The sequence below is a fragment of the Gorilla gorilla genome, chromosome 4 (genome assembly GCF_029281585.2).
Source record: "Gorilla gorilla gorilla isolate KB3781 chromosome 4, NHGRI_mGorGor1-v2.1_pri, whole genome shotgun sequence".
Lineage (NCBI taxonomy): Eukaryota > Metazoa > Chordata > Mammalia > Primates > Hominidae > Gorilla > Gorilla gorilla.
The window spans coordinates 182,727,890-182,798,795 of record NC_073228.2 but is presented as its reverse complement, the minus strand read 5'-3'; the positions used below and the strand labels follow the sequence as shown (position 1 = coordinate 182,798,795).

General features: G+C 43.5%; 3 protein-coding genes, 1 long non-coding RNA gene and 1 pseudogene across 4 annotated transcripts in view; 2 read left to right on the top strand and 3 right to left on the bottom strand.

Moving 5' to 3' along the window:
• LOC129533424 (uncharacterized) overlaps nt 1-6,858 on the bottom strand; it is a 7,381-nt gene extending 523 nt beyond the window's left edge. The window contains exon 1 of the long non-coding RNA XR_008679650.2: nt 5,918-6,858. This is a non-coding gene — a long non-coding RNA (uncharacterized lncRNA). The remainder of the gene's footprint in view (nt 1-5,917) is intronic.
• A 3,171-nt stretch (nt 6,859-10,029) lies between these two features.
• Nucleotides 10,030-19,403, top strand: LOC101131460 (THO complex subunit 3). Its single transcript, XM_004043110.5, has 6 exons — nt 10,030-10,915; nt 11,618-11,774; nt 13,784-13,988; nt 17,504-17,665; nt 17,787-17,887; nt 18,802-19,403. The coding sequence occupies exons 1-6, from the start codon at nt 10,649-10,651 to the stop codon at nt 18,963-18,965; spliced, it is 1,056 nt and encodes a 351-aa protein (XP_004043158.2). The 5' UTR covers nt 10,030-10,648; the 3' UTR covers nt 18,966-19,403.
• A 22,881-nt stretch (nt 19,404-42,284) lies between these two features.
• Nucleotides 42,285-44,240, top strand: LOC134758479 (protein capicua homolog; annotated as a pseudogene).
• A 1,905-nt stretch (nt 44,241-46,145) lies between these two features.
• On the bottom strand, nt 46,146-47,316 carry LOC115934622 (putative uncharacterized protein FLJ44672). Its single transcript, XM_063707072.1, has one exon. It carries the CDS (start codon nt 47,001-47,003, stop codon nt 46,500-46,502), a length of 504 nt encoding a protein of 167 aa, XP_063563142.1. The 5' UTR covers nt 47,004-47,316; the 3' UTR covers nt 46,146-46,499.
• Nucleotides 47,317-50,378: 3,062 nt separating this feature from the next.
• Nucleotides 50,379-67,236, bottom strand: LOC101136188 (putative uncharacterized protein FLJ44672). Its single transcript, XM_063707067.1, has 15 exons — nt 67,019-67,236; nt 64,898-64,955; nt 64,572-64,804; nt 63,607-63,797; nt 61,484-61,541; nt 61,158-61,390; nt 60,193-60,383; nt 58,070-58,127; nt 57,744-57,976; nt 56,779-56,969; nt 54,656-54,713; nt 54,330-54,562; nt 53,365-53,555; nt 51,242-51,299; nt 50,379-51,148 (listed from the first exon to the last, which is right to left on the bottom strand). Exon 15 carries the CDS (start codon nt 51,070-51,072, stop codon nt 50,386-50,388), a length of 687 nt encoding a protein of 228 aa, XP_063563137.1. The 5' UTR covers nt 51,073-51,148; nt 51,242-51,299; nt 53,365-53,555; nt 54,330-54,562; nt 54,656-54,713; nt 56,779-56,969; nt 57,744-57,976; nt 58,070-58,127; nt 60,193-60,383; nt 61,158-61,390; nt 61,484-61,541; nt 63,607-63,797; nt 64,572-64,804; nt 64,898-64,955; nt 67,019-67,236; the 3' UTR covers nt 50,379-50,385.
• Between the last annotated feature and the right edge of the window lie 3,670 nt (nt 67,237-70,906).

Here is a 70,906-nt window from a genome sequence, read left to right as displayed (position 1 = left end):
ACATTGGTTCAGTCTGGAAAGGCCAGACAACTTGAAGAGGGGGCGCTTCCAGGTTATAGGTAGATTAAAAAAAATTCTATTTGGCAATTGGTTGAAAGAGTTATGTTATTATCTAAAGACCTGGAATCAGTAGAAAGGAATGTCTGGGTTGTGATGATTAGGAGTTGTGGAGACCAAAGTTTTATCATGCAGATGAAGCTTCCAGGTACCAGGCTTCAGAGAGAACAGATTGTAAACGTTTTTCATCAGACTTCAAGAGTCTGTTCTATTCAGTAATTTTGAAAGGGAAGAGGGCATAATGAGACATGTCTGCTCCCTGCCCCCCATTATGGTCAGAAGCAGTCCCCCCGGTTAGCCTTGGAATGCTCTTGCCAAGAGAAGTCCGTTCAGATGGTGGGGCAGGAGGTGGTTAGAATTTTATTTTTGGTTTACAAAGTACATTCACATTGTTCTGCAACCATCACCACCATCTGTCTCCAGAACACTGTTTATCTTGCTGAACTCAAACTCAATACCCATTAAACAGTAACTCCCTGGAATTCTCCCCTTCCCTCAGCCTCTGGCAACCACTATTCTACTTTCTGTTTCTATGAATTAGACTATTCTAGAAATCTCATATAAGTGGAATTATACAGCATTTCTGTTTTTGTAACTGGCTTATTTCACTTTGCAAAATGTGTTCAAAGTTCAAACTCATGTTGTAGCATGTGTCAGAATTTCTTTTTAAAGCTGAATAATATTCTATTATATGTATTTATCACATGTTGTTTACCCATTCGTCTGTCACTGAACACTTGGATTTCTTCCATCTTTTCCCTATTGTGAATAATGCTGCTGTGAACATGGGTAGATGGCGATCTCCTTGAGACCCTGCTTTTCAATTCTTTTTGGGTCTATACCCCAAAACAGAATTGCTTTATCATATGGTAATTCTATTTTTAACTTTTTGGGAAACTGTCATACTGTTTTCCAATGTGACTTCACCATTTTCCATTCCCACCAATAGTGCACAATGGTTTCAATTTCTACACACCCTTGCCAACACTTTTTATTTTCTGCTTATTTTTTAAATAGTAGCCATCATAATGGGTATGAAGTAGCATCTCATTATCATTTCAATTTTAATTTTTGCTTTTTTTTTTTTTTTGAGACAGGGTCTCTCTCTCATTGCCCAGGCTGGAGTGCAGTGGCACAATCATAGCTCACCGCAGCCTTGACTTCCCAGGCTCAGGTGCTTTTCCTACCTCAGCCTCCTGAGTAGCTGGACTTCAGGCATGCACCACCCCACCCAGCTAATTTTTGTATTTTTGGTAGAGACCGGGTTTTACCCTGTTGCCCAGGCTGGTCTTGAACTCCTGGGCTCAAGCCATCCTCTCACCTCGGCCTCCCAAAGTACTGAGATTGTAGGTATGAGCCACCATGCCTGGCCTGATTTGCATTTTCCTAATGATTAGTGATTGTTCTAACAGTTTTTGTTTGTTTGTTTGTTTGTTTTTTAGTGGACTCTTCAGGGTTTCCTACATTAAATGTGTAATCTGAGAAGAGAGATAATTTTATGTTTTTTTTTTCCAATTTAGATGCTTTTTATTTCTTTTTCTTACCTGCTTGCTCCAGTTAGGACTTCCAGTACTATGTTGAATAGAAGTGGCAAAAGCAGGCATCTTTATTCTTGTTTGTGATCCTAGAGCTTTTGGTCTTTAACCATTTAACATGTTAGCTGTAGGCTTTACATATATGGCCTTTATTATGTTGAGGTAGTTCTCTTATATTTCTAGTTTGCTGGGTACTTTTTATCATGAAAATATGTTGAATTTTGTCAAACGTTCTTTCTGAATCAATTGAGATGATCATGTGGTTTTGTGTTTAATTCTATTTATGTGGAGAAATGCTTTTTTTTTTTTTCAAGATGGGAGTCTCACTCTGTGACTCAGGCTGGAGTGCACTGGCGCGATCTCAGTTCACTGCAACCTCCATCTCCTGGATTCAGATTCTCCTGCCTCAGCCTCTCGAGTAGCTGGGATTACAGGTGCCCGCCATCACTCCCGGCTAATTTTTGTGTTTTTAGTAGAGACAGGGTTTCACCATGTTGGCCAGGCTGGTCTCAAACTCCTGACCTCAGGTGATCCGCCCACCTTGGCCTCCCAAAGCGTTGGGATTACAGGCATGAGCCACTGCACCTGGCCGCATTCATTGTTTTTTGTATGTTAAATCATCCTTGCATTCCAGAAATAAATCCCACTTGGTCGTGGTATGTAGTAATTTTAAAGCATTGTTGAATTCTGTTGGCTAGTATTTTGTTAAGGATTTTCACTTCAGTGTTTACCAGGGATACTGGTCTGTGTGGTTTTCTTTTCTTGTAGTGTATTTGTTTGGCTTTTATATTAGGGTAATGCTGGCCTTATAGAATAAGTGGGGGGTGTCCTCTCTTCAGTCTTTTTAACAGTTTAGGAGGATTGCTGTTAATTTTTCTATAAATGTTTGGTAGAATTTACTAGTGAAACCATCTTGTTCTAGGGTTTTTTTTTTTTTTTTTGGTTGTTGTTGAAAGGTTTTTGGCTATAGATTCAATCTCCTTATTAATTGTAGTCTATTCCAGTTTTCTGTTTCTCCAGATTCACTCTTGGTAGATTGTGTATTTCTAGGATTTTATTCATTTCATCTAGTTATCTAATTTTTCATCATATAGGTATTCACATTACTAGCTTATGATCCTTTTTATTTCTGTAAAAGCAGCAGCAATGTCTCCTTTCATTTCTGATTTTAGTTATTTGAGACTTCTCTCTTATTTTCTTAGTCAGTTGGCAGTTTTGCTGATCTTATGGAAGAACCAACTCTTGTTTTTTAATTTTAAAAGTTGTTTTCTATTCTCTATTTTGTTGATCTCTGCTCAAATCTTCATTATTTCTTTTCCTCTGCGAGGTTTCAGTTTCATTTGTTATTTTTCTAGTTCCTTAAGGTGTAAAGTTACATTGTTGATTTGGGTTCTTATTTGGTATGCAAGCAATTACAGCTGTAAATTTCCTTTTTAGTACTATGTTTGCTGCATCCCACACATTTTGGTACATTTGTTTTTATTTTCATTTGTCTGAAGATATTTTCTAATTTCCCTTGTGATTTTTTTCTTTTGACCCATTGTTATTGTGAGTGTATTGTTTTGTTCTCTCTTTTGTTTTCTTTAGAGATGAGCTCTTGCTCCATCATCCAAGTTGGAGTGCAGTGGCATGATCAAAGCTCACTGCAGCCTCAAATGCCTGGGCTCAAGTGATCCTTCCACTTCAGCCTCCTGAGTATCTGGGATTAAGGAATGTGTTGTTTAATTTTTATGTATTTGTGGATTTTTCAGCACAACTGTTGCTATTGGTTTCTTTCCATTGTGATTGGAAACAATATTTTGTATGATTTTAATCTTTTAAAATTCATTAAGACTTGTTTTGTGGCCTAACACATCCTCTATCCTGGAGAATGTTTCATATGCACTTTAAAAAAAGTATATTCTATTGTTAGGTGGATTGTGTTGTTTATGTCTGTTAGGGCCATTTCGTCTATAGTGTTGTTCAAGTTCTTATATTTCCTTATGGATCTTCTGTCTAGTTGTTCTATCCGTTATTGAAAGGGTAGTACTGAAGTCTCCTACTATTTTTTCAAGTTGTCTATTTCTGTCTTCAATTCTGTCAGTTTGCTATGTATATTTAGGCTCTAATATTTATTGCATAAATGTTTTTAATTGTTATATCTTCTTGGTGAATTGACCCTTTCACCATTATATAATATTCTCCTGTTTCTTGTAACAGTTTTATTTTTACTTAGTGTCTATTTTTAGGCTGGGAGTGGTGGCTCACGCCTGTAATCCCACACTTTGGGAGGCCAAGGCAGGTGGATCACCTGAGGTCAAGAGTTCGAGACCAACCTGGCCAACATGGCAAAACCCCTTCTCTACTAAAAAATACAAAAAAACACTTAGCTGGGTGTGGTGGCACGCACCCATAGTCCCAGCTGCTTGGGAGGCTGAGACACGAGAATTGCTTGAACCTGGGAGGTGGAAGTTGCAGTGAGCTGAGATCACGCCACTGCACTCCAGTCTGGATGACAGAGTGAGACTCCATCTTAATTTAAAAAAGAAAAAAAAGCCTATTTTTTTCCCTCTGTGTTTCTCTCTGTCTCTCTTCTTTCTGGAATTCCAATAGCTTATAATTTGGTCCACTTGATGTTGTTCCATATGCTCCCTAGGCTCTGTTCACTTTTCTTCATTTTTTTTTCTTTTTGCTTCTCAGACTTGATAATTTCAAATGATGTTTCTTCAAGTTCACTGATTCTTCTGCCCATTCAATTCTGATTTTGAACCCCTCTAGTTAATTTTCCAATTCAGTTAGCTTATTTTTCAACTCTAGGATGTCTGTATGGTTCTTTTTAAAAATAATTTGTCTCTTTGCTGATATCCTATTTTGTTCATGTATTGTTTTCCTGCTTCCTTTAATTCAGTGTCTCATTGGGTATATTTAATAAAGACCATTGTTTTAAAGTCTTTGTTTAGTAAGCCTGAAACCTGTGTTTCTTTAGAGTTGGTTTTTGGAGATTTATTTTGTTGACTTTGATCAGGCCATATTTTCCTGTTTCTTTGTGTGCCTTGTGATTTTAAGAAGGCGTTTGAAAAAACAGCCACCTGTCCTAAGGGACCTAAAATCTCCCCTTTCTACCTATGCAGTGCTCCACTCTGCTAGTTTGTGCTGCTCTGTCTTGGTATTCCCCCAAATATTTTAAATTATTTTTTTCATTTTCATGTAATTTTTTATTTTTTGAAATGGAGTCTCACTCTGTCACCCAGGCTGGAGTGCAGTGGCACAATCTTGGCTTACTGCAACCTCCGCCTTTCGGGTTCAAGCAATTCTCCTGCCTCAGCCTCCTAGTAGCTGGAACTATATGCATGTACCACCACGCCTGGCTAATTTTGTACTTTTAGTAGAGATGGGGTTTCACTATGTTGGCCAGGGTGGTCTTGAACTCCTGATCTCAGGTGATCTGCCTGCCTCAGCCTCCCAAAATGCTGGGATTACAGGCATGAGCCACCATGCCTGGCCTATTCTTTTCATTTTCATACAGAGCAACTCAACTCTCCCATGACCATACCCAATCTAAACACTTAAACCCATCTTTATATGGAGAATCGGTGAGGCCTCTGTTTTGCATATCCAAACACTTAAGGAAGCAGTAGGAATTCTGTAGAGCAATATTTTTTGTTTGTTTTGAATTACATCTATGGATATATCCTCTATAAATGGTTTCCTAATTTTTCCCTTTTTAGTTTTTTCACCAAAACTCCTATTGGCCTCTCAATAATTCTTATTGTTGTTGTTGTCAAGACAGAGTCTTGTTCTGTCCTCCAACCTGGAGTGCAGTGGCATGATCTCGACTCACTGCAACCTCCATCTCCTGGATTCATTCGATTCTCTTGCCTCAGCCTCCTGAGTAGCTGGGACTACAGTTGCGCACCACCACGCCCAGCTAATTTTTGTATTTTTAGTAGAGACAGGGTTTCACCATGTTGGCCAGGCTGGTCTCGAACTCCTTACATCAGGTGGTCTACCCGCCTCAGCCTCCAAGGTGCTGGGATTACAGGTGTGAGCCACCACACCAGCTTAAATAATTCTTAAAATTAGTAATTTTTGGTAAAATTTATTTATATATTTTGTATAAGTTTATATCTAGGTATTTTATCATATAAACATTTAAATATATGAATATATATTTATATTTCAAAATCACATATATATGACTAAAGCAGAACATATATATATCTGCTTTAGTTCTGAATATTAGTCTGGTATATAATTAAGTTGTAACATTATCAGCTTTGTGATATAAAATTTTAAGCTGCTGAAATGAAACTCTATCCTTTCTTTAGTTTGATTTCTTCACTTACCTGATAATTCTAATTATCTTCCAGTTTTTCTGCTTCTCTGGCTGAACCCTGACGGATACATACCCATATGTTGAGGCTTTGCCAGAGGTGACAAGTCTGTTTTCTTTTACAACATCAGCTTCTCTAAAGTCCTCTGACCCCCAAAGGACTTATACTTCAAGACTCCCCTACTCTTCTTTCACTGTAAGATTTTTCCCCTGTCCCTCTACACATCCTGTCATCTCTGGCATTACTATTTATGGCCTGATTCTGCCTTGAATGACCCTGAAGTCCCCAAGACTCACATGTGTAAAAAAATTCTTAGTTTGAGTTTGATCAGCTCCTAAGAGAGAATTTCTAGGTGAGAGAAGGAACTGTAAAAACGGTCCATCAACTGCATTCTTCAAAAATGTTGATGTCATAATAGGCACAGAAATGCTGGGGAACTTTTATAGATTCAAGGAGACTAAGGACATATAATAACTAAATATAGTATGAGGTTCTAGACTGGAACATGTACTGAAAGAAAAGAATGCTATAAAGAACATTTCTGGCTAAATTGACACAAATAAAATACAGACAGTAGATTAAATAAAATTCCATGTTTCTGTTCAATTTACCAACATCGATAACTATACTGGGGGTAGGAAACAGAACATCCTATTTCTTAGGAAATACTGAAATATTTAGGGGTAAAGGGTAAGATGTATGCAACTTACAATGTGATGTGTCTTGGATTTGTCTCCCTGAGAAAATTTCCAATTGTAAACCCCAGTGTTGGAGGAGGGGCCTGGTGAGAGGTGACTGAATCACCGGAGCGAATTTCCCCCTTGCTGTTCTCGTTACAGTGACTGAGTTCTTATGACATCTGGCTGTTTAAAAGTATGTGGCACCTCCCTGTCTCTCTGTTTCCTGAGACCTGCCCAGCCATGCTTCCTGTACAGCCTATGGAACCACGAGCCAATTAAACCTCTTTTTTTTTAATTTTTATTTTTTGAGACAGCTTCTTGCTCTGTAGCCCAGGCTGGAGTGCAGTGGTGCGATCTAGGCTCACTGCAAGCTCCGCCTCCCGGGTTCACGCCATTCTCCTGCCTCAGCCTTCCCAGTAGCTGGGACTACAGGCACCCGCCACCACGCCCGGCTAATTTTATTATATTTTAAGTAGAGACGAGGTTTCACCATCTTGGCCAGGCTGGTCTTGAACTCCTGACCTCGTGATCCACCCGCCTTGACCTCCCAAAGTGCTGGAATTACAGGTGTGAGCCACCGCGCCTGGCCCAATTAAACCTTTTCTTTATAAATTACCCAGTCTCAGGTAGTTCCCTATAGCAATGTGAGAACAGACTAATGCACAATTGCCAAATGTTTAGACAAAAGAGTAGTAACGTAGATATATGTAGAGAAAGCAAATGGAGGCTGGGCGCAGTGACTCAGGCCTGTAATCTCAGCACTTTGGGAGGCCAAGGCGGGTGAGGCCAGGAGTTTGAGACCAGCCTGGCCAACATGGAGAAACTCCATCTCTATAAAACATACAAAAAATTAGCGGGTGTGGGGGTGCACTCCTGTAATCCCAGCTACTCAGGTGGCTGAGACATGAGAATCGCTTGAACCTGGGAAGCGGAGGTTGCAGTGAGCCAAGATCGTGCCACTGCACTCCAGCCTGGGTGACAGAGTAAGACTGTGTCTCAAAAAAATAAATAAATAAAAATAAAACTAAAAAAAGAAAACAAGTGGAACAAAATGCTACAACTCGGTGAATCTGTGTCACAGGAATAGCAGTGCTTTTTAGTATTCTTGCAACTTTTCTGTAAATTTGAATTTTTCCAAATAAAAAGTTTTAAAAAATGGCCCATGACTCTGTTCCCCTCAATTTTATCTCCCCTTTGAGAGACTCTGACGTCAGTCTCAACATTGATCCCAGATGTGTGCTAGTCCAACTTGAAATGTTATACCAGTTTCTGTCTCAGGCAAGAGCAGTCGGATATACTTATCACAACTGAGTTTCTAACATCCACGTGTACAGAATATAGAAAAGGAACACAAGGGGAAATTAAGTAAAAAACATACATTACAGGCCGGGCGCGGTGGCTCATGCCCGTAATCCCAGCACTTTGGGAGGCTGAGACGGGTGGATCACCTGACATCAGGAGTTCGAGACCAGCCTGGCCAGCATAGCGAAACCCCATCTCAACCAAAAATACAAAAAATTAGCCAGGCATGGTGGCGGTGCCTGTAATCCCAGCTACTCGGGAGACTGAGGCAGAAGACTTGCTTGAACCTGGGAGGCGGAAGTTGCAGTGAGCCAAGATCGCACTGCACTCCAGCCTGGGCAATAGAAGCAAAACTTCATCTCAAAAAAAAAATAAAAAAATAAAAAATATACATTACATACAAAAATACAAAATGAATGCAGAAATACAAAGAATCACATTTACATGATTTCAGATACTGAGAATCAGAGTGTAGATTTTAGAGTCAGTAACATCTGAGTTCTAACCTTTGCTGTGTCACGTGATAGTCATGTGACCTGGACCAGGACATTTTACCTCTTTCTACTTCAGTTTTTGTATCTTGGACAGGGACTTGTAAATCCTCAGTGTATATGCAGCAAAAAAAAAAAAAAAAAAAAAAAAAAAATACAGGGAAAATGTAGGAAAAATATCTAAAAATATATATATATGAAGAAGATTCCTGAAAAAGAGGGGTTAGGAAGAAAACTAGACACCAAATAGTTTCCTACTCCAAGATTTTAGAGACTTCACTGGTATTCTTGGAATCTGAAAAGCTTTGTAGTTTCCAAGAATTTCTGGTTGCAGTGGGGTAGGGAAAAGATTGGGGAAAGATAGGGACTTATTTCCTATGGTCCTTCTGAGAGCCATATGCTTTATATGTGTACTCATTTAGTACCTAGGACCTTCTGACACTTTCTTATGTTGCTGGTGGAAGTATAAATTATTAAACCTCTTCATAGGTGTTTTGGCAATATATATCCAAATAAAAAAGTGCAGATGTGCACAATGAAGGTTGTATAGGGATATTCACTGCAATATTGTTCTAAAAGCAAATTGATGAAGGGATCAGTTGAATAAACTATTATATATTCATATAAAGACTGCCACCATTGAGAAGAATGAGACGTCTGCATTTTCTGACAAGAAATGACTTCCTATACATATTTACCATAGAAAGCAAGTTGTGTAAGGAATGCTACCTTTTTGGCAGTGGGTTGGGGGAGGTTATGCACACACCTATCTACCTTGCCCAGGTGCTTGCTTACACTGTCTCTGGAAGGCCACACAAGAAATTTAACTTTTTCAGAAGAGAAGTTTGGGGACACAGGATGGAGGGAAACTTTTCAATCTATTCCCTTTTATACTTTTTACATTTGTTACCAAGTGCACGTGTTGCCTTTTAAAAACTGGGTTTTTAAACACATTTACCACTACTACTCACCACCAAAACCTTCCCCCCTCAGCTCTTCTCCAGGGCCTTGACTGGCGCTGGCAGCTCACCACCCCTTTTTTCTCCAGCAAGAAGCCACTGGTTTAAGGGAGATATGAGAGGTGGGGTGGATACGCAGGTGGACACTTACTTTTCACTCTATATCTTTTATTTTTATACTTACAATCATGTGCATGTAATACTGTTACACGAAAAGGGTCCCAATCCAGACCCCAGGAGTGGGTTCTTGGATCTCACTCAGGAAAGAATTCAGGGCAAGTCCGCAGTGCAAAGTGAAAGCAAGTTTATTAAGAAAGTAAAGGGAATAAAAGAATGGCCACTCCATAGACAGAGCAGCCCCGAGGGCCGCTGGTTGCGCATTTTTATGGTTTTTCCTGATGATATGCTAAACAAGTGGTGGATTATTCAGGCCTCCCTTTTTTAGACAGTATACAGGGTAACTTCCTGACGTTGCCATGGCATTTACAAACTGACCTGGCACTGGTGGGAGTGTAGCAGTGAGAATGACCAGAGGTCATTCTCATCGCCATTTTGGTTTTGGTGGGTTTTGGCCGGTTCCTTTACTGCAACCTGTTTTATCATCAAGGTCTTTATGACCTGTATTTTGTGCTGACCTCCTATTTCATCCTGTGATTAGAATGCCTTAACAGTCTGGGAATGCAGCCCAGTAGGCTTAAGCCTCATTTTACCCAGTTCCTATTTAAGATAGAGTTGCTCTGGTTCACACGCCTCTGCCATTACCTTTTAAAAACAAAAAATCCATTTTTATTAAAAAAAAAAAAAAAACCTCCAGACCCCTTCTTAACACCTCTTCCCTCACTCCACACCCGCTAGCCCTTTTCATGGGACAAGCTCACCAGCTGGTCCTTCTCCAGCAAAAACCCAGGGCTTTCTGCTCTTAAGGGAGGGGAGTAAGGATTAGGGAACAACCCCAGAAGAAAGGTGATGAGTTAACTGTTTAGAAGGTTAGTGTCGGTTCTTTTATTCGATTAAACAGGAATACACATATATCTACCAAAGAATAGGTAAGGGAGAAATAAGAACACTAAAAAAACTCGGAATCGTTAAGTGTGAAGCATATTTGGAGTTAAAAGAACCAAATATTACTAAGTAAGCAGACGCGGGCACGCGCTGCATACCGGGATTTGTAGTCCCTTCCGGGGCGGGGTACAGCGCGCCTGTGCAGAGGGGCCGTCGCGCTTCCGGGCGCATGCGTGCGGCAGCGGCGCCGGGACTGACTTCACCGTGGAGGCTGCTGCAGTGTTGTGAGTTGGAAGCTGGGAGCTCGGCATGGCGGTCCCCGCTGCAGCCATGGGGCCCTCGGCGTTGGGCCAGAGCGGCCCCGGCTCGATGGCCCCGTGGTGCTCAGTGAGCAGCGGCCCGTCGCGCTACGTGCTTGGGATGCAGGAGCTGTTCCGGGGCCACAGCAAGACGCGCGAGTTCCTGGCGCACAGCGCCAAGGTGCACTCGGTGGCCTGGAGTTGCGACGGGCGTCGCCTAGCCTCGGGGTCCTTCGACAAGACGGCCAGCGTCTTCTTGCTGGAGAAGGACCGGTTGGTGAGCTGCCGGGGCTCGGCTCAGGCTACGGAGAGGGGCCGTGGTGAAGTGAGGTGCGGTAGTGGGAGAGCGAATGGGGGCGAACGGAGCCGAGGGGGTGAAAGGAGAGTGGGTTTGAGGGAAGGGGAAAGGGGGAGTGTGGAGATGAGGGAGTAGGGAGAAGGTGGAGTGTGGGGGTGACGGGGTCGTGAGGGGTGAGGAGAGAAAGATTGGGGGCGTGTGAAGAGTGTGGAAGTAAGGAGGTTGGCGATGGCGGGTGAAGGTGAGGAGAGGGTGGATGGGACGGGGCTGCGATGGGAGCCTTGCTCGTTTGGAGTCGAATCCTGTGCTGGTAAGAAGTGGCTAGGGGCTGTGGTGGTGATGGTGGTGGTGGTGGTGAGGAGGGCCCATTTGAAAGTCATAGGGCGTCCCGTGGGAATGAGCGGCCGGGTTAGGAACGTTGGTGGTAGAGTAAGGGTGGAAAACCAGGAAGGAGGAGAAGGCCAGGGAGGGCACAAAAGTAAGGGCATAGGTGTGGAAGCTGAGAAAAACAGTTCAGAAGGACTGCGGAGAAGAGAAGGGAGAAAGGGCTTGGAAGAACTGGATTCTGAATTACCCAGATCTTTACTGGTCCCAGCATACTTTGGTTTGAATAAGCTTATAAAGTTATATGCGGAGGCAGTTACATCTATGTGAAGTCACATCTGGATTCTGTTCTTTCAGGTCAAAGAAAACAATTATCGGGGACATGGGGATAGTGTGGACCAGCTTTGTTGGCATCCAAGTAATCCTGACCTATTTGTTACGGCATCCGGAGATAAAACCATTCGCATCTGGGATGTGAGGACTACAAAATGCATTGCCACTGTGAACACTAAAGGTGACTGTTCAGAGAGAGGGCAATAGGAAGATAAGCTGTTTGGATTCATTCAACAACCATTTTCCGAATATCTTTTCTGTGCCTGGCACTCAGCTGTGTATGAGACATCCTGAGCTGAATAAGAGTTTCCAGCTCCAAGGACCTCCCCTGCGGGGAGAAGACATATATATACAAATAACATAGCAAGATCTGGTTCATTTTATAATGGAGAGGTCTGCAAGGTGGATACCCAGAATAGAAATGAAAACAAAAGTCTGCCTAGGGGAGCCAGGGAAGGCCGCACCAAATTTGAGCAAACTTTTAGCGTAGACATAGGAATTGAGTGGTCAGGGTGCTGTGGGTGGGGAATGGGGCATTTCCAGGAGGGAACAGCATGTGCAAAGGCGTGGAGAATTTGGAAAATTCTGATGAGTTAGAATGGTTGAAACTTGGATGGTCTTGGTGATCTGGGAGAAAGCTGTGCAGCACATTTATAGGCTCTGTTGTAAGTACTGAGGGCGGTATTGTATGGGACTCTGAGTTTTCATTGATCGTAAGATGTTCCATTAGGAAAGAAAGTTGGTAAATAACTGTGATACACCCAAAATTTTGAAATGCTTTCTGATACATTTTAAGATACAGTGTAGATACTAAAATGTGAGAAAATATGCATTTTAGAATGGAAAAAGTTGGTGAGATTTTTAATTGATGTGTTCAGTGTGGGCCACTGGACTTTGTTGACAAGACTTATCTCTGGAGGCAGAATGGTGTGGTTTTTCCCCAAGTATACAGCTGCTGATCCATGAGTGATTCAGGTGATGCGTGGGTGAACATTAACAACCAGTTTTGCAGATATCTTAATGTCTACTAGAAGAACTAGCGCATAGAATTTATTATTCAGTTGAAGCTAAATTTATTTTATTTTTATTTATTTTATTTTATTTTTATTTTTGAGACAGGGTCTTGCCCTGTTACCCAGGATGGAGTACAGTGGCACAATATTGGCTCCCTGCAGCCTCCACCTGGGCTCAAGCCATCCTCCCACCTCAACCTCCTGAGTAGCTGGGACTACAGGCACATGCCACCATGCCTGGCTAATTTTTTGTAGAGACGGGTTTTGCCATATTGCCCAGGCTGATCTTGAACTCCTGGACTCAAGTGATCTGCCTACTTTGGCCTCCCCAAGTGCTGGAATTACAGGCTTGAGCCTCCACAGCTGGCTGCTAAATTTATTTAAGTAAACTTTTTTGAATCAATTTTAAGAAAAATCTTGAATAAAGAAAAGTACAGTGTTTAATGGATAGGACAAAAATTGTGATGTTGGCATGCGAATGGCTGGAGTTGAGAAATGCTGGTGTAAGAGAAAAGGGGGCTTTGGGGTCAAATCTGGGTTTAAAATCTTGGCTCGGCCGGGCACGGTGGCTCACGCCTGTAATCCCAGCACTTTGGGAGGCCGAGGCGGGCGGATCACGAGGTCAGGAGATCGAGACCATCCTGGCTAACACGGTGAAACCCCGTCTCTACTAAAAATACAAAAATTAGCCTGGTGTGGTGGCAGGCTCCTATAGTCCCAGCTACTCGGGAGGCTGAGGCGAGAGAATGGCGTGAACCCAGGAGGTGGAGCTTGCAGAGAGCCGAGATCGCGCCACTGCACTCCAGCCTGGGCAACAAACAGAGTAAGACTCTGTCTCAAAAAAAAAAAAAAATCTTGGCTCTGTGACTTCATAGCTTTGACACTTTGGCTTGTCTTCTTATCTCCTATTTCCTTCATCTATAAAATCTTATAGATTTTATAAATGGAGATAATAAAGTGTATGTTGGAGGAGTATTGTGAAGACCAAATGGGGAAATGTGTAGATGAAAGTTCTGGACTTATTGTTGAATCATAAGTGGTAGCTCCCTTCCATTGTCTAGGACTTTAATGAGTAAGCCCGGAAGAAAGCTCTGGTCTTCTTTCTAGGATAGTGCAATAAACTTGTGGAGGATTATGAGCAAACAGATTATCTTGCTGATTATGTCTGGGTTCCCAGGGGAGAACATTAATATCTGCTGGAGTCCTGATGGGCAGACCATTGCTGTAGGCAACAAGGATGATGTGGTGACCTTTATTGATGCCAAGACACACCGTTCCAAAGCAGAAGAGCAGTTCAAGTTCGAGGTCAACGAAATCTCCTGGAACAATGACAATAATATGTTCTTCCTGACAAATGGCAATGGTTGTATCAACATCCTCAGGTGAGGGGGTCTAGCTTAGGGGACTGTCATGTCTTTGTGCTGGGTGCTGTGTCAGATATGGAGATGAATTAGATGTGAGCCTATCCTGAAGGAGCTTAAAACACAAATAGTAAGAGAGAATCCTAACCTGTCTTAAGTACATTTGAGCTGTATATTTTATATACTTTATATTTTACTGAGTCCTTACAGAAATTCTAGGGGTTGATGGCTTGCTTCTCATTTGACAGATGAGGATCTGAGGGTGAGAGGTTACATCAATAGTCAGCTAGTGTGTGCTAGAACTGGATGCACCTTGAATTATGGCTAATTCATACTCTCTTTTTTTTGTTTTTCGAGGCAGGGTTTGCTCTTGTTGCCCAGGCTGCAGTGCAATGGTGTGATCTCGGCTCACCGCAACCTCTGCCTCCGGGGTTCAAGTGATTCTCCTGCCTCAGCCTCCCAAGTAGCTGGGATTAGAGGGGTGTGCCACCACACCCGGCTAATTTTGTATCTTTTGTAGTTTAGGGTTTCTCCGTGTTGGTCAGGCTGGTCTCCAACTCCCGACCTCAGGTGATTAGCCCGACCTCTGGCTAATTCGTACTGTTAAAGTTTCAACTGAAATATCACTTTCCCTTCAGGGAAGCTCCCCCGCTACCCCAAGGTTAGAGGTAGGTTAGAGGCTTATTTTATATACTTTCTGTAGGAAGCACTTTTCTTTCTATATTGTAATTGCATGTTTATTTGCCTGTGTCTCCTGTTAGACTGTGAATTCCTTGATGGTAGGGATGGTGTTTGCCTTGTTTAGTGTTGAATCCCTAATGTGTAGTCCTGTACCTGCTCCACATAGTAGGATCTTCGTAAATATTTGTTCTGTAAATGAATGAAACTGTGGAGCTGAAATTCAGGTCTGTTCAATTCTAGCCTTCCACTATCCCAGGTGAACAATGCAAGACCAAGTGAGATAGGTTCTGTGAGTGGGAGGCCGGGAGTTTGCTGTGAAATTCCACGGAAAGAACATACATACTATATGGGGGTTGAAGGAGGGAGCTTGTGAGCTTGATCTTGAAAGATGAGCAGAATTTTAAGAATAAGCAAAAGGGAACCACATAACTGACAAAGCAGGTGTGAGTGAGCATGACTTATTTGGAGAGTGGTTAGGTCAGGGGTTGTTGGGGGAGTGGTGGCAGATAAGGGAAATAAGAGAGGGCATGATAATGGGAAGATGAAGTCTAATTTGGGACCAGATTATAAAAGCCTTTATTTTATGCTTAGTATGTTGGGTTTTATTTTGTAGGCAATGGGGATTCTATAACTTTTTAAGAAAAACCTTTTTATTATAAAACACAGATATTGAAAACCACATAAAATAAATGTATAGCTTAATGAACTCTTATAGGCTTAACTATTGTGCAACCCTGCCCAAGTTGAGTAGTAGTTCTTTCCAGCCATCCCGGAAGTCCATCCAGGTGTTTTGTCCTAATTACAACTTCCTTCCACAAAAGCAAACACTATCCTGACTTTTATAGTGTTTCTTCATAGTTTATCTACCACATGTGCAGCCCCTAGATACCCTAGTTTTGCTCATTAAAAAAAAAAAAAAATTGATATGTGTTTTGTATCTCTTAAATTACTCAAAAGAAACTTCCTAAAACGTAGCTGTTGAAAAACCAGACTGTTAACCTGTGGAGATTCTCCCAGTTTGGCTTTTGCTGATTCCGTATGCTGTTTACGCGTTGGACTGTTGTGTAAAGAGATGCTGCTTCTCATCTGCGATTTGGTTACCCAGTAGTACAGTTCATGTAGGGAAGGCAGGAGAAAATTTTGATTCTGTTTGTCAGATAATGATTTTGTTTCCTGCTACCTCCAAAGATGAGCAGTTAGGTGTTTTTTTTTTTTTTTAAAGAATCATTATGGGCTGATGTTTTTAAACATAGTTGGTGTGTTTCTATCTCTTGTAATTGTTATGCCTGTTGAAGCTCAAATTATCCCATCTTTGGCCAATAAGAACCTCTTCAAGTTGGTTCCTGAGACCTTTTTTGACATAATCCCATCGTCTTCTGTTTTTTTGCTCTCTGGTTTGATAAGATGTTCCAAGTTCATCTTGTGCATTTCTTGCCCCAGACCTTTAATCAGAACATTCTCCAAGAAGCCTTAACATTCTGGCTGGGTGCGGTGGCTCACGCCTGTAATCCCAGCACTTTGGCACTTTGGGAGGCCGAGGCAAGTGGATCACTTGAGACCTGGCAATCATAGAGAAACCCCGTCTCTACTCAAAATACAAAAATTAGCTGGGCGTGGTGACGCAGGTGTATATTCCCAGCTGCTTGGGAGACTGAGGCAGGAGAATCACTTGAACCCGGGAGGCGGAGGTTGTAGTAAGTTTATATTGCACCACTGCACTCCAGCATCCTGGGCGACTGAGTGAGATTCCACCTCAAAAAAAAAAGGAGCCTTACATTCTTTCACTGAGAAATGATGCTGAAGTTAGGAATGTTCATTACCGCTGGGTTGGCCTAGGAATTACATGTGTGTGTGTGTGTGTGTATATATATATATATTTAAAGATAAAATACCTTATGAATTCACATTGATAACTTGCAGTCAAAATTGAGGACTCCAGGGATTTTACTAAACCTCTTCTATATTAAAAATATATTTCTTTCCTCCCAAATTGAGTATTCTGGTTCTCAAGGGCACAGGGGATCATAGAATTAGAATATCTGATGGTTACTTATTACCTATCTCCCATGGTAAACATATAGATGTCTCAGAACAACAATATTACTGCAGCTACCACCAATGTGATGACTTGAAACAAAAAATGTTTTTGGTTTTTGCATATGCTCTTTCCATTCTTCCCCCATTAAAAAAATAGTACTACATGTTGTAAGCATGTGCAGATGTTACATATTATACCCTCTCTTTAAACCATGTATAGTTTTTGCAAGAAACTGTATATTCAGTGTTCAGCACCAGTCCTTATAAGTCTCTAGTCATTTTTTTAATTGAAGCTCATTCTCTAGTTAAGATTCCTCGGGAAGCGTTCATGGGAACATTATTCCTGGAGTTTTTAATTACGACTTATTTACGTACTTCTAAAACTTACAGATTTTATAAAACGTTATTGTGCTTATTGTTTGTATCATTGTATTTGAAATTCAGTTTTGCTGGATGTAAAAATCCTTGGCTCATTTTCTCGCTTGTGTATCTTTCTTAAATACGGTACTCCATTTTCTTTTGGCATTCAGTGTTGCTGTCAGAAAGCCCGATAATCTAAATTTCTTTTTCTTTAAAGTCCACTAATTTTGCTAGTCTCTGTCTCGATGTTGGTAACTTTGGTTCTGTAGTCTCAGGTATGTGTTGTGCTTTTTAAATAATGTAGTTCAAAATCTTTTTTTATTTCAGGAATGTTATCTTGAATGACAGTTCTTGGTGGTGGTCTATTATCTTTGCTTTTCTTCTTCATCGTCTCCTGTTATTGTTTTAGCACCACAGTCCTCTTCTGCAGTTTGATCGCTGTCTGTCTTTTTTCTCAGCTACCCAGAACTGAAGCCTGTGCAGTCCATCAATGCCCATCCTTCCAACTGCATCTGTATCAAGTTTGACCCCATGGGGAAGTACTTTGCCACAGGAAGTGCAGATGCTTTGGTCAGCCTCTGGGATGTGGATGAGTTAGTGTGTGTTCGGTGCTTTTCCAGGTAAGTGACTCTATCAGCACTTCCCTTGTTGGGTACATTAATTTTATTTCATCGTGAGTGACATTGTTTCCTCCTCTTACTTGGTAATTCTCTTGTCTCTTCTGTCCACTCTGTATCATAGGCTGGATTGGCCTGTAAGAACCCTCAGTTTCAGCCATGATGGGAAAATGCTGGCGTCAGCATCGGAAGATCATTTTATTGACATTGCTGAAGTGGAGACAGGTAACTTCATGAGAATCTACTGTCTTTCACCTTTGGCAGTCAGGACTTCTCTTGTGATCTCATCTCTGCATGTGACTACTTCACCAGCATGATCATGAATGAATTTGTCTCCTTTAGACAAGTGTGTTTCTGTTTTGACTGTCACTGCCAGGTGGTGAGGAAGCAAAGAGTTAAGAAATAAATAGGCAGGTCTGAGGAAAGTGATTCAGAAAAATATTTTGATTTATTTAAACTTTAAACTACAGAGTAGAAGGAAGAAAAAAGCATCACTTGGGGTCCCACTCTCTAAATACCACCTGTTTTAAATGTTGTGATATATTTCTCTTTATCTTTTGCCTGTATATGAACTTGAAAAAATATTTTTTAAAGTTTGAGGAATTATAAAGTTTTTGCTTTAAAAACAACAGAAGCTGGAAATAGGAAAATGGGAGGAGAGTATTCATTTTACAAAAGAATTTCCTCAGATTTGTTTCTTAATGTTGCTTTATTGTTTTCGGAAATCTGTGACACTCTTCGTAAAAAGATTAAAACTGTATAGAAAACTTCGAAGAGGAAAGTAAAGAACTTGAAATTCCACTATGTAAAGAATGCCCCTGTTAGTCACGTTGTGGTGAACATTGTCCAGCATCCAGCCATGCAGATCCTTCATGTAACTGCATGTCGCTGTGGCGCAGAGACACTTTCCTGCTCAGTGACCTGCTCTTGAGTTAACCCACCTATGCTCAGAACCTGCTTTGTCCTCCGCTGGCTTGTGGGCTCTCTGTGCCTGGGGGTTCTCTGTAAAATGAGGTAATAGTTGTATCTATCTCATGGGATTAGTAGGTGGATTAAACCAGTTAATACAGGTAAGTACTTAATGAATGTGTCCTTCGTTTTGAACGTATTGATTGGTTTCTCTCTATTGTTTTCTATAGGGGACAAACTATGGGAGGTACAGTGTGAGTCTCCGACCTTCACAGTGGCGTGGCACCCCAAAAGGCCTCTGCTGGCATTTGCCTGTGATGACAAAGACGGCAAATATGACAGCAGCCGGGAAGCCGGAACTGTGAAGCTGTTTGGGCTTCCTAATGATTCTTGAGAGGAGGTTGTAGGGAGAGGAGGCCCCGGCGGAGGTCTTCCTTCATGTGGTTAGTTTGGTCTGTTCTCTCGGAGTTGGTGGGCACCCTAAATATTTGTAAGTTGGTATAAATTGTAAACGTCTCTGGTCAGGCTGCGCATTTCGTTCTTTTGCTTTGTCTGTGTATTAGCTCTTTCCATTCTTTGCCCCCAGCATGAGTTAACTCGTGTGGACTCTGCAGTGCGAGTAGTGACCCCAGCATACCTTGTCCTCTGGACCTCCTGTCTTCTCTGCTTCTGGGTGCATGGTAGACTTTGTGGCATTTGATACAACTTGGACAATACCTAGTTTGGAGGGAGGGGAATGGAAGGGCATGGAAGTTTTTTTAAATAATTTAAAAAATATATATATAATTTTGAGAATTGAGCATTTAATAAACTGACTTTTGTTATTATGGAACTTCTAAGACTTTTAAAATTATTATGTCCTTGAGTTGCAGTTTTGTATTTTTTTTTTTAATTTCAGAAAGAGAATTTAAATGTTATAATTCTGTCATTTAATGTCCCAACCAAGAAACCTCTGAAATACAGGGACAAAGCTAATTGAATGACTGAACTAAAATTTTGGCTCTGAGCTTCCTGGTGGCAAAGTGAAGAGGGGAGTAAGTCAGTTAGCTTTCTTATTGAAAAGAAAAACACTTATTGGTTCCTCATGGAAAGCAAAGCTTTATTAGTTCTTCCCTCTAAAAAAAAGGGCTTATGTTTGGGGGGTTGTTACCTAAGAGCAGTAGTTTTTCATTATATTGTAATTTTCTTTGGTGTTAAAGCAAATATTGAGGCATATAGAAATAGTGTTGGTAGAAAATTTTGGAAAAAGATAAGCAAAAAGAAAAATTACATTCCTAGCACCAAGAGGTAACTGCTATTAGAATTTTGATGTATATCCTTCCAGAAGTTTTCTCGTGTCCATGTTTATGTATAAAAGCATGTTTATCTTCATCCATGAAGGGTAGACAAACAAAGTGTGGCAAGATAAGTTAGGCAAGGTGCACAGCACCATGTTGGGGAGTATTATAAACACTCAACACGTCTTAATAGACATTTGTAGTTACTGGGCATTCAGTACATGCCTGCTACTATAAGGAACACTTTTATCAGCTGTTACTCAGTGTTTGCAGCAGCCTTCTGAGGTGGGTGTTATCACCATTTTACTACCTCAGGGAGTTTAAGTAACTCAGTGTTACTCATCAAGTGACTGTATTCAGATCTAGGTTTGTTTAAAGGCCCATGTGCCTTTGCTTGCAATGGGCTACTCTGTTTCTGCAAGTATTGCCATTCCCGCTTCACAGATGAATAAACCATGGCCATGAGAAGTCAACTGTTGGCCCATATTAGTGAGTGATGTGTTGAGCAGGTGCAGTAGTGTGCACAGTAGTGTTTGCAGTAGTGTTTCTCACCTTCCCTGATGAAGGGTCTTTTCAGTTGCAAACCAACTTGCCACCTCAGCGGCAGAAGTTGAGTGTTGTTCGTGTCACTGTGAGTAAATTTTGATGCATTATTTCTTGTTTTTGCAACCATCTGTCATTCCTGTGGTCTCTGCCATGTTTATATATTCCCTCTAGAACTGGTACCAGATGCTGAGGGTTTGGGCTACATCTTAATATTTGATTGATTCCCTCTTCCATCCTTGTGGATTTTTTTCTCCTCTGGGTTTATGTAAATTAGTGATCCACACGACCTGTCACTTAAACAAGAGGAAACTTTGCATTTAACTGGTGGGACACTTGTAGCAACAGGAAAACACACATCCATGAGCAAAGAGTCCCAGTGTGTGTGAGTTTTTGCAGACTGTCAAGGTCTTGATGACACCATCTCTGTGCCTTGGCTTTGAAGTACTGGAGGAGTTCAAAGGTGGGTCCATCCTGGGGAAATGACATGTGTCTCAGACCTGGGGCCCCTTTGGTTTGAGTGCATTTTCTAGTTCTGCAGAGCTGGAAGGATGCCATTCAGAGTCACAGCTGGCCATTTATTATTTGGTCTGTCGAGGCATTTTCTGCAGTTGCTACTACACACATCAGCAAGTCAGGAGTGAGTGGGGAGGTCAGCTACAAGCTAGATTTTAGTTGTCAGGGAGAGTCTAGGATTTGCTGCACTTGTTCACACACACACTTACTCATCATGTGCCCAAACAGACTGCAGTATCGACATACCAATGACCCACTGTTGTGTTGGCTGGAATGACAAGTCAGACTGTTAGGTAGTGAAGTTTGTAGTATCATCTCTTTTGCTGAGATCCTGGTATTTGGATGGCGTGAGATCCAGAGTAGGATGAGCCATGCCACATGGGAAGCTTGTGAAGTGTATGTGCCATGTTGTTCCCCACACCTTAACCTGTGTGGGTGGGAGGCTGAGCAGCTGGAGTCCTGGGGAGAGGGTCCTGTGTGGGGATGGGAGGCTGGTGCAGGGAGTCCTGGCCAGAGGCAGGTGGATCCAAGGAAGGGGCTAAGCCCAGAGCAGGCTCCTAGGAGGTCTTGCAGGGGCGGGGGGTGTAGGGGCTGGGGGAGGGAAGACAGAGAGAATCTGGTTGGGGTGCGATGTGATGTGTGGGTTGGCTCAGTTTAGAGTGGCCAGGAATGGGGTAGAAATGTCCTTGAGCCCTTTCCTGTTTGAAAGATGTATTCTACTCCCTAAGGGTTTTAGTTACACAAAGGACCATGAAATGTCTTCCTGCTTTGGAAGGAAAAAAGCCCACAAACAGATGTAAAAGGTAATTCCTCTCTTCAGGAAGAGTAGAGGTTGAATAGAGTGTGTTGCGGACTCAGAGATACCCAGATGTAGGTGGGGCGTTGCGTTCTTTTCTCTCTCTGACGCTGTGGTGTGGTGGAGATAACACTGGCTTCATAACTGGGGCAGAATCGGATTTGAATCTGGCTCCGGCAGTGGTTTATCTGAACCCACTTTGCTCATCCATTAAGTGGAGACAATGAATCCCCTTCTCTTTGGGTCGTTAGGAAGATTAAACAAGATACAGTCTGTAAAGTGTCTAGCACAGCACCTGGCACAAGGGAGGTGCTTAATAAGCCTTCCCCTTACTTGAGGTGGAGCAGCTCCTAGCGAGAGCATGGAGACCTGTCACTGGTCTGTCATCCTTCTCAGCTCCAGTGCCACCACCAAGCGAGCAACGTTCATCATTCCAGAGTGAGTGCTGTGAAGGGAGGATATGGATCCATCACACCCTGGGCGCAGTGGGAGGTTCAGAGGAGAAACATGAGATCTACTTTCCGTTTGCAGTCAGTTTGGGCGCATGATGGATAAGTGTGTGTGTGTGAACAAGTGGAGCATAACTCAGACTGCACAGCAGCGGGTGAAGGAGGAGGGGGGCAAAGCTCCTGTTAACTGAGGCTGCTGGGAAAGGGTCGTATGGGGAGGGGGTGGCCTCAGTGCGGGCCTTGGGTAGAGCAGAGGTGAGTGCAGGACAGGGGACAGGTGGGGGGGCGTTGCTGCAGCTTGGAGCCAAGCCAAGGTGTGGCCGTCAGTGTCCTGGACGTGAAGATGGTCAGGGGCAGTAGGAGATGGCGCTGGAGGGAAGAGGGAGGGAGGGGTGTCTGGTTCTGAGTGGTTTCAGTTTGGACTGGCTGGTAGTGTGGCTGGGTGAGTAGGTAAGAGACGGATATACCTGGGTTCAGATCCTTTCCTGCCATTGCTAACAGGGAGACTTTAGCCAAATTACTTCACCTCCATGATTTTGCTTGTCTTTAAGATGTGCCTGGTGGTAATGTGACTTAGGAGGGTTCAATGAGTTGCTGTGTGTAAATGCCTGGCACACTGTGGGTGTGCAGGAAACAGCAGCTCTTGTTACCTAGGTGTTAATACCATACGTGTGTGCTGTATAACCTCCCTACCTTAGGAAGGGGTTTTCACTGTCCCCTGTGCTCATCACATTGTCTAAAAGGGAGGGATATAGCGTTGTAAAGAAGATGCTGTAGCCTTGAAAAGAGGATGGGATTTGGAGAAAATGAATATTTGACAATTATTTTTTATTACCCATTTGTAGAGCTAAGGCCGTTTAACTTTCAGGAACACTAAACTGGAAACTATTCAGCCAATATTTATACAGATTTACTAACAGTTTACATGTTTGGGATGGTTAGTGATGCAGAGCCATAAGTTGTTGAATTTTAAGACATCCAGCAAGAGGCATAAGTCGTTCAATTTTAAGACATCCAGCATCTCACTCTTTTACGACTTACAAGAAGCAGACCTGCTTGTGAAAACATGCCCACCTGACCAGCAGCGTCAGTGACAGTCACCGGGTACAACTTGCCCGCTGTCAGGGACCACTGGGGCACCATAGATCTACCAAGAACAAGTTGATAAATTTACATTTCCTGTTACCTTCCTGATAAGGTTACTGGAATACAGGTCAGGGAATGGTGCGGATGCAGCAAGGCATCTGTCCAGTCATCTCGGGATGTCCTTGAGGACCAGAGGAAATCTGGGCTGGCACAGGTTGATTTGTAGCTGGTCATCAACTGTACCCCGAAGGGGGATTACAGTCAGCTTCGAGAATAGCTGCTCTCCTGAAGTATCACGGTTGAGTTCAGGTTGAGGGTGATCAGGCCTGTGATTGTTTATTGAACATTTATGATGGGCTATGTCTCCTCCAAAATGACGGCCAAAGTGCTTTGCTCAACACATAGGAGGCCCTCTCACGCTCTGTTGGGTTGACCACAAATTGAACTCGTCTGGCTAGGACTGTACAAGGGAGAGGGATAAACCAGACCACTGTACCTTGGACCTACTGTATGGGTAAAAACTGGTTCAAGGAGGTTAGAGAACTTGTCCAGGGTCAAACGGTCTGTATATGAGTTTGAAGCCCATGTTCCTTTCATCCCAGCTGTTTAAGTTTAGCCTAGTCTAGATGTGGCTTAACAGTAACACAGATGTAAAGGCTTAGGGTCTTAGGAGTTTGACCATCAACATGGGATTCACCTGGTTCTTTGTGGGAAAGATGTCACACTGCTGATGGGCAGAAGCCAGGGGACAGAGAAGCTTTAGCTTGGAGACCTGGAAACAACACATTCAGGGGAAGAGGGTTCATTTATTCAGCCAGTCACTCAACCCCTCTCCTGTGCCGGGCCTGACTGAAACACTGAGGGTACAGAGGTGAAGGTCCCACAGCCTGGTGTGCAGATGGTGACAATTCATGTGAGTGGTTTCATTAAAAAGCAAGACAGATCCCACCGCTCCCTTGCCTAGAACACTCCATTGGCTCTCACTCCACCTTCCTCAGATCTGATCTTCCCAGGCTGCTTTCTCAGCATTTAGGTCTTAATTTAGAAGCAGTCCTCTCTAACCTGAATTTTAATGTAGCCTCCCTTTGCCCCATTGCTGGATCTCTTCCCACCGACTTTAATTTTATTCAGCGTGCTTATCATCGGAAGCTACTCCTGTTTGCTTCCTTTGTGGCTGTCTCCCCAGGTAAACTGCCAGATGTTCTAGCAATTTTGCCCGACATGTTCATTGCCGTACCCCACATCTCCAGCACTGTGCCTGGTAGTACTCAGCAGGTGTTCAATAAATAGCCATTAAGTAAACGAATGCATGAGAAAGGAGTTACCAATCTGGGCAGAATGACAAGCAGGCGGTTAGTCCTTGCTTGGTGGGGATGTGGGAGGGGAGGAGGCAAGAAGGTGGGATCTCAGCGTGGTAGGTGCTGTAATCCCCAGTTCACAGGGTGGGAAGCAGGTTGTGTTTCCTTGCTCCAGTGACTCAGCTGTGAGGCAGAGAAGCAGGATCTATACATTTGTGTGCAGCTTCAAAGCCCAGGTCTTCCAGGAGGTCAATTTTTCTTGATCCTGGCTATATACTGGAACCACCTGATGTTCAGTCTCCATGCCAAGCAAGCTCCCCAGGGGATTCTAACAGGATGGAGAACCGCCATCCTAGGCCCTGGTGCTTCTCTGATCTGTGGAAAGGTGAGTGTTGTCACAGAAATGGCACAACAGTGCCTGGGAGTGGAGGGAGAAGGCTTCCTGAAGAAGGCACTGGGGTTTGTCTTAGAAGGGTGGGTAGAAATCTGCTGGGCAGCTCTTGGAGAAGGTTTGAGGCAGAGGGGCTGGTGTCTGCAAAGACATGGAGACATGCACCATCCTGGTCTGGTGTGGACAAGGAGCAGGGCAGCGGGGCAGGCAGGGTGAGGATGGACTCCTTGAACAGTCTTGCACTGAGGAGAGTGTTGACTGACACATAAAGCTTCTAACACACACACAAAAATCACACACACAAAATGGGGGTAGCAGCAACATGGGTAGCGTATTCAAACTTGAAAAGACTTTAAATATTTGTATTATTAGATGTAGATTATGAAACACATATTTTAATGTGGTTAATTTTTTTAAGTAATCAAAACTATGAGTAAAGACCAAGAAAATTGTGCTGGATGGCCACTTCCACCATGGCTCCCCTCCTGTTTAAGTCTGGGTACTGTGTCACCCGAAGTCTTCAGGCACATTGTTCCAGGTTTGGGTTTGCCTATGAAAGAAACTCATGAGAGCTGGAAGTGAGGAGTGAAGAGGAGGTCTTCACATAAAGCAGGCTTAAGGATTCGACATAGCAGGTCTGACAGATGTGATGGCTTGCAGAATTCTTTATGAGCTCCCACTGTCCATCTGGATAAGATTTACAGACCTTTCAGAAATTCCTACAAGCTTGGGTTCTGTGCCCACACTCTAGACTGTCAGGCTAAGATCTCTGATATAAAACAGACCTCTTCTGATTTTGTCTAGCTGCTTTGCTAATATCTATTCACCAAGCTCTTCCAATAATAGCATAAGGCCCTAATTAATATTAAACTTTTATCATTGTAATACATAGGATGTCTTCTGTTTTCCTGATCAAATTCTGACTACTATTAAAATATAAAGAATTGTCCAGAAATATATAAAAAAAGAATCACACATTGATCTTCTTTAAATGAAAATATAACAATTGTATGGACTAGGATGATTACAGTTGTTCAGTTCTGACTGTTATTTGAAGAAAAAAGCAATAAGAAGCCTCAGCAACTTATGAGAAGGAGCTGCCATTTACTAGGAGAAAAGATTGTGGATGAGAGTGTAGCAAAGGTCAGAATTCTGTGAAGCTTGAGATGTCTATTATAATGAATTATCTTTTATACTCACTACAATTTCCTAACAATTTTGGGGTTTATATTTTTGAAAGAGATATACCTTTAATTTTCTTTCTTTGTTCTATTGTTAGGTAACTTTAATGTGCAGATTATACTACAGTGAAAGTTGCCAATGACAAGGCAAAGTCACTTACATCCGACCCAAAGCAAAGTGGAGCCGGGTCATGAAAAAGGGGATCTTGTGTGTGTGTCCACGATAAGCACTATCACAAGGACTTTCTATAAACTCACAAGAAATTTCTGCCCACCCAGCACACTCTGTTTGTCCAGCTCATCCTGTAGGTGTCTCTATAATAGGACCTATCATAAAAAATTCCTCAAGACTGCAGCATTTCAGATAAGCCACCCTCACAAGAACACTTGCCTAGCAATGGCTGTTTCTGCCAGTAAGTTAACACCAGCTCCTGCATCAGGCCCTGTGACCAATGATGTTTGTTTCAATACAGTTTGCGTAGACTTCTTTTTGTCTTTAAATATTTTCCTTACCTCAACCTCTTGGGATGCACCTATGATTGATCATAGCACAAATATCTCAGATTATAATCCTTGTTTATTTCCAAATTTATTTCTTTGGAGATCCACTTTTTCTGTTATTATACATTGACATTGTTATCATGAAATTGGTTGGGTGATGTGTCTTATTTTCTTGTCTCCAGAAGAATTTCTGTAACAGTGCAATTAAACGTTCTTTGCATGTTTGCTAGAACTCACCTGTAAAATTGTCTGAGCAACCAAAGCCTGGTTTTTGTGTTGAGTTTTTCTTTTGTGATTGGGGAGGGGGGTTTATCGTACTGATTCAAGGTGTGAAGGTAACATCATTTTGATTTTATACATCTTCTTCAGTCCATTTAAGCATGTTACATAGTGTTGTTTGTTCTTTTCATGATATTCTTTACAGTAGTCTCCTAAATGTTCCCTCTGCTTCTGCCATGAGCCCCTACAATCTATTTCAACTCAGAAGCTATAGAGTTTGTTTAAAACATGTAACATATTATGCCACCTTTCTTACTGTAAAACATCCCATGGTTTCTCGTAGTATTTATAGTAAAAGTGAAATTTTTATGATGGCTTGAGAAACTTTTCCCATTAGATGCCCAAGTGCTGGTCTGGTCTGATCTTCTCATCTTCCCTTGGGTGATTCTGTGGCAGTCACACTAGCCTCCTTGCTGCTCCACAAAAACTCCAGCATGATCCTACTTCAGGATATTTGCCATTGTTACTGCATCTGCCTGGAACCTTTTCTCCCACATAAACATAGAGATTGCTCTTGCCTGTCCTTCAAGTCTATTCTTAAATGTCCCATTCTCTGTGAAGCTTTCCTGCCCACCCTATTTAAATTACAGACTTCACTCCCAATTCCCCATCTACTTTAAGAGTCTTCATTTATCATTCCTTGACAAACTGTAAATATACATGTTCACTTTTTTATCGTCTGTCTCCAAATACTGGAATGTTAAGTTCTGTAATGTCAGATATTTCTGTTTGGTTCACTGGTGTATTCTTAAAGCGTGTTACATACTAGGTATACTCAATGAATATTTGTTGAATAAATATCACATTGGGCTTATTCCAGAAATTCAAGCTTGTTTCAATAGTTAGAGCAATCTACAAATGTAATTCATTACATTAACTGATTAAAGGAGCTAAATCACATCACCACCACAATAATGCAGAAAAACACATTTGATACAACTCAATATTCATGTCTGCCTAACAAACATCTCATGATACTAGGAAAAGAGGAAGGGATATATTATTTTCATGTATAAAACACTAACCATTGTAGCATGCCAATATACTGAAAATTCAATGAAATTCCTATCAAAATCTTAGCATTCCTCTTAGTCCTCAACAAAGCATTTCTAAAATGTGTATAGAAGACCAAAGGGCCAAAAGAGTCAACTTCTGAAGAAGTGGAAAAAGAAAGTTGAGGAAATCTTAAAACATGTTATTGAGCTTAAAGTTGCAAAAATAAACTCATGTACCATAATTCATGAGTAGAAAAATAGACTAGTGGAATAACATAAAAATAAAAACAATGCTTACATAAAATGTTGTAACTGATTTGGATGTCATTAGAAATCAGTAAGTAAATAGATGGACAATGTAATGAAAGATGCTAGGCAAATAATGTGGTAGGGAGAATAATGGCGCTCAAAGATGCCCATGCCTAACCCTGGAACCTGTGAGTATGTTACACTGAATGCAATAAAGGCTTATCAGATGTGATTAAGGATGCAAACCGAGATGGAGAGATCTTCCTGGGTTATCCAGATGGGCCCAGTCTAATCACATGAGTTCTTAAAAATGGAGAATCTTTCTTAGCTGAGTCCAGAGAGAGATGTGACAATGAAAGAATGGTCAGAGAAATGTGACATTGCCAGCTTTAAAAAGAGAGAGGAGAGGCAATGAGAAAAGGAATGCTGATGTTCTCTAGAAGATAGAAAAGGCCAGGATATGGATTCTACCCTAGCTGCCATAAAGAAACATGCCTGTCAACAACTTGATTTTAGTTCACTAAAATTCATGCCTGATTTCTGACTTGTGTACACTGTAAGATGACAAGTTTGTGTTATTTTAGGTCACTTAGTTTGTAGAAATTTGTTACAGCAGTAATAGAACAAGTGGTTATCCATATGAGGCAAATTAGATTGGATACCTATCTCCAATAGAAATCAAGGTGAATTCCAGGAAAATACTTAAAACATTTAGATTAAAAATAAATGAGAATTTTTTGTTACTTTTGGTAGGTCATAGAACCAAGAAAAACAAACATTAAGGAGGAAAAATGAACATATGACTACATCAAAATATAAAGCTTCTCTATTTGGATGATATAAGGTGACAAATCATAAACTGTAATATTTGCAACATATATATGAGTGAATAAATATACATTTAGAATATATATATGAACTCCCAAAAATCAACAGGAAAAATAAGACATAGAACAAGCAAAATGCATAAACAAAAGAAGGCAAAACAAAACTAATGACTCATAATTATATGAAAAGAAGCTCATCTTCATAGATGAGCAGATAAATGCAAATTAAAACCACCCTGAGATGCTTTTTACATCCATGAGCCTGATAAAAGTTAGAGTCTAAAAGTAATAATTAACAAAGATGGGAAGTAACAGAAAATCTTGTCCATTACTGGTTAAAGTATAAACTGATACAGCTACTTTATAGAATATTACATTATAGAATAAAGTTGTGAGTATGGATATGCAGTGACTCAGCATCTTCATTGCTAGTATGTACTCAAGAGAAACTTACAGGAGTCGACTAGGAAGTAAATACAAAATGATTACAACATTGTTTGTTATATCAAAAAATAAAAAAGACACCCAATTTTCCAGCAAAAAAAATAAGTAAAAATAAATCCTGGTGTATTCTAACAATGGAATAATATATAGCCATTAAAATAAATCAACTATTACTGTACACATGAATGTAAGTATCAGCAAAACGTTTAGTGAAAAAGTAAGAAGCTGAAGAAGAATATATACAATATGGTTACATTTATATGAAGTCCAAAAACTTGCAAAATAAAGAAATGTATTTAGAAATAGATTCACATGTGAGAAAACTAGAGGAAAATTAATGAAAGGATAAAAGGGATAGCAGTAATTCTGAGTAGTTGAGGGGATTTCAATTGGAAAAAAATAGTATCATATTCTTTAAGTCAGGTAGTGGGTATTAGCATTTGTTTTACCATCGTTCTTTATTCTTATAGCTACATTATATATTTTCTATGTATTTAATGTATTTTTTGCATAATTAAATATGCAATAAAAATGAGAAAACAGAAAATGATAAATAACATACAATAGAGAAATGGAGAAAAAATTATAATCTAGTTGAGTAATGGTATATTACATAGCTATTTTCTTAAGTAGATGTATGTACATGATGTATGCACGATTGTACATACATGTTCTTAATTATATATAAATACATATGTACATATTTTTAATATAAAATACTAAACAAAGTACACCAAAATATTAGCTCCTATGTTAGTGAGATAATGTTTTGTTTTTTTGTATTTTAAGTTTTACATAGTAGGTGTATTTGTCTGTTTTCATACTGCTATAAAGAACTGCCCAAGACTGGGTAATTTATAAAGGAAAGAAGTTTAATTGGCTCACAGTTCACTACAGCTTGGGAGGCCTCAGGAAATCTACAATCATGGCGGAAGACAAAGGGGAAGCAAGGCAGCTTCTTCGCAAGGCAGCATGAAGAAGTGCCGAGCAAAGGGGAAAGAATCCCTTATAAAACCATCAAATCTCGTGAGAACTCACTATCACAAGAACAGCACAGGGGAAACTGCCCCCATGATTCAATTACCTCCACCTGGTCTCTCCCTTGACCTGTGGGGATTATGGGGGCTATGGGGATTACAATTCAAGATGAGATTCAGGTGGGGACACAAAGCCTAACCATATCAGTAGGCATGTGTTGAATTTTAAACTCAGAGAAAAATACTAGTGTTTTTATAGGATTCTTACTAAAGAAAAACCAGAAAGTAATAAACCATCTACGCTAAGACATAAAATTCAGTTGTTTAGTTACAAGATAGAATGTGGCCTTGTAAGAAAGCAAATTAACTTCTAACATACAAAGCCTTAGAGAAGATTCAAGTGACTGACGGATCTTAAACAGAGCTATTATTACAACTCAAACTGCAGTAAAATATCCTAAGCAACATAGATGTGTGTGTTTCACTAGTCAGAGCAATACAAATTTAATGAAACTCCATTGGTGGTGTTTTTAATCAGACAATTTCTGAAGATGTCCTGGCTTATTCATAGATGCAAGCCAAATCTCTAGAAGAGTACCATAATAAGAAAAAAAAAGAATACAGGCAATTGAGAGCTGTTCCAAAGTTTAGGGAGTTTTTGTAAGGAATTAATAAATAAAAATGTTCTTGAAAGAGAGAAATTAATATGCAGTTCATGCTGCCAGAATTGCAGGCAATTTATCAAAGTCCCCTAATCCTCCAAAATTGCTATTTTTTTTTTTTGACACATACTTTACAGTACAGAAGAAAATGTCTCCGGCAATAAATCACAAAGTTAAAATTACCTAGTCTACAATTAACTAGACAGTGATGGTAAATCATTTTCTACCAAAAGAAAGAAATGTCTTGTCTATTCAGGTTCTGCTCTACTTAAAAGTTTTCCTTGTTGGCGAGCAAGTGGTTAGAAAATCATATTTTATACGTACATTCCGCTTAACTATCATTCAGCTCAGGAAGATGACTCAGGGCCTTATCCATACCTTCAAGTTTGCTCTTAGCAAGTAATTGTTTCAGCATCTATATCAAAATGGCTTAAGCCCGCAACATGTTTCTGAAGGATTAACAAGGTGATAGTCAGTTCTTCATTGAATCCTGGATGCTTTATTTTTCTTAACAAGAGGAATTCATATGGATCAGCTAGAAAAAAAATTAAGAGGAAAATCACATGCAAAGTTATATATATTATATATATATTATATATATAATATTATATATTATATATAATATATATTATATATATAATATTATATATTATATATAATATATATTATATATAATATTATATATTATATATAATATATATTATATATAATATATATTATATATAATATTATATATTATATATAATATATATTATATATATAATATATAATATTATATATATAATATATATTATATATATAATATATATTATATATATAATATATATTATATATATAATATATATTATATATAATATATATTATATATATAATATTATATATTATATATAATATATATTATATATATAATATTATATATTATATATAATATATATTATATATAATATTATATATTATATATAATATATATTATATATAATATTATATATTATATATAATATATATTATATATAATATTATATATTATATATAATATATATTATATATAATATTATATATTATATATAATATATATTATATATAATATTATATATTATATATAATATATATTATATATATAATATTATATATTATATAATATTATATATTATATATATAATATTATATTATATATAATATTATATATTATATATATAATATTATATAATATAATATAATATTATATATTATATATAATATTATATTATATAATATAATATTATATATTATATATAATATTATATTATATAATATAATATTATATATTATATATATATAATATTATATATTAGATTATCATTTCCAAATTCCCCAGCGTTCATATTTGTCAGTGCAAGTAAAGAGCCTTAGTTCTGATTAGGTTTGACGTATGACCATTTGGCCAGAATTTATGAACTCTACATGTCGCTTGATGTGTGCTTCAGGGTACACTTTTTTTTTTTTTTTTGAGACGGAGTCTTGCTCTGTCGCCCAGGCTGGAGTGCAGCGGTGCGATCTCAGCTCACCACAAGCTCCGTCTCCCGGGTTCACGCCATTCTCCTGCCTCAGCCTCCTGAGTAGCCGGGACTACAGGCGCCCGCCACTATGCCCTGCTAATTTTTTGTATTTTTAGTACAGACGGGGTTTCACCGTGTTAGCCAGGATGGTCTCAATCTCCTGACCTCGTGATCCACCCACCTCGGCCTCCCAAAGTGCTGGAATTACAGGCGTGAGCCACCATGCCCGGCCAGGGTACACTTTTAAGCAGAGACACTACTTTGAAGGTCATAAAAAACATAATAAGAGATAAGGCTAATTTCCTTTAATAATAACAATAATAAATTCCTTTAATAAAAATATAAAGGAATAATATAATAATTTTCTTTAATAAAATATAATAAGAGATAAGGCTAATTTCCTTTAATAAAATATAGTAACTACATACCAACACAGAATTCCAAAAAAAGAAATGGAGAGGAAGGGAGCATGGGTCATTAATCTTGTCAAAAATATAAAATTATATACGAGGAATTCCTAGAAACTGCTTTCCTTGTCTGCGGCCATTGTGCTGCTGCTACACAACTACCGCAAGCAGCCCTTCACGCCCTCCTCCCAGTACAAAGCTAATTGACATGTGAGAAATGTTAAGCTTGGAAGAGTCAGCATCGCTGCACTTATTTTTTATTCTACTCTGACATTAGAATAATCCTTGAGTGGGGGAAAGGTTAAAACCCCCGCTGGATAAGTGTTACTAATTAATGATGATTGTTTTAAACAATGTTTCGATAATTTTTCCTTGTCCCTTGACGTAAACTTGATAAATAACTGAGAAGTGAGAAGGAGATTAGTGGGTTGATTAAATTCCATTCAGGTACTTAAAGTTAGCTCCAAAAATTTAAAGTTAGCTCCAAAAATTTAAAGTTAGCTCCAAAAATTTAGCTATTTATAAATTGTCACGCGTTGTTAATGTATAAGAGATGTAGATTTCATTTATCTTTGGTGGAGCGAGATGAAGCAGTGAATCATTGAAGACTGAAAGAAAGAAAAAGGTCTTTTCCCTTTTCTTTGAGAAGCATCGTTAGTTAAAAATATGTTAGTTGATACCAGAGAACTATATTTAAAGGGACAGCAATAAGCAAATTGATTACTCTGGTGATTATTGGAGTGACATTGCCTTTTAGTTGTACTTTCACAAAAATTCACAATATTTGCCAAAGTCAAGTTATCCATTACACTATTAATTTGTCATTCTTTTGTTTATATAGTCAATATCTCTATCTCAATTGGATCTATCTCAACTGCTTCTAAACAAGCCACCATAGTCTCTCCCATTTCAACAATCTCTTCCAAGTACCATTTCATTTCTTCTTTTCATATTTTTGAAAACTTTTGAAAAACTACCTATTTTCCTCCTCCATTTCTTGTTCATTCCATTTTAGTGGACATGGAATCTGTTCCTCCTCCAAAACGGAATTTGGTAACTCTTAAATTACTAAACCCAAAACAATATGTTGTTTTTATCTTTACCTCTCTGTGGCATGTAATGATAAGACCACTACTTTCTTCTCTTTTACCCTTCTTTCTTGAATTCAGTCAGACAACGTACTTACATTTTTCATCTTATTCTCCATCTTAGAAACCACCTCAGCTTTCTCCATTCAGCCATAAAATTGTGCTTTTCCTCAAAGATTAATCTGCCTCTCCTCTCACTCTATACTATCTCTGTTAGCTAATTTTATTTGTGCACATTGCTTATACTGGGCATTATATACACATATGCATGTGTGTACATGTGCACACACACACTGTATGTGGACATGTATATATATGTGTGTGTGTGTATATATATAGTATATATATAAATTACAATAACATAAAGGTGGCATTTTAAATTAGTGGAAATTACCCTGATTTGATCACTACACATTCTATACATGTAAAGAAATATCACTCTGTATCCCAAGAATATGTACAATTATGGTTTGTCAAATGAAAAAGTTCATACATTGAAAAATTTTAGATAAATATCAAACTTTCTCTGAAACTGTAACTGTAAAATGTAAAAAACAGTAATTGCTATATTGCTTATTTCTGAGTAGAAGAATATGAGACATTTCCGTAATCATTATGTGTAATTACAATTACATATATATATGTTTATATATTACATACATATATATAATTGTAATTACACATAATGATTAGGGAAATGTCTCATATTCTATATATATAGACAGAAAGAGAGAAAATATATGAGGGAGAGAAGGAATCTTTCCATCTCCTTTGAGTTCCACGGTGTTGAGAGTCAGGACAACTGCAATTGCTTCATCATGCCTGCTTGCAGTTATAGGGCTTTTGAACCATTTGTTCCCTCCTTAGATAGCCTCATTTTTTTTCAGATTCTTGCTTAGAAGTCACTCCTCCGTGGACCTCCTCTGACATATTAAACATTGCAGTCCATTATAAGCTGCAAGAGGACAGGGATTTTTGCCTGTTTTATTCCCTACTGTATCACCAGGGGCTACAGCAATATCTGACAAACAGTGGGCATGTAATGAATATTTGTTAAGTGAAGTAATAAATTCAATCAAATCACATCACCTGTTTAAAGCACTTCACTGGCTTCACATTGCACTTAGAATAAAGAGAAATTCTTTTTATACAATATAAGTTCCTGCAGAATGCAGACACTTTCTACTTCTCCAGCCTCTTTTCAACTCCTCTCCTACTAGCTTCCATATTTAAGCCACATTAGACCTTTCTTCAGCTTTTTATATAGACTTTGTTGCATCACACCTCAGAGATTCTGTACATGTTCTTCCTCCTGCCTAGAAAGGATCGTCCCTCCACTTTCGCCAACTAATCCCTGCTCAACTTTTCATCTCAGCAGGAGGCCCATTCTCTTTGGCAATCCTCTGGCCTCCAGCCCATTTATTATATGCTCACATGTCAACATGTACTTCGTACAGCGTGTAACACAATTGCACTTTTATATTTTAACAAATTATATTTCCCATATTGAACTGTAAGTCTCCTGAAAGGAGGAATTTTGTTCTTGCTCATCATCAACTTTTTCAACATCCAGTGCACCATTTAGAACTTAGATGTAGTCAATACAGGTTTGTGGAATGAAAGAGGAAAAGAAAGAATTAATATTCCTTTAAATTAGGATGGCAAAGATCGTATATAGAAAATTGGCTAAGTTGTGGTCCATTCATGTTTGCTCCCAATTAAGGAGCACGGCTATGAAAAGGAAGGCTTCAAATTAATAACCAATAGATTTTTTTAAAAAGAAAACTGGCCAGGTACTGTGGCTTATGTCTGTAATATCAGCATGTTGGGAGGCCAAGGCAGGATTACTTGAGCCCAGAAATTCCAGACCAGCCTGAGAATTTGGCAAAACTCTGTCTCTACAAAAAATACAAAAATTAGCCAAGTTTGGTGACATGTGCCTGTAGTACCAGCTACTTGGGAGGCTGAGGTGGAAGAATAGCTTGAGTCTGGGAGGTCAAGGCTGCAATGAGCTGTGATCGCACCACTGCACTCAAGCCTGGGTGGTAGAGTAAGACCCTGTCTCAAAAAAAAAAAAAAAAAATCACTAAGCAAAATAAGACATGTGAAGGATCATGTCAAAGGTAAGAAAAATTAGGGGAACATTAAAAGCTTTCTTCCCAAGCCACTAAATCAAGTTGACTAACAAAATTACCACTTGATTTAGCATTAGAAAATTACGTTACATATCAAACATAAACCCATTAATCAAATACTAAAGAAATTTCTGAGTTAAATGGTATAATGTTAGCTTATGCCAGAGCTGACCTTGAAAGATTGTTCAAATATGGCTCAGTGTGATTGAAAGTTCTGTGTGAATATGTTTTTGGAAAGATCCAACAGCAACACCTTAGTGTATGTTTTTGAAATAAAATGTATCTGAGTAGCAGCAAAGTTATTCTCAAATTTCCATTTTATAGCTGGAGATGTTATACCGTGACATATATGATAGGACCCAATATGGATTAATCCCTTTTAGAAGTCAATCAGGAAGAGGGGAGCAGTTAAAACAGTTGCTTGGTTTACAAACATTAGAACAATTTTCTTATTCACACCATCTGATTATTGTATTATATTTTTTCCCCAACGTTTAGACTACACAATGAGTTAAGAATGACAAAAATAAGCTCACCAATATACTATGTACATATTTACCAAAATCTGTGCATGCCTACACATATAAACACAGCTGATAATTTATTAGTTAGACTCATTTGTAATTTTTGTCACTATAGACCAGTTTTTTATTTAAATTGAAGATTAGTATACATTTTAAACGATTAGTCAAAATAAGAAATCTAAAATGTGCTCTAAATACCTCTTAGGTCAGAAAAAAAAAAGTCAAAAGCTAGAGTATAGAGAAATTAAGAAACGCCCTAAATTTCTAATCTGACAAAAATTCATACAAGATTTAAATATTTTAATGGAAAATAGAACAGAACTAATCATTGAAGAAATTATAGAAAGGAAACAAAATAAACAGATTATATGGAGGATTTTTAGAAGATAAGTAAATAAATTAATATACTAGGAAAAAACAAGGGAAATATAATTGATAAATAAATACAGGTAAGAGCTCTTTTGAAATAATGATAAAATAGAAAATCTCTGTCAAAACAACAGATGCATAAATATATAAATAAATGATAAAAAAGATGTTGCATACATATGACTTTTTCAGAATCAAAAAATTTAAATTTCTGTAATAAAATTTAAATGTTTATAAATTTAAAAAACTAGAAGAAAGAATGTTGACTGTTCACAATACAAATAAATGACAAATATTTGAGGTGATGGATATGCTAATTATCCTTATTTGATCATTGGGCATTGTATACATGTATCAAAATATCACTCTGTATCCCATGAATATGTACAATTATTTGTCTCAAAAACAAACAAAAAAAGATAATGGGAGGATGTTGAAAACTCAGAGAGAAGAGCAACTCTCACAGATAGGGATCCAGATAACATTAGCAGCTGATTTCTTGGCAGAAACCTTGAAGGCCAGTAGGCAGTGGATTATATATTTAAAATAATGAAGAAACCTGTCAATTGAGAAATCTGTAGCTGGAAAACTTATCCTTCAAAAATGAAGGAGAAATTAAGACATTTCCGGATTTTTTTTTAAAACTGAAAAAAATCCATTTATCCCTGAATTTGCCATTCAAGAAGTGTTAAGTCCCTCAGGTTGAAATAAATGAACTCTAGACAATAACTATATAAGTAAATAAGCAAGCTGTATGAATATACAAAGCTCTCTGGTAAAGGTAAATACATAAACAAACATAAAAAACAGTCCTATTGTAATTTTGGTTTGTAACTCTGCTTTTTATTTTCTACATAATTTAAAAGGCAAATGCATAAAATGTAATTATAAATCTGTTAGCTGGTATACAATGAATAAAGATATAATTTGTTACATCAATAACATAAAAAGAGTAGAGCTATATATAGCAGTAGAATTTTGGTATGTGATTGAACTTAAGTTGAAATAAATTCAAATTAAAATGTTATAACTCTAGGATGTTATATGTAATTCTCATAGTAACCAAAAATGAAATATACACAGAATATAAACAAAAGGAAATGAGACTAGAAACAAAATGTGTCACTACAAAAAAATCAACTAAAGATAAAAAAGAAATAATTGAGAAAATGATTGGCAAAAATCAGTAACTCTGACGTATTAAAACTTTCCATGCTACATAAATCTGAAAACTCTATTTCACATAAAACTGGAGCTGAAAGAGACAAATATTTACCTATAAAGTTAAAAGTTATATAGGGAACAAACACTAATTTTTTTTAGAAAAAATTATAAAAAGAGTAAAAATATGCCTTATACTACCATAATTTCATGTTTTACAGCTCTGGGAAAATAGAAAATAAAATGTTCTGTTAGCATGAATCCCTCTGTGCCCCCAAAAAACCCTATGGATTGCATCATTATTACCTAAAAAGTCTATTCTCAAATGCCGCAGAGTGATATTTTTTACAAGGTAGATATTAATTTTAGATATGGAATAATATTGGTGATTTCAATTTTATAACACTGGGTTAAGATGAAAGAATGAGAAGATAAAGGTCCCTCAGCAATATAACTCACAGACATGTTCAGAAGCAGTAAGAAGTTACATTAATTATCTTTTGAAAGTCAATAATCTACATCTTTAATGTAGGCATATAGCATAGCTAATGTACTATCGCTGGGTCCATTTATTCAATGAATAATTGCTGCTATGTGTCAGACATTTTTCTAGGCCTAGGAATGGATACATAAGTGAACAAAGCAAAGATTCTGGTTCTTGTAGAGTTTCCATTAAAAGACCATTTAGTAAAACTCTTCTTCCCCCAAATTATAAAATCTGTAAGATGATTTAACAACATGTGTAAAAGTCATTGTGGGCCAGGCACAGTGGCTCATACCAGGTGTGGTGACTCATAGCACTCTGTCACCCAGGCTGGAGTGCAATGGCACAATCTCTGCTCACTGCAACCTCTGCCTCCTGGGTACAAGCGATTCTCCTGCCTCAGCTTTCTGAGTAGCAAGGACTACAGGTGCACACCATCACGCCTGGCTAATTTTTGTACTATTAGTACAGACGGAGTTTCACCATGTTGGCCAGGCTGGTCTCGAACTCCTGACCTCAAATGATCCACCCACCTCGGCCTCCCAAAGTGCTGGAATTACAGATGTGAGCCACAATGCCCGGCCTTATTTTCTACAACTTTGGTAACTTTAGCATATACCCCAAATCTGTAAGACATAATATTATAATTCAAATGCAACTCATGGCTTCTCATTGTACTCTTTCTCTAGCTTTTGAATTATTTATTCTAATACCAGTTTTAATTCTGACACAAAAGCATGGGAGTTCTAATCAATATCCAACCTTTTATCATAAAAACTATGAAGAAATTATGAGTAGAATTTAAAAAGGAAAATAGGCCTACTAATTAGATTTGTCTTTGTAGCATTTAACTCTATAATAAATAATATTTTATGCCTATGAGTCCCTAACAAAGCCTCCAGCTTCTATTTAGATATAAAATGTAAAAGTCACTACTGGATCCACAAGCAAGACTATGGTAAAGAAATTTCTCCACCTAACCAGCTTCTTTTACATGATGTTACATGTTTCTTTTGTTTTTTCATTTTGGCAAATATTGATTGTCATCTTCGTGTTTGTCTGTGTCCTAAGTGCTGGGATACAGAATCTGAAAAGATGGACACAGGACCTGCCTTCAAGTTCACCCCCCCCCCTTTTTTTTTTTGAGATGGAGTTTTGCTCTTGTCACCCAGGCTGGAGTGTAATGGTGAGATCTCTGCTCACTGCAACCTCCACCTCCAGGGTTCAAGTGATTCTCCTGCCTCAGCCTCCCAAGTAGCTGGGATTACAGGTCCCAGCCACCACGCCTAGCTAATTTTTGTATTTTTAGTAGAGACAGCGTTTCATCATGTTGGTCAGGCTGGTCTCGAACTCCTAACCTCAGGTAGTCGACCCACCTCGGCCTCCCACAGTGCTGAGATTACAGGCATGAGCCACCACGCCCTGCTAGGAGTTCACACTTTAGTTGGGGAAAATATACAATAAGCAAGCCAGTTTTTAAAATGAGAACTGCAATTAGAGTTAAATGCTACAAAGACAATCTCACAGGAAGATGGGATGTAGAATGATAAGGCTCTCAGAATAGTAAGAGAAACTATTGCTTCTTACGATGTTTGTCTTTCTTTATATCAGTGCTCAGCTGAGTCTGCAGTGCTTCAGAGGCAGCTTTCATTTTATAAAAATCTATGATTTCTCCTTCCAGTTGCTTTTTCTCTTCCTCGAGCTTCCTTATCTCCTCCTGTTGAATCATTTTAAGATGCTCGAACTTGTCCTGCAGCTGTGAAACCAATGTGCAGTTGTGACACCAAAGCAGTGTGGCTGAACACCTAAAAGAATATGCTTTTTTCTGATTATCAAACAAACCCAAATCATCACAGTAGAGCACGATCTTAATAACAATCTCAAAAACTCAGGGGTAAACACTCAGATATGGAATTTTTCTTTTCTTTCTTTTTTCCTTTTATAAGATGGAGTCTCACTCTGTTGCCCAGGCTGGAGTGCACTGGTGCGATCTCAGCTCACTGCAACCTCCATCTCCCAGTTCAAGTGATTCTCCTGCCTCAGCCTCTTGAGTAGCTGGGACTATAGGCATGCACCACCACTACAGGCGTGCGCCACCACACCTGGCTAATTTTTGTATTTTTAGTAGAGATGGGGTTTTGCCATGTTGGCCAGGCTGGTCTCGAACTCCTGACCTCAGGTGATCCTCCCACTTTGGCCTCCCAAAGACTTTTTTTTTTTTAAATATAGAGACAAATTCTCAGTATGTTGCCCAGGCTGGTCTCAAACTCCTGAGCTCAAGTGATCCTCCCACCTCAGCTTCCCAAAGTGCTGGGACTGACTGGATGCAGTGGCTCATGCTTGTAAACTCAGCACTTTGGGAGGCCAAGGTGGGAGGATCGCTTGAGCCCAGGAGTTCAAGACCAGACTAGGTGATATAACACAATAGTAAACTTCAACAGGAGAGAGAATCTGTAAACTTGAATATAGATCTTCTGAAATTATCCAGTCAGAGGACAAAGAAAAAAAGAATAAAAAAGAGAAAAGAAGGCTGGGCATGGTGGCTCAAGCCTGTAATCCCAACACTTTGGGAGGCCAAGGCAGGCAGATTAAGAGGTCAGGAGTTCAAGACCAGCCTGGCCAACATGACAAAACCCCATCTCTACTAAAAATACAAAAATTAGCCGGGTGTGGTGGCACACACCTGTAGTCCCAGCTACTTGGGAGGCTGAGGCAGGAGAATCGCTTGAACCCAGGAGGCGGAGGTTGGAGTGCAATGTGAGCCGAGACCACACATTGCACCCCAGCCTGGGTGACAGAGCATGACTCTGTCTCAAAAAAAAAAAGAAAAGAAAAGAAAAAAAAGAGAGACAGAGAAAAGAAAGCCAACAAGACACCATTAGGCAAACCATTGTCAGGTTATGGGAGTTTGAGAAGGAAAGTAGAGAAAGGAGAAGAAAGCTTATTTAAAGAATGGCTGAAAACTGCCTAAATCATGGGAAAGATTTAGACATCTAAATCCATGAAGCTTAAAGATTCCTAAAGAGGTTCAAACCAAATAGATACTCACCAAGTCACAATATAATCAAATAGTCAAAAGTTAAAGAAACTTTGCAGGTCAGGACAGAATCGAATAATACATTCAAAGTGCTGAAAGAAAAAAACTGCCAGCAACTAATACTATGTCTGACAAAGCTGTCCTTCAGAAAGAAAAAAGAAATAACGTGTTTCCTCGACAAACAAAGCTGAGGGCATTCAGGACCACTAGGTCTACCTTAAAAAAATGCTTAACGGAGTTTTTCAAGTAAAAATGAATGAAGTTGGGAGCAGTGGCTCATGCCTGTAATCCCATTTTGGGAGGCTGAGGTGGGTGGATCACCTGAGGTCGGGAGGTCAAGACCAGCCTGGCCAACATGGCAAAACCCCACCTCCAGTAAAAATACAAAAAATTAGCCAGGTATGAAGGCCACTGAGATCGTGCCACTGCACTCCAGCCTGGGTGACAAGAGTCAGACTACATTTCAAAAACAAAAAAACAAAAAAAAAAACAAAACTTGAGGCCTGGCCTTCTGCTCCTCTCCAACCCCCCCTTCTCTGGGCCCAAGCCACCTTGGCTGAGGAGGGGGCGAGGTGTGAGCCCCTGCCAGGAACCCCCTGCCCGGACCAAGTACTCGGCCCCCAGGCCTGCGTTCAGTGAGGCCTCCCGTGGCGTCAGCATGTTCATGTGGAGGAATGTGGAAGGTCACTCTGTGGCCGTGTTCCCCTGGTACTGCATCCCCTTCCTGACCCCTCCCTGCAGCCACACGAGGCCCAGCAACCTGCCAGTCACTCAGTGGCCTCCAACCAGAGAAAACAACCTGCCAAGTTGGCAGCTGTTGCTCATGAGCGTCCACCAGGTGGGACAGGGAGTGTTGACCCTGGGCGGCCCCCTGGAGCCACCTGCCCTGAAAGCCCAGGGCCCGCAACCCCACACACTTTGGGGGTGGTGGAACCTGGTAAAAGCTCACCTCCCACCATGGAGGAGGAGCCCTGGGCCCCTCAGGGGAGTCCCTGCTGGACAGTGAGACAGAGAATGACCATGATGATGCTTTCCTCTCCATCATGTCTCCTGACACCCAGTTGCCTCTACCACTCAGATGATGTCAGGCCCAGTCCCTCAGTGCCCTGCACAAGGAACAGGACTCATCTTCTGAGAAGGATGGACGCAGCCCCAACAAATGGGACAAGGACCACATCCGGTGGCCCATGAGTGGCGGTCATCATCTTCAGCAAGCGGCACCAGGCCCTGGCAGGGCGCACCAGGGTCACTCCAACCAGGATATCCGGACCGTCAGCCAGATGCTAAGCGAGCGGTGGTATGCCCTGGGGCCCAATGAGATGCAGAAATACCATGACCTGGCCTTCCAGGTGAAGGTGGCCCACTTGCAACAAGGACCGAAAGAAGTCCAGCTCAGAGGCCAAGCCCACAAGCCAGGGGCTAGCAGGAGTGTAACAAGGGCTCGTGGGAGTGGAGCATATCAGAGACGGGCACTGCCACTGCCCCTGGGGTGTCCTCTGAACTGTCAGTTGCAGCCCAAACACTCCAGAGCTCGGATACCAAGGAGCAGCTTCTGTGGGGCAGAACGGCTGCACACAGTCAGGGAACCTGGCTCAGCCTGGCCCAAGCCTTCTCCCACAGGGGGGTACACAGCCTGGACGGCAGGGAAATAGACCGTCAGGCACTACAGGAACTGACACAGGTGGTGTCTGGCACTGCATCATACTCTGGCCCAAAGCCTTCTACTCAGTATGGAGCTCCAGGCCACTTTGCAGCCCCTGGTGAGGGAGGTGACCAGTGGGCAGCCCTGCTGCTGCCCACCTGAGCTGCTCATTCCCAGCATATGGCCATAGCGAGTGACGAGGAGCACACGGTCATCCATGAGGAGGAGGGGGTGATGATGTCATTGCTGATGATGCCTTTAGCACCACTGACACTGATCTCAAGTTCAAGGAGTGGGTGACCGACTGAGAGTGGGGACAACTCTGGGGAGGAGCCAGAGGGCAACAAGGACTTTGGTGGGAAGGTATTTGCACCTGTCATTCCTTCCTCCTTTACTCCTGCCGCCGCTTGCTGGATCCTGAGCCCCCAGGGTCCCCCGATCCACCTGCAGCTTTTGGCAAAGTCTATGGTCCCACCCTGTCCTCCTCCTACACATACTCGGATGCTTCCTCCTCAACCTTGGCACCCACCTCCTTCTTACTGGGCCCAGGAGCCTTCAAAGCCCAGGAGTATGGTCAAGGCAGCAGAGCGGGCCCCCTACGGACCCTACCCTGGGGATGGGGACCCAGGGACGCCTTCCAAGGCGACCTGTTTGCTCCCAATGGATCCTGCCACCTTCTGGTGCAAGACACCTGAAAGTGTGGGCGACCTGGAGCTACCAGGCTCCTCAGTCATCAGGGTCCCTCCCAACACTAAGGCTTTCCTAGGCAGGAGCTGGGCTGAGCCACTCGGGGGGCAGAGCCTGAAAAGAAACTGACTGGGCTTTCGGGGTCGGGGCAGAGGGAACACCACAGACATGGATCCCACACTGGAGGACCCCACCACGCCCAAATGCAAGATGAGAAGATGCTCCAGCTGCAGCCCAAAGCCCAACACCCCCAAGTGTGCCATGTGTGATGGGGACAGCTTCCCCTTTGCCTGTATAGGTGGAGAAGCCGAGGACAGGCTCAGGGAACTGGAGACCGAGAAGGCGCTGTCCTCTTCACTGCACGCGCCCTGGACCAGTGCCAGCCCTGATCATGCAGCTCTTCCAGGCCCACTGCTTCTTCCCGTCCACTAGGCCACAGCCGCCCTCCAGGCCCACTATGCACACATCTTCCCCTCCAAGGTTTGTTCTGCCCCTGCCCTGACTCCCAGCCCTGTGGGGGTCCTGACCGCACCTCACCTGGCTCAGACTCTTGACGCTGCCCTGGCTGCCCCACCACTGCCTCTGCCCGAGAGTCACGTTAGGCTGAGAGTAGGGGCAGGGGCAGCAGTGGTGCCAGTTGGGGGGCGGTCCACTGGGAGGAGCCTCAGCCTCGCGGGCTGCTCCGTGGGACTGATGACTGCATGATCTTCTGGGCACCTCACGGATCTTCAACTGCAGGTGAAACGGATGCTGGTGGTGGGTGCAGGGCCGCTGGGAGCTGCTGCATGGGTCCCAGAGGCTGGACTGGGGCAGGTGCCAACTGAAGCTGCTGGGGCAGCATGGGCAGGAGGTTCTGCACACAAACCTTGGAGAAGAAGATGTGTGCATAGAGGGTCCACTGCTGCTGCCCCTGCCCTGACTCCCAGCCCTGCCTGACCCCACCTCACCCTGCTCAGGCTCTGGTGCAACCCTGGCTGCCCTGCCACTGCCTCTGCCCCAGAGTTGGGGCCTTGACAGCCTGGCTGGAAGGGGACACCCCAGCCCTGCCTCAACATCTGGGGGTCTCCGTAACTACCACAGGCAGGTGGGCGACCCCGAAGAAGATCCCAGGACTCACAGTACCCCCTGAGAACATGGACAGTATGTGGGGGTAGCAATGGAGGGCAGGATGGTTATCTTCTCCCAGGTAAAGCCATTTAATCCTTTCAGTTTGGGACGGAATAAGGCCTGCCTCTTTTTTTTTTTTTTTTTTTGAGACGGAGTCTTGCTCTGTCGCCCAGGCTGGAGTGCAGTGGTGCGATCTTGGCTCACTGCAACCTCTTCCTGCCGGGTTCACGCCATTCTCCTGCCTCAGCCTTCCGGGTAGCTAGGATTACAGGTGCACGCTACCACGTCCGGCTAATTTTTGTATTTTTAGTACAGACGGGGCTTCATCATCTTGGCCAGGCTGATTTCGATCTCCTGACATCGTGATCCGCCTGCCTCCACCTCCCAAAGTGCTGGGATTACAGGCGTGAGCCACCACACCTGGCCAAGGCCTGCTCCTCTTATCTATACCCCCTATCCCTGCAGCTGTGCCGGGGGAAAGCTGGGCAGTTTCCCTCCTCCGAGCCCCTGTACATACCATGAATTGTGGGACCTTCAGAGCTTTTCACTTTTCGGAAAATAGCTCCTGTTGGGGCTACAAGATGGAGTGTGAAGAGGGCCTTGGGCCACAGGGAGGTGCCTGTGGACTAGGGGGAGTTCATGCACCCCTTCTTTCCCCAGAGGGGCTGGACTCAGGTGAGTATGGGGTTGGGGGCTCCTGCACTTCGACACAGGCAGCGGGAGAGTTTTCTCCCCATTCCCTCTGCACTCCCAACTTGAGCTATACTTTTTAAGAAAGTGATTCACCCTGCCTTTGCCCCCTTCCCCAGAACAGAACACGTTGATCATGGGCGATATTTTTCATTGTGCCAAAAAGTTGCCATGACCGTCATTAAACCTGTTTAACACCAAATAATAAGGAAAATAAAATAAAAAATTCGGGCTTGGTGCAGAAACTCACTCCAAATAAATTACCTACCAAAATATTTACATAATGGTGGAAATATTCCAAAATTCAATATTTTGGGATTTATACACAAAAGATAAACAAATTAGAGGCCAAGAGGCTGCCGGAAGGGAAAAACGGGGCCTGGGAAGGCCGTTGTGAGGAATGAGCTGGGCCTAAAGAGGCCACTGGCAGGCGGGAGCTGGGCCTGCCGAAGAGGCCGAGAGGCAGGAGCTTTGGACTCAGGAGGCCGCAGTGAGGCGAGAGCTAGCTGGGCATGGAGAGTCCGCTGTGAGTCCGGGCCCGTGCAGGCCTTTGAGAGGCAGGAGGCCGGGCCTGCAAAGGCCGACTGGAGGTCAAGTTCTGGGCCTGAAGAGGCGCCAAAAGTCAAAAGCGGGGCCTGGGAAGGCCGCCGAGAGCCATGAGCTGGGCTGGGCCGAAAGACGCCACTGGGAGGCAGGAGGAGCTGGGCCCGGGGAGGCCGACTTGCTGCTCTTCCAGGCCCAATTCCAGGCCGACTTGAGGACGACTTGGGCCTGCAGAGGCCGCCGGGAGGCCCAAGCTGGGCCTAGAGGAGCCCACCGACCGGAGGCCGTTTGGGGCCTGCAGATGCCATCGGAGCCTGGAGAGGCCACCGTGAGGCCTGAGCTGGGCCTGGGGAGCTTGGCTTCGGGAAGTGGTGGGCCTACCAGGGCCGCTGGGAGCTGGGCAGGAGCTGAGTCCAAAGACGTTGTTGGGAGGCCAGAGTCCGGCCTGGAGACGCAGCTGGGAGGAAGAGCTGGGCCCGGAGAGGACGCCGGGAGGCTGCAAGTGGGTCTGGAGAGGCCGATTTGAGGAGGCCCGGCCTCCGCCTCCCACATGGCGGCCTCTGCAGGCACAGCTTGTTTCTCCTGGCTGCATCTCCCGCCTCCCAGCAAACAAGCTTTTTTGGCTCAGCTCCCGCCTGCGTTTGTAGACCCCGAGGTTTCTGCAACCAAGCTCTTCAGAGCCACATCCCGCCTCCCAGTACCTGAACAGTCCCAGCTCCGGCTGGAGGCGAGCGTCTGCAGGCCCCGCTGTTGCCTCCCAGGGGTGTCTCCAGGCCCAGCTCTCGCCCCACGGCGACCCCCCAGGCCCAAGTCCCTGCCTGCCTCCCAGCAGCCCGCGTGCGACCCTGCTCCTCCCTCACGGTGGCCTGTTGAGGCAGGGGCTCACGCTGACCTCTCTCAGCGTGGGGGGGGCCGGTGTGAAGCAAGGGCTCACGCTGACCTCTCTCAGCCTGGGAGGGGCCGGTGTGAGGCAAGGGGCTCACGCTGACCTCTCTCAGCGTGGGAGGGGCCGGTGTGAGGCAAGGGCTCACATTGACCTCTCTCAGCCTGGGAGGGGCCGGTGTGAGGCAAGGGGCTCACGCTGACCTCTCTCAGCGTGGGAGGGGCCGGTGTGAGGCAAGGGCTCACGCTGACCTCTCTCAGCCTGGGAGGGGCCGGTGTGAGGCAAGGGCTCACGCTGACCTCTCTCAGCCTGGGAGGGGCCGGTGTGAGGCAAGGGCTCACGCTGACCTCTCTCAGCCTGGGAGGGGCCGGTGTGAAGCAAGGGGCTCACGTTGACCTCTCTCAGCCTGGGAGGGGCCGGTGTGAGGCAAGGGCTCACGCTGACCTCTCTCAGCCTGGGAGGGGCCGGTGTGAGGCAAGGGCTCACGCTGACCTCTCTCAGCCTGGGAGGGGCCGGTGTGAGGCAAGGGCTCACGCTGACCTCTCTCAGCCTGGGAGGGGCTGGTGTGAGGCAAGGGGCTCAGGCTGACCTCTCTCAGCCTGGGAGGGGCCGGTGTGAGGCTAGGGGCTCAGGCTGACCTCTCTCAGCGTGGGAGGGGCCGGTGTGAGGCAAGGGCTCATGCTGACCTCTCTCAGCCTGGGAGGGGCCGGTGTGAGGCAAGGGCTCACGTTGACCTCTCTCAGCGTGGGAGGGGCCGGTGTGAGGCAAGGGGCTCAGGCTGACCGCTCTCAGCCTGGGAGGGGCCGGCGTGAGGCAAGGGCTCACGTTGACCTCTCTCAGCCTGGGAGGGGCCGGTGTGAGGCAAGGGGCTCAGGCTGACCTCTCTCAGCCTGGGAGGGGCCGGCGTGAGGCAAGGGCTCACGTTGACCTCTCTCAGCGAGGGAGGGGCCGGTGTGAAGCAAGGGCTCACGCTGACCTCTCTCAGCGTGGGAGGGGCCGGTGTGAGGCTAGGGGCTCACGCTGACCTCTCTCAGCGTGGGAGGGGCCGATGTGAGGCAAGGGCTCACGTTGACCTCTCTCAGCGTGGGAGGGGCCGGTGTGAGGCAAGGGGCTCACGTTGACCTCTCTCAGCGTGGGAGGGGCCGGTGTGAGGCAAGGGGCTCACGTTGACCTCTCTCAGCGTGGGAGGGGCCGGTGTGAGACAAGGGGCTCACGTTGACCTCTCTCAGCGTGGGAGGGGCCGGTGTGAGGCTAGGGGCTCAGGCTGACCTCTCTCAGCGTGGGAGGGGCCGGTGTGAGTCAAGGGCTCACGCCGACCTCTCTCAGCGTGGGAGGCGCCGGTGTGAGGCAAGGGGCTCACGCTGACCTCTCTCAGCGCGGGAGGGGCCGGTGTGAGGCAAGGGCTCACACTGACCTCTCTCAGCGTGGGAGGGGCCGGTGTGAGGCAAGGGCTCACACTGACCTCTCTCAGCGTGGGAGGGGCCGGTGTGAGGCAAGGGCTCACGCCGACCTCTCTCAGCGTGGGAGGAGCCAGTGTGTGGCAGGGGCTCATGCCTCTGGACAGGGTACCAGAGGCATGGGCATCAACAGGCCACCGTGAGGGAGGAGCTGGGCTGCACACGGGCTGCTGGGAGGCAGGCAGGGACTTGGCCCCAGGAGGCCACCGTGGGGGCAAGAGCTAGGCCTGGAGAGGCCCCTGGGAGGCAAGGGCGGGGCCTGCAGAGGCCGTTCTCCAACCATTGCTGGGCCGTACAGGCCACCGGGCGGCAGGAATTAGGCCCGAAAAACTTGGCTGGAGAAAGTTCAGGGCCTACAAAGGCGGTTGGGAGCTGGGCAGGAGTTGAGCCAAAAGAGCTTGCTTACTTGCTGGGAGGCATGGCCGGGAGATGCCCACTTCAGGACAACTTGGGCCTGCAGAGGTCGCCGGGAGGCCCAAGCTTGGCGTGGAGGAGCCCACCGACCGGAGACCATTTGGGGCCTGCAGGTGCCATTGGAGGGCAGGAGCTCATCCTGGAGAGGCCACCGTGAGGCCTGACCTGGGCCTGGGGAGCTTGGCTTGAGGAAGCTGTGGGCCGACCAAGGCCGCCAGGAGATGGGTAGGCACTGAGTCCAAAGAGGTTGTTGACAGGCAGGAGTCGGGCCTGGAGACGCAGCCAGGAAGAGGAGCTTGGCCCGGAGAGGATGCCCGGAGGGTGCAAGTGGTTCTGGAGAGGCCGACTTGAGGAGGTTCTGAGCTTGGAGAGGCTGCTGGAAGGGAAAAACTGGGCCTGGAAAGGCTGTTGTGAGGAATGAACCCCGTGGGCCTGAAGAGGCCACTGGCAGGCGGGAGCTGGGCCTGCCGAAGCGGCCGAGAGGCAGGAGCTTTGGACTCGGGAGGCTGCAGTGAGGCGAGAGCTAGCTGGGTGTGGAGAGTCCGCTGTGAGGCAGAGGCTGGGCCTGTGCAGGTCTTCGGGAGGCAGGAGGCCGGGCCTTGTCGAGGCCTGCAGAGGCCACCGAAAGTCCAAAGCGGGGCCTGGGAAGGCCACCAGAGGCATGAGCTGGGCTGGGCCGAAAGGCCACTGGGAGGCAGGAGGAGCTGGGCCTGGAGAGGCTGACTCAAGGAACTTTTGCACCCGGAGAGGCCACCGAGAGGCCGGAGCTGGGCCTGGGGAGGCCGACTTGAGTACGACTTGGGCCTGTAGAGGCCGCCGGGAGGCAGGAGCTGGCCCTGGACAGGCCGACTTGACAACAGTCTGGGCCTGCAGAGGCCGCCGAGAGGAAGAGCTGGGCCTGGAGAGGCCGACTGGAGTAAGTTCAGGGCTTGGAGAGGATGCACAAAAGGCAACGCTTAGCCTGGAAAGTGTGCTGTGAGGCATTAGCTTGGCCTACACAGCATTTGGAGGCAGGAGCTGGACCTGCAGAGGGTGACTTCAGGACGATTTTGGCCTGCAGAAGCCTTTGGGAGGAAGAGCTTGGCCTGGACCGGCTGACTGGAGGAAGTTTTGGGACTGGAGTATGCGTCAAAAAGCAAAAGTTAGGCTAGGAAAGGCCACTTCGCGGCATGATCTTGGCCTACAAAGGCAATTGCGAGGCAGGAGCTGGGCCTGGAGAGGTCAACTTGAGGAGATTTTGGGCCTTCATAGGCCACCAGGAGGCAGCAGTTGGGACTAGAGAGTCTGACTTGAGTAAGTTTTGGGCCCGGAGATGACGTTCTGGGACAGGAGTTGGGCCTGGAGAGGCCACCGTGAGGCAAGAGCTGGATGTAGAGAGGCCAGTGTGGGGCAAGACCTGGGCCTGTCTAGGCTGCTGGGAGACAGGCAGGAATCTGGCCAGGGAAGGTTGCCATGAGATAAAAGCTGGGCCTGGAAAGGCCCTTGTGAAGCATGAGCTTGGCCTAAAGAGGCCACTGGGTGGCAGGAGCTGGGTGTGTAGAAGCTGCTGAAAGGTTGGGAGCTTGGCTTGGGGGGTCCACAGTGAGGCAGATGCTGGGCCTGAAGAATCTGCTGTGAGGCAGATGTTGGGACTGTAGAGGCCACCAAGATGCAGGAGCTGGGCCTGGAGAGGCTGCAAAGAAGCATGAGCTGGGCCTGGTGAGGTTGACTTGAGAAAGCTCAGGCCCTGGAGAGAAGGCTGGGAGGCAGGAGCTGGGTCTAAACAGGCCATTGTAACGATGGAGCTGTGCCTGTGGAGGCTGTTGTGAGGCAGTAGCCTCATCTGCGGAGACTGCCGTGAGGTAGGGTATGGGCCTAAATAGGCCATTGTGAGTCATGAGCTTGGTCTGTAGACGCTGACTGGAGAGAGTTCTGGGCCTGGAGAGGCTGCCGGGAGGTAGGAGCTGGGCCAAAAGATGTAAGCACATTTGCATTTATTAGGCACTTTATTTCCATTATTACACTGTAATATATAATAAAATAATTATAGAACTCACCATAATGTAGAATCAGTGGGCGTGTTAAGCTTGTTTTCCTGCAACTGGATGGTCCCACCTGAGCGTGACGGGAGAAAGTGACAGATCAATAGGTATTAGATTCTCATAAGGACAGCGCAACCTAGATCCCTCACATGCACGGTTCACAACAGGGTGCGTTCTCCTATGAGAATCTAATGCTGCTGCTCATCTGAGAAGGTGGAGCTCAGGCGGGAATGTGAGCAAAGGGGAGTGGCTGTAAATACAGACGAAGCTTCCCTCACTCCCTCACTCGACACCACTCACCTCCTGCTGTGTGGCTCCCTAGGGCTCCATGGCTCAGGGGTTGGGGACCCCTGCTCAAGTGCATCCAAAGCGACCCTTCCCACGCCAGTCTTCATAGTGGTCAAGGGCAGCAACCACTCAGCTCCCAAGGCATGTGCCTCAGCTGGCATTTCGTCACAATCAACAGTAAGTGGTAGCTTGAGTCATTGTGAGGTCACTTCCTGGAAATCACCAGCATCCCATTTCCCACTGGCAAAGAGCTCAGCACTGCCCCCTGGGAAACCAAACCTATGCCCAAATCCCATCTGTGTGGGTTTATCTCCTGGGACCCTTCCTAACATAGTAGTCAGAGGCCAATCAGGAAGCATAAACCACTCAAAAGTTTAAAGTGGTAAAATTTAATACGGAGAATTATTCATTATAACAGGTGAACAGCATAATGAGAGATTGGCTAGCACAAAGTAAAGAGAACTCTAGAGAATACAGGACTAGCCCAGGCCAGGCATGGTGGCTCATGCCTGAAATTCCAGCAATTTGAGAAGCTAATGCAGGAGGATTGCTTAAGGCCAGGAGCTAGAGACCGGTCTGGACAACACAGTGAGACCCTGTCTCTATCCAAAAAAAAGAAAAAAGTTAGCTGGGAGTGGTGGTGCACACTTGTAGTCCCAGCTACTCGGAATGCTGAAGTTTGAGCCTGGGAGGTCAAGGCTGCAGCGAGGCATGATTATGCCACTACAGTCCAGCCTGGTGACAGAGCAAGACCCTGTCTCAAAGAACAAAACAACAACAACCATTTACAGACAGAAAAGAGATAGAGCTAATAAGCTGAGGAAAGATGTTGAAATGTGACAAGTAAAGTAACATGAGGTCTTTTGTCTATTTAAAATAATCAAACAAAAAATGACTTACTAAATTATAATACCCTGTGCTGGCAAAGGTGCAGTGAAATGGGCACTTTCTTATACTATGAGGGGTGTTTAAATTGTGTATAAGCCTTCCAGGGTAAAGCCTGTCAATTTTTTAAAATAATGGAGACAGGGTCTCACCATACTGCCATACTGCCTCCTCCAACTCTTGGCCTCAAGCAATCCTCCTCTCTTAGCCTCCCAAAGTGCTAAGATTATAGCTGGGAGGCACCCAAAACCCTGTCAATTTACATCAAGGGTAATGAGAATGTCCATTCACCATGTCTCACAGTAATCTTACTTCTGGGGAGACAATTCAATCTAAACAAAAGGTCATCTGCACACACACAGTAAAAATCTGGGAGTAACTGAAGACAGAGTTGGTAAGTGAAATAAGAAACAGTTCTAAGAAATTAAACTATGGTATCAATAGGCACCTGGTAAAAGGTCAGTTGATGTTAGCTGCTACTTTTTTGTTGTTTTGAGACAGGGTCTCACTCTGTCACCCAGGCTGGAGTGCAGAGGCCTGATCATGACTCACTGCAGTCTCAGCCTCCCTGGGCTCAAGTGATCCTCCCACCTCAGCCTCCCAACTAGCTGGGACTACAGGAACATGCCACCACACTAGGCTAATTCATGTATTTTTCTGTAGGGATGGTGACTCCCCCTTTGTTTCCAAGGCCTATCGCAAACTCTTGGCCTCAAGCCATCCTCCTGCCTCAGCCTCCCAAAGTGTTGCGATTACCAGTGTGAGCAACCACACCTGGCCAGCTGCTACTTTTAGCAATATTATTATTATTATTCCACTCAATTAAAAATTATTATTTTCAAGGCTATGCAACAGTATGTATCCTACAGTGTAATTGTAAAAACATATACAGTCGTCGTCCCTCAGTATACAGGATTAGTTCCAGCCCCCCATCTCTGCATATACCAAAATCCATGCTTACTCACGTTTCGCTATCACCCCTCTGGAATCCACGTATACGAAAATTCCAAATATTAGTTGGGCATAGTGGCAAGCACCTGTAGTCTCAGCCACGTGGGAGGTTGAGGTGGGAGGATCGCTTCAGCCTGGAAGGTTGAGGCTGCGGTCAGCTGCGATAGCACTACTACACTCCAGCCTTGGACAACAGAGGGAGACCCTGTCTCAGAAAAAAAAAACAAAATAAAACAGGTTAGAAATTGTAATGAGGTCTGTTGGGCAAAATTCCATATAAGCAAAGTATAAATTAATAAAGCAAATCGTGATAAATTAGTACGATTGACTTTCTGGAGTTTCTGACAATAAAAGTAAGGAAAATGCAGAACACAAAGACAGAGAGTAAAAAGAGAAATTAGGAAAGCATTCTACATGTTGAATAGGAAGACGCTGGCCATGTTCGTGCAGCGGCAGTATGTCGTGACATGACATACCTTGGAGAGAAGTTAACAGATGAGGAAGTTGATAAAAATCATCAGAGAAGCAAAATACTGGTAGCGACACTCAAGTAAACCATGAAATTTCCATAACTTATGTCAGCAAAGTGGGAATATTGTACAGTGTGTGTTGAAGTTCCTATACAACATTGTTTATCTGCCTTTTGTTTGTTTGTAAGGAATGTATATACTAAAAGTTCTTCTTGCTGTCAAAAGAATATGTGTGAATAAGTCATTTTAACTTATTCTTCTGTTTTTCTTTTATCTTCCTGCCATCATCCCACAGCCTTACTTTAGAAATTTTTTCTTTAGAAAATTGAACAAGTGCCCCTTGTGGTGGCACATACCTCGAGGATGGGAGGCAGGGGTGGAAGGGTCACTTGAGGCCATTAGTTTGACACCAGCCTGGCCAACAAAGTGAGACCCCATGTCTACAAAACAATTTAAAAATTAGCCAAGTATCGTCATGTATACCTACAGTCCCAGCTACCTGAACTTACTGAGAAAGTTCAGGGCCTGGAGAGAAGGCCGGGAGGCAGGAGCTGGGTCTAAAGAGGCCATTGTAACGATGGAGCTGTGCCTGTGGAGGCTGTTGTGAGGCCGTAGGCTCATCTGCGGAGACTGCCGTGAGGTAGGGTATGGGCCTAAATAGGCCATTGTGAGTCATGAGCTTGGTCTGTAGAGGCTGACTGGAGAGAGTTCTGGGCCTGGAGAGGCTGCCGGGAGGTAGGAGCTGGGCCAAAAGATGTAAGCACATTTGCATTTATTAGGCACTTTATTTCCATTATTACACTGTAATATATAATAAAATAATTATAGAACTCACCATAATGTAGAATCGGTGGGCGTGTTAAGCTTGTTTTCCTGCAACTGGATGGTCCCACCTGAGCGTGACGGGAGAAAGTGACAGATCAATAGGTATTAGATTCTCATAAGGACAGCGCAACCTAGATCCCTCACATGCACGGTTCACAACAGGGTGCGTTCTCCTATGAGAATCTAATGCTGCTGCTCATCTGAGAAGATGGAGCTCAGGCGGGAATGTGAGCAAAGGGGAGTGGCTGTAAATACAGACGAAGCTTCCCTCACTCCCTCACTTGACACCACTCACCTCCTGCTGTGTGGCTCCCTAGGGCTCCATGGCTCAGGGGTTGGGGACCCCTGCTCAAGTGCATCCAAAGCGACCCTTCCCACGCCAGTCTTCATAGTGGTCAAGGGCAGCAACCACTTAGCTCCCAAGGCATGTGCCTCAGCTGGCATTTCGTCACAATCAACAGTAAGTGGTAGCTTGAGTCATTGTGAGGTCACTTCCTGGAAATCACCAGCATCCCATTTCCCACTGGCAAAGAGCTCAGCACTGCCCCCTGGGAAACCAAACCTATGCCCAAATCCCATCTGTGTGGGTTTATCTCCTGGGACCCTTCCTAACATAGTAGTCAGAGGCCAATCAGGAAGCATAAACCACTCAAAAGTTTAAAGTGGTAAAATTTAATACGGAGAATTATTCATTATAACAGGTGAACAGCATAATGAGAGATTGGCTAGCGCAAAGTAAAGAGAACTCTAGAGAATACAGGACTAGCCCAGGCCAGGCATGGTGGCTCATGCCTGAAATTCCAGCAATTTGAGAAGCTAATGCAGGAGGATTGCTTAAGGCCAGGAGCTAGAGACCGGTCTGGACAACACAGTGAGACCCTGTCTCTATCCAAAAAAAAGAAAAAAGTTAGCTGGGAGTGGTGGTGCACACTTGTAGTCCCAGCTACTCGGAATGCTGAAGTTTGAGCCTGGGAGGTCAAGGCTGCAGCGAGGCATGATTATGCCACTACAGTCCAGCCTGGTGACAGAGCAAGACCCTGTCTCAAAGAACAAAACAACAACAACCATTTACAGACAGAAAAGAGATAGAGCTAATAAGCTGAGGAAAGATGTTGAAATGTGACAAGTAAAGTAACATGAGGTCTTTTGTCTATTTAAAATAATCAAACAAAAAATGACTTACTAAATTATAATACCCTGTGCTGGCAAAGGTGCAGTGAAATGGGCACTTTCTTATACTATGAGGGGTGTTTAAATTGTGTATAAGCCTTCCAGGGTAAAGCCTGTCAATTTTTTAAAATAATGGAGACAGGGTCTCACCATACTGCCATACTGCCTCCTCCAACTCTTGGCCTCAAGCAATCCTCCTCTCTTAGCCTCCCAAAGTGCTAAGATTATAGCTGGGAGGCACCCAAAACCCTGTCAATTTACATCAAGGGTAATGAGAATGTCCATTCACCATGTCTCACAGTAATCTTACTTCTGGGGAGACAATTCAATCTAAACAAAAGGTCATCTGCACACACACAGTAAAAATCTGGGAGTAACTGAAGACAGAGTTGGTAAGTGAAATAAGAAACAGTTCTAAGAAATTAAACTATGGTATCAATAGGCACCTGGTAAAAGGTCAGTTGATGTTAGCTGCTACTTTTTTGTTGTTTTGAGACAGGGTCTCACTCTGTCACCCAGGCTGGAGTGCAGAGGCCTGATCATGACTCACTGCAGTCTCAGCCTCCCTGGGCTCAAGTGATCCTCCCACCTCAGCCTCCCAACTAGCTGGGACTACAGGAACATGCCACCACACTAGGCTAATTCATGTATTTTTCTGTAGGGATGGTGACTCCCCCTTTGTTTCCAAGGCCTATCGCAAACTCTTGGCCTCAAGCCATCCTCCTGCCTCAGCCTCCCAAAGTGTTGCGATTACCAGTGTGAGCAACCACACCTGGCCAGCTGCTACTTTTAGCAATATTATTATTATTATTCCACTCAATTAAAAATTATTATTTTCAAGGCTATGCAACAGTATGTATCCTACAGTGTAATTGTAAAAACATATACAGTCGTCGTCCCTCAGTATACAGGATTAGTTCCAGCCCCCCATCTCTGCATATACCAAAATCCATGCTTACTCACGTTTCGCTATCACCCCTCTGGAATCCACGTATACGAAAATTCCAAATATTAGTTGGGCATAGTGGCAAGCACCTGTAGTCTCAGCCACGTGGGAGGTTGAGGTGGGAGGATCGCTTCAGCCTGGAAGGTTGAGGCTGCGGTCAGCTGCGATAGCACTACTACACTCCAGCCTTGGACAACAGAGGGAGACCCTGTCTCAGAAAAAAAAAACAAAATAAAACAGGTTAGAAATTGTAATGAGGTCTGTTGGGCAAAATTCCATATAAGCAAAGTATAAATTAATAAAGCAAATCGTGATAAATTAGTACGATTGACTTTCTGGAGTTTCTGACAATAAAAGTAAGGAAAATGCAGAACACAAAGACAGAGAGTAAAAAGAGAAATTAGGAAAGCATTCTACATGTTGAATAGGAAGACGCTGGCCATGTTCGTGCAGCGGCAGTATGTCGTGACATGACATACCTTGGAGAGAAGTTAACAGATGAGGAAGTTGATAAAAATCATCAGAGAAGCAAAATACTGGTAGCAACACTCAAGTAAACCATGAAATTTCCATAACTTATGTCAGCAAAGTGGGAATATTGTACAGTGTGTGTTGAAGTTCCTATACAACATTGTTTATCTGCCTTTTGTTTGTTTGTAAGGAATGTATATACTAAAAGTTCTTCTTGCTGTCAAAAGAATATGTGTGAATAAGTCATTTTAACTTATTCTTCTGTTTTTCTTTTATCTTCCTGCCATCATCCCACAGCCTTACTTTAGAAATTTTTTCTTTAGAAAATTGAACAAGTGCCCCTTGTGGTGGCACATACCTCGAGGATGGGAGGCAGGGGTGGAAGGGTCACTTGAGGCCATTAGTTTGACACCAGCCTGGCCAACAAAGTGAGACCCCATGTCTACAAAACAATTTAAAAATTAGCCAAGTATCGTCATGTATACCTACAGTCCCAGCTACCTGAACTTACTGAGAAAGTTCAGGGCCTGGAGAGAAGGCCGGGAGGCAGGAGCTGGGTCTAAAGAGGCCATTGTAACGATGGAGCTGTGCCTGTGGAGGCTGTTGTGAGGCCGTAGGCTCATCTGCGGAGACTGCCGTGAGGTAGGGTATGGGCCTAAATAGGCCATTGTGAGTCATGAGCTTGGTCTGTAGAGGCTGACTGGAGAGAGTTCTGGGCCTGGAGAGGCTGCCGGGAGGTAGGAGCTGGGCCAAAAGATGTAAGCACATTTGCATTTATTAGGCACTTTATTTCCATTATTACACTGTAATATATAATAAAATAATTATAGAACTCACCATAATGTAGAATCGGTGGGCGTGTTAAGCTTGTTTTCCTGCAACTGGATGGTCCCACCTGAGCGTGACGGGAGAAAGTGACAGATCAATAGGTATTAGATTCTCATAAGGACAGCGCAACCTAGATCCCTCACATGCACGGTTCACAACAGGGTGCGTTCTCCTATGAGAATCTAATGCTGCTGCTCATCTGAGAAGATGGAGCTCAGGCGGGAATGTGAGCAAAGGGGAGTGGCTGTAAATACAGACGAAGCTTCCCTCACTCCCTCACTTGACACCACTCACCTCCTGCTGTGTGGCTCCCTAGGGCTCCATGGCTCAGGGGTTGGGGACCCCTGCTCAAGTGCATCCAAAGCGACCCTTCCCACGCCAGTCTTCATAGTGGTCAAGGGCAGCAACCACTTAGCTCCCAAGGCATGTGCCTCAGCTGGCATTTCGTCACAATCAACAGTAAGTGGTAGCTTGAGTCATTGTGAGGTCACTTCCTGGAAATCACCAGCATCCCATTTCCCACTGGCAAAGAGCTCAGCACTGCCCCCTGGGAAACCAAACCTATGCCCAAATCCCATCTGTGTGGGTTTATCTCCTGGGACCCTTCCTAACATAGTAGTCAGAGGCCAATCAGGAAGCATAAACCACTCAAAAGTTTAAAGTGGTAAAATTTAATACGGAGAATTATTCATTATAACAGGTGAACAGCATAATGAGAGATTGGCTAGCGCAAAGTAAAGAGAACTCTAGAGAATACAGGACTAGCCCAGGCCAGGCATGGTGGCTCATGCCTGAAATTCCAGCAATTTGAGAAGCTAATGCAGGAGGATTGCTTAAGGCCAGGAGCTAGAGACCGGTCTGGACAACACAGTGAGACCCTGTCTCTATCCAAAAAAAAGAAAAAAGTTAGCTGGGAGTGGTGGTGCACACTTGTAGTCCCAGCTACTCGGAATGCTGAAGTTTGAGCCTGGGAGGTCAAGGCTGCAGCGAGGCATGATTATGCCACTACAGTCCAGCCTGGTGACAGAGCAAGACCCTGTCTCAAAGAACAAAACAACAACAACCATTTACAGACAGAAAAGAGATAGAGCTAATAAGCTGAGGAAAGATGTTGAAATGTGACAAGTAAAGTAACATGAGGTCTTTTGTCTATTTAAAATAATCAAACAAAAAATGACTTACTAAATTATAATACCCTGTGCTGGCAAAGGTGCAGTGAAATGGGCACTTTCTTATACTATGAGGGGTGTTTAAATTGTGTATAAGCCTTCCAGGGTAAAGCCTGTCAATTTTTTAAAATAATGGAGACAGGGTCTCACCATACTGCCATACTGCCTCCTCCAACTCTTGGCCTCAAGCAATCCTCCTCTCTTAGCCTCCCAAAGTGCTAAGATTATAGCTGGGAGGCACCCAAAACCCTGTCAATTTACATCAAGGGTAATGAGAATGTCCATTCACCATGTCTCACAGTAATCTTACTTCTGGGGAGACAATTCAATCTAAACAAAAGGTCATCTGCACACACACAGTAAAAATCTGGGAGTAACTGAAGACAGAGTTGGTAAGTGAAATAAGAAACAGTTCTAAGAAATTAAACTATGGTATCAATAGGCACCTGGTAAAAGGTCAGTTGATGTTAGCTGCTACTTTTTTGTTGTTTTGAGACAGGGTCTCACTCTGTCACCCAGGCTGGAGTGCAGAGGCCTGATCATGACTCACTGCAGTCTCAGCCTCCCTGGGCTCAAGTGATCCTCCCACCTCAGCCTCCCAACTAGCTGGGACTACAGGAACATGCCACCACACTAGGCTAATTCATGTATTTTTCTGTAGGGATGGTGACTCCCCCTTTGTTTCCAAGGCCTATCGCAAACTCTTGGCCTCAAGCCATCCTCCTGCCTCAGCCTCCCAAAGTGTTGCGATTACCAGTGTGAGCAACCACACCTGGCCAGCTGCTACTTTTAGCAATATTATTATTATTATTCCACTCAATTAAAAATTATTATTTTCAAGGCTATGCAACAGTATGTATCCTACAGTGTAATTGTAAAAACATATACAGTCGTCGTCCCTCAGTATACAGGATTAGTTCCAGCCCCCCATCTCTGCATATACCAAAATCCATGCTTACTCACGTTTCGCTATCACCCCTCTGGAATCCACGTATACGAAAATTCCAAATATTAGTTGGGCATAGTGGCAAGCACCTGTAGTCTCAGCCACGTGGGAGGTTGAGGTGGGAGGATCGCTTCAGCCTGGAAGGTTGAGGCTGCGGTCAGCTGCGATAGCACTACTACACTCCAGCCTTGGACAACAGAGGGAGACCCTGTCTCAGAAAAAAAAAACAAAATAAAACAGGTTAGAAATTGTAATGAGGTCTGTTGGGCAAAATTCCATATAAGCAAAGTATAAATTAATAAAGCAAATCGTGATAAATTAGTACGATTGACTTTCTGGAGTTTCTGACAATAAAAGTAAGGAAAATGCAGAACACAAAGACAGAGAGTAAAAAGAGAAATTAGGAAAGCATTCTACATGTTGAATAGGAAGACGCTGGCCATGTTCGTGCAGCGGCAGTATGTCGTGACATGACATACCTTGGAGAGAAGTTAACAGATGAGGAAGTTGATAAAAATCATCAGAGAAGCAAAATACTGGTAGCGACACTCAAGTAAACCATGAAATTTCCATAACTTATGTCAGCAAAGTGGGAATATTGTACAGTGTGTGTTGAAGTTCCTATACAACATTGTTTATCTGCCTTTTGTTTGTTTGTAAGGAATGTATATACTAAAAGTTCTTCTTGCTGTCAAAAGAATATGTGTGAATAAGTCATTTTAACTTATTCTTCTGTTTTTCTTTTATCTTCCTGCCATCATCCCACAGCCTTACTTTAGAAATTTTTTCTTTAGAAAATTGAACAAGTGCCCCTTGTGGTGGCACATACCTCGAGGATGGGAGGCAGGGGTGGAAGGGTCACTTGAGGCCATTAGTTTGACACCAGCCTGGCCAACAAAGTGAGACCCCATGTCTACAAAACAATTTAAAAATTAGCCAAGTATCGTCATGTATACCTACAGTCCCAGCTACCTGAACTTACTGAGAAAGTTCAGGGCCTGGAGAGAAGGCCGGGAGGCAGGAGCTGGGTCTAAAGAGGCCATTGTAACGATGGAGCTGTGCCTGTGGAGGCTGTTGTGAGGCCGTAGGCTCATCTGCGGAGACTGCCGTGAGGTAGGGTATGGGCCTAAATAGGCCATTGTGAGTCATGAGCTTGGTCTGTAGAGGCTGACTGGAGAGAGTTCTGGGCCTGGAGAGGCTGCCGGGAGGTAGGAGCTGGGCCAAAAGATGTAAGCACATTTGCATTTATTAGGCACTTTATTTCCATTATTACACTGTAATATATAATAAAATAATTATAGAACTCACCATAATGTAGAATCGGTGGGCGTGTTAAGCTTGTTTTCCTGCAACTGGATGGTCCCACCTGAGCGTGACGGGAGAAAGTGACAGATCAATAGGTATTAGATTCTCATAAGGACAGCGCAACCTAGATCCCTCACATGCACGGTTCACAACAGGGTGCGTTCTCCTATGAGAATCTAATGCTGCTGCTCATCTGAGAAGATGGAGCTCAGGCGGGAATGTGAGCAAAGGGGAGTGGCTGTAAATACAGACGAAGCTTCCCTCACTCCCTCACTTGACACCACTCACCTCCTGCTGTGTGGCTCCCTAGGGCTCCATGGCTCAGGGGTTGGGGACCCCTGCTCAAGTGCATCCAAAGCGACCCTTCCCACGCCAGTCTTCATAGTGGTCAAGGGCAGCAACCACTTAGCTCCCAAGGCATGTGCCTCAGCTGGCATTTCGTCACAATCAACAGTAAGTGGTAGCTTGAGTCATTGTGAGGTCACTTCCTGGAAATCACCAGCATCCCATTTCCCACTGGCAAAGAGCTCAGCACTGCCCCCTGGGAAACCAAACCTATGCCCAAATCCCATCTGTGTGGGTTTATCTCCTGGGACCCTTCCTAACATAGTAGTCAGAGGCCAATCAGGAAGCATAAACCACTCAAAAGTTTAAAGTGGTAAAATTTAATACGGAGAATTATTCATTATAACAGGTGAACAGCATAATGAGAGATTGGCTAGCGCAAAGTAAAGAGAACTCTAGAGAATACAGGACTAGCCCAGGCCAGGCATGGTGGCTCATGCCTGAAATTCCAGCAATTTGAGAAGCTAATGCAGGAGGATTGCTTAAGGCCAGGAGCTAGAGACCGGTCTGGACAACACAGTGAGACCCTGTCTCTATCCAAAAAAAAGAAAAAAGTTAGCTGGGAGTGGTGGTGCACACTTGTAGTCCCAGCTACTCGGAATGCTGAAGTTTGAGCCTGGGAGGTCAAGGCTGCAGCGAGGCATGATTATGCCACTACAGTCCAGCCTGGTGACAGAGCAAGACCCTGTCTCAAAGAACAAAACAACAACAACCATTTACAGACAGAAAAGAGATAGAGCTAATAAGCTGAGGAAAGATGTTGAAATGTGACAAGTAAAGTAACATGAGGTCTTTTGTCTATTTAAAATAATCAAACAAAAAATGACTTACTAAATTATAATACCCTGTGCTGGCAAAGGTGCAGTGAAATGGGCACTTTCTTATACTATGAGGGGTGTTTAAATTGTGTATAAGCCTTCCAGGGTAAAGCCTGTCAATTTTTTAAAATAATGGAGACAGGGTCTCACCATACTGCCATACTGCCTCCTCCAACTCTTGGCCTCAAGCAATCCTCCTCTCTTAGCCTCCCAAAGTGCTAAGATTATAGCTGGGAGGCACCCAAAACCCTGTCAATTTACATCAAGGGTAATGAGAATGTCCATTCACCATGTCTCACAGTAATCTTACTTCTGGGGAGACAATTCAATCTAAACAAAAGGTCATCTGCACACACACAGTAAAAATCTGGGAGTAACTGAAGACAGAGTTGGTAAGTGAAATAAGAAACAGTTCTAAGAAATTAAACTATGGTATCAATAGGCACCTGGTAAAAGGTCAGTTGATGTTAGCTGCTACTTTTTTGTTGTTTTGAGACAGGGTCTCACTCTGTCACCCAGGCTGGAGTGCAGAGGCCTGATCATGACTCACTGCAGTCTCAGCCTCCCTGGGCTCAAGTGATCCTCCCACCTCAGCCTCCCAACTAGCTGGGACTACAGGAACATGCCACCACACTAGGCTAATTCATGTATTTTTCTGTAGGGATGGTGACTCCCCCTTTGTTTCCAAGGCCTATCGCAAACTCTTGGCCTCAAGCCATCCTCCTGCCTCAGCCTCCCAAAGTGTTGCGATTACCAGTGTGAGCAACCACACCTGGCCAGCTGCTACTTTTAGCAATATTATTATTATTATTCCACTCAATTAAAAATTATTATTTTCAAGGCTATGCAACAGTATGTATCCTACAGTGTAATTGTAAAAACATATACAGTCGTCGTCCCTCAGTATACAGGATTAGTTCCAGCCCCCCATCTCTGCATATACCAAAATCCATGCTTACTCACGTTTCGCTATCACCCCTCTGGAATCCACGTATACGAAAATTCCAAATATTAGTTGGGCATAGTGGCAAGCACCTGTAGTCTCAGCCACGTGGGAGGTTGAGGTGGGAGGATCGCTTCAGCCTGGAAGGTTGAGGCTGCGGTCAGCTGCGATAGCACTACTACACTCCAGCCTTGGACAACAGAGGGAGACCCTGTCTCAGAAAAAAAAAACAAAATAAAACAGGTTAGAAATTGTAATGAGGTCTGTTGGGCAAAATTCCATATAAGCAAAGTATAAATTAATAAAGCAAATCGTGATAAATTAGTACGATTGACTTTCTGGAGTTTCTGACAATAAAAGTAAGGAAAATGCAGAACACAAAGACAGAGAGTAAAAAGAGAAATTAGGAAAGCATTCTACATGTTGAATAGGAAGACGCTGGCCATGTTCGTGCAGCGGCAGTATGTCGTGACATGACATACCTTGGAGAGAAGTTAACAGATGAGGAAGTTGATAAAAATCATCAGAGAAGCAAAATACTGGTAGCGACACTCAAGTAAACCATGAAATTTCCATAACTTATGTCAGCAAAGTGGGAATATTGTACAGTGTGTGTTGAAGTTCCTATACAACATTGTTTATCTGCCTTTTGTTTGTTTGTAAGGAATGTATATACTAAAAGTTCTTCTTGCTGTCAAAAGAATATGTGTGAATAAGTCATTTTAACTTATTCTTCTGTTTTTCTTTTATCTTCCTGCCATCATCCCACAGCCTTACTTTAGAAATTTTTTCTTTAGAAAATTGAACAAGTGCCCCTTGTGGTGGCACATACCTCGAGGATGGGAGGCAGGGGTGGAAGGGTCACTTGAGGCCATTAGTTTGACACCAGCCTGGCCAACAAAGTGAGACCCCATGTCTACAAAACAATTTAAAAATTAGCCAAGTATCGTCATGTATACCTACAGTCCCAGCTACCTGAACTTACTGAGAAAGTTCAGGGCCTGGAGAGAAGGCCGGGAGGCAGGAGCTGGGTCTAAAGAGGCCATTGTAACGATGGAGCTGTGCCTGTGGAGGCTGTTGTGAGGCCGTAGGCTCATCTGCGGAGACTGCCGTGAGGTAGGGTATGGGCCTAAATAGTCCATTGTGAGTCATGAGCTTGGTCTGTAGACGCTGACTGGAGAGAGTTCTGGGCCTGGAGAGGCTGCCGGGAGGTAGGAGCTGGGCCAAAAGATGTAAGCACATTTGCATTTATTAGGCACTTTATTTCCATTATTACACTGTAATATATAATAAAATAATTATAGAACTCACCATAATGTAGAATCGGTGGGCGTGTTAAGCTTGTTTTCCTGCAACTGGATGGTCCCACCTGAGCGTGACGGGAGAAAGTGACAGATCAATAGGTATTAGATTCTCATAAGGACAGCGCAACCTAGATCCCTCACATGCACGGTTCACAACAGGGTGCGTTCTCCTATGAGAATCTAATGCTGCTGCTCATCTGAGAAGATGGAGCTCAGGCGGGAATGTGAGCAAAGGGGAGTGGCTGTAAATACAGACGAAGCTTCCCTCACTCCCTCACTTGACACCACTCACCTCCTGCTGTGTGGCTCCCTAGGGCTCCATGGCTCAGGGGTTGGGGACCCCTGCTCAAGTGCATCCAAAGTGACCCTTCCCACACCAGTCTTCATAGTGGTCAAGGGCAGCAACCACTTAGCTCCCAAGGCATGTGCCTCAGCTGGCATTTCATCACAATCAACAGTAAGTGGTAGCTTGAGTCACTGTGAGGTCACCTACTGGAAATCACCAGCATCCCATTTCCCACTGGCAAAGAGCTCAGCACTGCCCCCTGGGAAACCAAACCTATGCCCAAATCCCATCTGTGTGGGTTTATCTCCTGGGACCCTTCCTAACATATTAGTCAGAGACCAATCAGGAAGCATAAACCACTCAAAAGTTTAAAGTGGTAAAATTTAATACGGAGAATTATTCATTATAACAGGTGAACAGCATAATGAGAGATTGGCTAGCACAAAGTAAAGAGAACGCTAGAGATTATAGGACTAGCCCAGGCCAGGCATGGTGGCTCATGCCTGAAATTCCAGCAATTTGAGAAGCTAATGCAGGAGGATTGCTTAAGGCCAGGAGCTAGAGACCGGTCTGGACAACACAGTGAGACCCTGTCTCTATCCAAAAGAAGAAAAAAGTTAGCTGGGAGTGGTGGTGCACACTTGTAGTCCCAGCTACTCGGAATGCTGAAGTTTGAGCCTGGGAGGTCAAGGCTGCAGTGAGGCATGATTATGCCACTGCAGTCCAGCCTGGTGACAGAGTAAGACCCTGTCTCAAAGAACAAAACAGCAACAACCATTTACAGACAGAAAAGAGATAGAGCCAATAAGCTGAGGAAAGATGTTGAAATGTGACAAGTAAAGCAACATGAGGTCTTTTGTCTATTTAAAATAATCAAACAAAAAATGACTTACTAAATTATAATACCCTGTGCTGGTAAAGGTGCAGTGAAATGGGCACTTTCTTATACTATGAGGGGTGTTTAAATTGTGTATAAGCCTTCCAGGGTAAAGCCTGTCAATTTTTTAAAATAATGGAGACAGGGTCTCACCATACTCTCATACTGCCTCCTCCAACTCTTGGCCTCAAGCAATCCTCCTCTCTTAGCCTCCCAAAGTGCTAAGATTATAGCTGGGAGGCACCCAAAACCCTGTCAATTTACATCAAGGGTAATGAGAATGTCCATTCACCATGTTTCACAGTAATCTTACTTCTGGGGAGACAATTCAATCTAAACAAAAGGTCATCTGTACACACACAGTAAAAATCTGGGAGTAACTGAAGACAGAGTTGGTAAGTGAAATAAGAAACAGTTATAAGAAATTAAACTATGGTATCAATAGGCACCTGGTATAAAAGGTCAGTTGATGTTAGCTGCTACTTTTTTGTTGTTTTGAGACAGGGTCTCACTCTGTCACCCAGGCTAGAGTGCAGAGGCCTGATCATGACTCACTGCAGTCTCAGCCTCCCTGGGCTCAAGTGATCCTCCCACCTCAGCCTCCCAACTAGCTGGCACTGCAGGAACATGCCACCACACTAGGCTAATTCATGTATTTTTCTGTAGGGATGGTGACTCCCCCTTTGTTTCCAAGGCCTATCGCAAACTCTTGGCCTCAAGCCATCCTCCTGCCTCAGCCTCCCAAAGTGTTGCGATTACCAGTGTGAGCAACCACACCTGGCCAGCTGCTACTTTTAGCAATATTATTATTATTCCACTCAATTAAAAATTATTATTTTCAAGGCTATGCAACAGTATGTATCCTACAGTGTAATTGTAAAAACATATACAGTCGTCGTCCCTCAGTATACAGGATTAGTTCCAGCCCCCCATCTCTCCATATACCAAAATCCATGCTTACTCACGTTTCGCTGTCACCCCTCTGGAATCCACGTATACGAAAATTCCAAATATTAGTTGGGCATAGTAGCAAGCACCTGTAGTCTCAGCCACGTGGGAGGTTGAGGTGGGAGGATCGCTTCAGCCTGGAAGGTTGAGGCTGCAGTCAGCTGCGATAGCACTACTACACTCCAGCCTTGGACAACAGAGGGAGACCCTGTCTCAGAAAAAAAAAACAAAATAAAACAGGTTAGAAATTGTAATGAGGTCTGTTGGGCAAAATTCCATATAAGCAAAGTATAAATTAATAAAGCAAATCGTGATAAATTAGTACGATTGACTTTCTGGAGTTTCTGACAATAAAAGTAAGGAAAATGCAGAACACAAAGACAGAGAGTAAAAAGAGAAATTAGGAAAGCATTCTACATGTTGAATAGGAAGACGCTGGCCATGTTCGTGCAGCGGCAGTATGTCGTGACATGACATACCTTGGAGAGAAGTTAACAGATGAGGAAGTTGATAAAAATCATCAGAGAAGCAAAATACTGGTAGCGACACTCAAGTAAACCACGAAATTTCCATAACTTATGTCAGCAAAGTGGGAATATTGTACAGTGTGTGTTGAAGTTCCTATACAACATTGTTTATCTGCCTTTTGTTTGTTTGTAAGGAATGTATATACTAAAAGTTCTTCTTGCTGTCAAAAGAATATGTGTGAATAAGTCATTTTAACTTATTCTTCTGTTTTTCTTTTATCTTCCTGCCATCATCCCACAGCCTTACTTTAGAAATTTTTTCTTTAGAAAATTGAACAAGTGCTCCTTGTGGTGGCACATACCTCGAGGATGGGAGGCAGGGGTGGAAGGGTCACTTGAGGCCATTAGTTTGACACCAGCCTGGCCAACAAACTGAGACCCCATGTCTACAAAACAATTTAAAAATTAGCCAAGTATCGTCATGTATACCTACAGTCCTAGCTACTGAGGAGGCTCAGGTAGGAGTATGCTTAGCCCAGGAGTTCAAGGCTGCAGTGAGCTGTGATAGCACTACTGTACTCAAGCCTGGGTGACAGGGTGAGACCCCATCTCCTAAAATAAAAAAAAAAGAAAATAAATAGTTCAAGTAGCAAGTTGTATGTGGCTTACTCTGAATATTTCTAAACTAGAAATTCTCAGTCTTTTGGGGTCTAACATCCCTTTACCTTTTTTAACTTTATTGAAGATCTCTAAGACTATTTCTTTCTGTAGATAATTATATTAAAACTAGAAAATAAGACACAAATTTTTAAATATTATTCATCACATATTAAAGCCATTACATGTTGATATAAGATTTTAAAAATATTTAATATTCATTACATATTAATAATAAAACCATTACATGTTGATATAATACTTTTTTTTTTCTTTGAGACAAAGTCTTGTTCTTTTGCCGAGGCTGGAGTGAAGTGGCTCAATCTCAGCTCATTGCCACCTCCGCCCCGCAGGTTCAAGCGATTCTCCTACCTCAGCCTCCCAAGTAGCTGGGATTACAGGCGTCCACTACCATGTCCAGCTAATTATTGTATTTTCTTAGTAGAGAAGGAGTTTCACCATGTTGGCAAGGCTGGTCTTGAACTCTTGACCTCAGGTGATCCACCCGCCTGGGTCTCCCTAAGTGCTGGGATTACAGGTGTGAGCCACCGCGCCCACCCTGATTAATGTATGTTTTAAAACACTGATTAGTCAGGCAACAACACCAGGCAGGGGTCTCCTCATTCCCAGCGACACAAACCCCACTGCACGGCTGAGGGGTTGCAAGGGCTGCAGAGCCAAAAGGCTCTGACTTGAGATATTATTTTACTTGTATTTTTATTTGTATTGTGAGTCAGGTACTGCTCTGTCACCCAGACTGGAGTGCAGCTGTGCATTTACTGCTCGCTGCAGCCTCGACCTCCTGGGCTCAAGCCATCTTCCTGCCTCAGCTCCCCAGTAGCTGGTAGTACAGTTGAGTGTCACCATGCCTGGTTATTTTTTTAATTTTTTTGTAGAGTGAGGGTTCTTGCTATGTTGCCCAAGCTGGCCTCAAACTCCTGACCTCAAGAGATCTGCCCACTTCAGCCTCCTGAGTAGCTGAAACTACAAGTACACATCACCATGCCTAGCTACATTTATTTAATTTTGAAAAATATTTTTGTAAAGAGCAGATCTTGCTGTGTTGTCCAGGCTGGTCTTGAACACCTGCCCTTAAAAGATACTCGCACCTCTGCTTACCAAACAGCTGGGACTACAGGCATGAGCCATTGCAATGAGCCTGAAGAGATTTCTTTAATCTAGCATCCCATACTTGGTAGGATTGGGAAAGGCAGTAGTGTTTTTTAAAATTACTTAATAATTTCAGTAACAATCAAACTCAACCTTGACCCCTGCCTTCTCTCACACCCCATATCCAGTCTGTCAGGAAATCCTGTTGATTGTCTTCGACATCTACTAAAGATCCCCACCCAGCAACTCCCTGGCCTCCTCCCCTACTTCTCCCCTCTGACCATCTCTCAACACCACCACGACCCTGGTCAGGACCACCATCATCTCCCGCCTGGATGTTGCCAAAGCTTGGCCCCCATGCTTCTATCACATCTTCCCACAGTCTTTCTCAACTCAGCAGCCAGAGTATGCTTTTAAATCGGGAGACAGATCATGTCGCCTCTCTGCTCAGAACCCTCCCGCAGTTCCCATCTGAGTCAGAGTAAAAGCCAAAGCCCCACCAATAACCTCCCAGGGCTTATGTGATCTGTACTGATCCCCACCCAGCAACTCCCTGGCTCCCTCCCCTAATTCTCTTCCTCTCTCCATCTGCTCCATGGGCCTCCTTCCAGAGCCGGAGACACACCTCAGACAGTTTATTCTATTGTTTCTGCCTACAATCCTCTTCCCTCAGCACCTTGGCCACCTCCTTCCCCTCCTTCAAGTCTTTACTCAATTTTCACTTAGGAGGCCACCCCTGACCATTCTATTTAACATTGCCATCTGTCCCCATGCCCACCATGCTCATTTCTTCTTTCTTTACTTTCTTCTTTCTTTTTTTCAAGATCTCACTGTCACCAAGGCTGGAGTGCAGTGGCGAAATCACAGCTCACTGCAACCTCAAATTTCCAGGCTCAAGCGATCTTCCCACCTCAGCCTCCCGAGTACCTGGGACTCCAGGTTCATGCCACCATGCCTGGCTAAATTTTTTAGTATTTTATTTTATTTTATTTTATTTTGAGACAGAGTTTCACTCTTCTTGCCCAGGCTGTAGTGTAACGGTGCGATCCCAGCTCACTGCAACCTCCACCTCCCAGATTCAAGTGATTCTCCTGCCTCAGCCTTCCAAGTAGCTGGGATTACAGGTGCGTGCCACCACGCCCAGCTAATTTTTGTATTTTTAGTAGAGCCGGGGTTTCACAATGTTGGCCAGGCTGGTCTCGAACTCCTGACCTCAGGTAATCTGCCCGCTTCGGCCTCCCAAAGTGCTGGAATTACAGGCATGAGCCACCACGCCTGGCCAATTTTTTCATTTTTTGTAGAGACAAGGTCTTACTATGTTGCCCAGACTGGTCTTGAACTCCTGGCCTCAAGTGATCCTCCTGCCTAAATTCCTAAAGTGCTGGGATTACCGGCATGAGCCATCATGCCTGGCTTCATGTTCATTTCTTCTTGCTGCTGCAACATAGTTTGCAGTTTCCTACATTTAGTGGCTTAAAACACCACAAATCTACCATCTTACAGCTCTAGGGGCCAGAAACCCAAACTAGGTCTATTAAGGCTAAAGTCAAGGTGTCAGCAGGGCTGCATTCCTTCTGGAGACTCTAATATGTTCCCTTGGCTTTTCCAGCTTCTAGAAGCCACCCCCATTCCTTGGATCATGGCCCCTGACTCCATCTTCAAAGCCAGAGG

What these genes read in the sequence shown, in the direction of transcription:
- LOC115934622 (XM_063707072.1), bottom strand. Translation starts at nt 47,003, where the DNA reads ATGTGGGAGGCGGAGGCCGGGCCTCCTCAAATCGGCCTCTCCAGACCC.
- LOC101131460 (XM_004043110.5), top strand. Translation starts at nt 10,649, where the DNA reads ATGGCGGTCCCCGCTGCAGCCATGGGGCCCTCGGCGTTGGGCCAGAGC. An exon ending in TGCTGGAGAAGGACCGGTTG is followed by an intron (nt 10,916 to 11,617) that starts GTGAGCTGCCGG and finishes CTGTTCTTTCAG; the next exon opens with GTCAAAGAAAACAATTATCG. An exon ending in CATTGCTGAAGTGGAGACAG is followed by an intron (nt 17,888 to 18,801) that starts GTAACTTCATGA and finishes TGTTTTCTATAG; the next exon opens with GGGACAAACTATGGGAGGTA.
- LOC101136188 (XM_063707067.1), bottom strand. Translation starts at nt 51,072, where the DNA reads ATGGCCTATTTAGGCCCATACCCTACCTCACGGCAGTCTCCGCAGATG.